The following is a 72089-nucleotide window of genomic DNA, read 5'->3' as shown; positions in this document are numbered from 1 at the left end:
TCATTATCAATAAATTTGAACAAAATTGTTACATTTGCATACAGTGTCGTTGTGACATGTCAATCAATAGCTCTGAGGCGTGGCCAAATTCACTTCAGCAGCTATATCTCAGCAATGCTTTGACCTATCTTTATGAAAATTTATCAGTTGTTAGGGCACATGACTCAGAGGTCACAGGTCAAAGCTGGCCACGATTGTCCAATAGGGGGCGCTATAACATGGGGAAATTTGTTTCTCAGAAACCATTAGTCACATCAAGCCCAAACTTTACAGGCATCATCAGGGGCCCAAGTAGTATCAAGGCACACAATGATGACCTCATCACTCAAAAAACATGGCCGCCATGAGCCAATTAATTTTTATTTGAATTAATTGGCCATTTGACAGACTTACCATTGGCCAATCAACATGAAACCTCATCACTGTGCATATCCCAGGACTATGTGTCATACTGTGCAGTGTTGAAACATTTGGCCACTAGGTGGCGCTATTTGTGAAAATCATGCATAACTCCTCCAAATTTTCACTTAGGAACATGCAACTTGTTTCTTTTTATACCTTGCAGTAGACCTGACAACTTTGCAATTACAAGTCCTATTAAAAAATGCATACTTTTGTCACATTCATCAATTGTTTGAAAATAGCTCTTTAAGAACTAGTCCTAGGAATTTGATCCAATGATGGCAAAAATGGCATAGGCATAATCTGTAGACACTGTAGTTAACTAAATAAGGAAAAAATGTTGCATTTTTATTTGTCTGATTGGTCAATTTTTCCATTATATCCTTCTGGCCATGCCATAAATGACCTTTATTGCTATAACTCATAAACCATGTAAGTGATCAACTCCCAATTTGAAAGGCTTTTATAGACTGAGGTCCTTGTGAGGTAGGCCAAGTGTGGTTCAAATTGGCCTGTCGGAGGCGCTACAGTACCCAAAAACCTGAGAAATCATAAAAACTCACGCAGCAATCTTGTTATGCAGAATACAGACAAGTAATGGGGCTTGTATGATTCAGATCAATGAGGTCTATAACATTGCAATTATATCTCATAACAAAAAGTGCACTGCCTGACCAGAAATGAACCTTTTAATTCACCAAAATGTCATTGCATTACTGAGATTAATGAGATATCAGTATGGTAGTACTTGGGCTCCATCTAGTGGCCAAACACCAGAACTGACTGAAAACTATTGCTCACATGAAACACCACACAAACACACACAAAGCTGATCTCAGCATGTGATTTAGTTCTGTGATCTGAATCATTTTGCCAATACACATTATTTTGATCCTTTTGGGCCTTTAGTGCCTCAGTTGAATTGAATGTTTTGTCACATTGATTTATTTGTGCATTTTTTCCACTCAAACAGCTTCTATTCACTTTTGGGTCTAAAGGACCTATTGGGCTTCTTTTTGCCTATTGAGGCCAAGAGGCCAATTTGTTGGTCTAAAAGACCCTTTGGGCTTTTTTGCCTTTTTTTGTGTGAACCCGCCAATCGCCGCTTGCGGCTATATTTATTATTATTATTATTATTTTTCCCCCTGTAAAACGCATACTGCAGCCTAGACCGTAAGGCCCAGAAAGACCAAACTTGCCAGCAAGGTGCAGCAGGTGTGCAATGAGAGAAATAGAGACAGGGACCCACATTGGCCTGATGGTGGCGCTATAGCGCACCATTTTGCGTTTTGGTCCATATCTCCCAAACCGTAGGGCCTAGAAACAAAATTCCACTTCTGATGGATTCCTTGGCTCAAGCCAAACAAAAAAGCCTCAAGAACCATTAAGCTCCGCCTACTTAGATTTTTTGCTAATTTGCATAATATGCAAAACCTACTTTTTTGTACTAGTCCCTGGTTTTTCATCGGATCACCACAAGCTTGGTGTCAAAAGATTCAGAAGAATCTCCTTATCAAAGTTGCTTAAAAACATTTTGAGATTTGCATACAGTCTGGTTGTCACATGTCAATCAATAGCTCCAAGGCGTGGCCAAATTTACTTAAACAGCCATATCTCAGCAACGCTTTGACCGATCTTCATAAAATTTTAACCGTTGTTAGGGCACATGACTACGAGGTCATACGTCAAAGCTGGCCACGATTGTCCAATAGGGGGCGCTATAACATGGGAAAAACTGTATCTCAGAAACCATAAGTCACATCAAGCCAAAACTTTACAGGCATCATCAGGGGCCCAAGTGATATCAAGACACACAATGATGACATCATCACTCAAAAAACATGGCCGCCATGAGCCAATTAATTTTTATTTGAATTAATTGGCCATTTGACAGACTTACCATTGGCCAAACAACATGAAACCTCACCACTGTGCATATCCCAGGACTATGTGTCATGCTGTGCAGTTTTAAAACATTTGGCCACTAGGTGGCGCTATTTGTGAAAATCATGCATAACTCCTCCAAATGTTCACTTAGGAACATGCAACTTGTTTCTTTTTATTCCTTGCAGTAGACCTGACAACTTTGCAATTACAAGTCCTATTAAAAAATGCATACTTTTGTCACATTCATCTATTGTTTGAAAATAGCTATTTACAAACTAGTCATAGGAATTTGATCCAATTATGGAAAAATTGCTATGAGCATAATCAGTAGACTCTGTAGGTAAAAACTGATTAAAAAAATGTTGGATTTTTATTTTTCTGATTGGTCCATTTTCCCATTATATCATTGTGGCCATGCCATATATGACCTATATTGCTATAACTCATAAACCATGTAGGCAATCAACTCCCAATTTGAAAGGCTTTTATATCCTGAAGTCCTTGTGAGGTATGCCAAGTTTGGTTCAAATTGGCCTGTCGGGGGCGCTACAGTACCCAAAAACCTAAGAAAACATAAAAACTCATGCTGCAATCTTGTTATGCAGAATACAGACAAGTAATTGGTCTTGTATGATCCAGATCAATAAGTTCTATAACATTGCAATTGCATCTTATAACAAAAAGTGCACTGCCTGACCAGAAATGAACCTTTTAATTCACCAAAATGTCATATTGCATTACTGAGATTAATGAGATATCAGTATGGTAGTACTTGGGCTCCATCTAGTGGCCAAACATCGAAACGGACTGAAAACTATTTCTCACATGAAATACCACACAAACACACACACAAAGCTGATCTCAGCATGTGATTTAGTTCTGTGATCTAAATCATTTTGCCAATACAATTTATTTTGAACCTTTTGTGTCTTTACTGCCTCAACTGAATCTCTTTTTTTTAAATAAAGTACACTGCCTGACCAGAAATTAACCTTTAAGTCACCAAAATGTCCTATTTCATTACTGAGATTAATGAGATATCAGTATGGTAGTACTTGGCCTCCATCTAGTGGCCATATTCTGACTGAAAACTATTGCTCACATGAAATACCACACAAACACACACAAAGCTGATCTCAGCATGTGATTTAGTTCTGTGATCTGAATTATTTTGCCAATACACATTATTTTGATCCTTTTGGCCCTTTAGTGCCCCAATTGAACCTTTATTTGCACATTGATTTATTTGTGCATTTTTTCCACTCAAACAGCTTTTTTTCACATTTAGGGTCTAAAGGACCTTTTGGGCCTCTGCCTATTGAGGCCAAGAAGCCTATTCGTGTGTGAACCCGCCAATTGCCGCTTGCGGCTATATTTAGGGTTCACACACGTAGTGTGGGAAACCTATTGTAATTGTCGGGTTTTTAGGGTTCACACACACAGTGTGGGAAACCTATTGTAATTGCTGAAATTTTTCTTATTATTATTTTTCCCCCTGTAAAACGCATACTGCAGCCTAGACCGTAAGGCCCAGAAAGACCAAACTTGGCAACAAGGTGCAGCAGGTGTGCAATGAGAGAAATAGAGACAGGGACCCACATTGGCCTGATGGTGGCGCTATAGCGCAGCATTTTGCGTTTTGGTCCATATCTCCCACAACGTAGGGCCTAGAAACAAAATTCCACTTCTGTTGGATTCCTTGGGTCAAGGCAAATAAAAAATAAATTTGAACTATTAAGCTCCGCCTACTTAGATTTTTTGCTAATTTGCATAATATGCAAAACCTACTTTTTTATACTAGTCCCTGGTTTTTCATCCGATCACCACAACCTTGGTGTCAAAATATTCAGGAGAATCTCATTATCAAAGTTGCTTAAAAACATTTTGAGATTTGCATACAGTCTGGTTGTCACATGTCAATCAATAGCTCCAAGGCGTGGTCAAATTTACTTAAACAGCCATATCTCAGCAACGCTTTGACGGATCTTCATAAAATTTTAACAGTTGTTAGGGCACATGACTCCAAGGTAATAGGTCAAAGCTGGCCACGATTGTCCAATAGGGGGCGCTATAACATGAGAAAAACTGTTTCTCAGAAACCATTAGTCACATCAAGCCAAAACTTTACAGGCATCATCAGTGGCCCAAATGGTATCAAGACACATAATGATGACATCATCACTCAAAAAACATGGCCGCCATGAGCCAATTAATTTTTATTTGAATTAATTGGCCATTTGACAGACTTACCATTGGCCAAACAACATGAAACCTCACCACTGTGCATATCCCAGGACTATGTGTCATGCTGTGCAGTTTTGAAACATTTAGACACTAGGTGGCGCTATTTGTGAAAATCATGCATAACTCCTCCAAATTTTCACTTAGGAACATGCAACTTGTTTCTTTTTATTCCTTGCAGTAGACCTGACAACTTTGCAATTACAAGTCCTATTTAAAAATGCATACTTTTGTCACATTCATCAATTGTTTGAAAATAGCTATTTACAAACTAGTCATAGGAATTTGATCCAATGATGGCAAAATTGCTATGAGCATAATCAGTAGACTCTGTAGGTAAAAAGTGATTAAAAAAATTTGGATTTTTATTTTTCTGATTGGTCCATTTTCCCATTATATCATTGTGGCCATGCCATATATGACCTATATTGCTATAACTCATAAACCATGTATGCAATCAACTCCCAATTTGAAAGGCTTTTATATCCTGAAGTCCTTGTGAGGTATGCCAAGTTTGGTTCAAATTGGCCTGTCGGGGGCGCTACAGTACCCAAAAACCTAAGAAAACATAAAAACTCATGCTGCAATCTTGTTATGCAGAATACAGACAAGTAATTGGTCTTGTATGATCCAGATCAATAAGTTCTATAACATTGCAATTGCATCTTATAACAAAAAGTGCACTGCCTGACCAGAAATGAACCTTTTAATTCACCAAAATGTCATATTGCATTACTGAGATTAATGAGATATCAGTATGGTAGTACTTGGGCTCCATCTAGTGGCCATATTCCGGAACTGACTGAAAACTATTACTCACATGAAACACCACACAAACACACACAAAGCTGATCTCAGCATGTGATTTAGTTCTATGATCTGACTCAATTTCCCAATACACATTATTTCGATCCTTTTGGGCCTTTAGTTCCCCAATTAAACCTTTTTTTGCACATTGATTTATTTGTGCATTTTTTCCACTCAAACAGCTTCTTTTGGGTCTAAAGGACCTATTGGGTCTATTGCCTATTGAAGCCAAGTGGCCTATTCGTGTGTGAACCCGCCAATTGCCGCTTGCGGCTATATTTAGGGGTCCAAGCACTGAAGGTGCTGGAACCCTATTGTAATTGTTCCGATTATTATTATTATTCTTCTTTTTCTGCCCTAAAACGCGTTGTGCAGACCAAACCGTAACACCTACAGACTTCTCCTTTGGCCAACTTGTAGTACTCCTCTCCGCTACTCAGGCGCAACACGCCGGCCCGATCCGCCCATAGGTGGCGCTATAGAGCGCAAAAAATTGTCACGCCTACACCGTATGTCATAAACAAAAAATTCCAATTGCATCTGATCAGTCATCTTCCATTCTACAAAAAATACATTTGAACCCATAAGCTCCGCCCCTTACATGTCGAGCTAATTTGCATAATATGCAAATTTGCACACATTTTTGAGCGCGTACTAGTCCCTGGATTTTTCACATACATGCACATATGTGGTATCCAGGCGCTCACAAGAGTCTGAACTTTAATTGTTATGGAGCCAAAGTGCACATTTCTGCACATGGGCGTGGCCACATGCATCACAAGTCAAGCGTCGAAAATTCCTTCGCCAAAAATCCACATATTCTGCTATATCTCAGGCATGCTTTCACGTATTCACACCAAATTTCACATACATGCACATATTGGGTGTCTAGACCTGCACATACATTTTGGCAGACATGTACACCTAGGTGGCGCTATAACGGCCAAAAAACTCTCCTGCCCTCCATGCTTTCATGTAGAAGGACAATCATGATCTCATATGATTCTATGCAAAATCACTAACAACTTTGTAATTGCAAGTGCTTTGCAAAAAAGTACAGATTTTTGTGTATAATCCAATACATATAATTTACACTTTTCATACTAGTCCTAGGATTTTCACTCCATCACCTCAAATCACATATTATAATATCCAGCAGCATGTGAAATACAAAACTGGTGGAACAAATTCTAAGATTCTTGCAATTTAATATTTTTCAAATGCATCACAATGGTACCGTCATGACATATAAACTGCATATTTCAAAAACTCCCCTATATAAGGTCTGATTGTTATGAAAATGGACAGACACATTCAGAAGACCACTGAGGTGATATCTGCCAAGTTTGTGCCAAATCCATCCACAAATAGTTGTACTGTGAATATTTTCATTTTCTATGCAGAACATGCATGCAGATCAAAGGTCATTCTTTTCCTCAAAAGAGTTAGAGTTGAGCCTATTCCAGTCAGACCCGTTAGCTCAATGGGTAGAGCAATGTGCTCCCAGCCACAATGCACGTGGACAACGGGGGTTCGAATCCCACGTTGGGCAGTATTCCACCATAAGTTTAAAAAGCTGCAATTTAGATTCTGTTTTTTGAGCAGGTTCTTCATTCACGAACGTGCTTCATATACTTTCATGTACATTTCATATACCTTTACATGATGTACCAGTGGGTGCGCAAATCTTGCCAAACCTCAGCTTGGACCCCGTAATTGCCGCTTGCGGCTATATTTTCTTCTTATTATTATTATTATTATTATTTTTCTCCGCATAAAACGCATACTGCAGCCTAGACCGTAAGGCCCAGAGACACCAAACTTGGCAGAATGGTGTAGTCTCTTTGCGAGACCGTGCTAAAGCACAGAGACCCACATTGGCCTGATGGTGGCGCTATAGCGCACCATTTTGCGTTTTGGTCCATATCTCCCAAACCGTAGGTCCTAGAAACAAAATTCCACTTCTGAGGGATTCCTTGGCTCAAGCCAAACAAAAAAGCCTCAAGAACCATTAAGCTCCGCCTACTTAGATTTTTTGCTAATTTGCATAATATGCAAAACCTACTTTTTTATACTAGTCCCTGGATTTTCATCTGATCACCACAACCTTGGTGTCAAAATATTCAGGAGAATCTCATTATCAAAGTTGCTTAAAAACATTTTGAGATTTGCATACAGTCTGGTTGTCACATGTCAATCAATAGCTCCAAGGCGTGGCCAAATTTACTTAAACAGCCATATCTCAGCAACGCTTTGACCGATCTTCATAAAATTTTAACAGTTGTTAGGGCACATGACTCTGAGGTCATAGGTCAAAGCTGGCCACGATTGTCCAATAGGGGGCGCTATAACATGGGAAAAACTGTATCTCAGAAACCATTAGTCACATCAAGCCAAAACTTTACAGGCATCATCAGGGGCCCAAGTGATATCAAGACACACAATGATGACATCATCACTCAAAAAACATGGCCGCCATGAGCCAATTAATTTTTATTTGAAATAATTGGCCATTTGACAGACTTACCATTGGCCAAACAACATGAAACCTCACCACTGTGCATATCTCAGGACTATGTGTCATGCTGTGCAGTTTTAAAACATATGGCCACTAGGTGGCGCTATTTGTGAAAATCATGCATAACTCCTCCAAATTTTCACTTAGGAACATGCAACTTGTTTCATTTTATTCCTTGCAGTAGACCTGACAACTTTGCAATTACAAGTCCTATTAAAAAATGCATACTTTTGTCACATTCATCTATTGTTTGAAAATAGCTATTTACAAACTAGTCATAGGAATTTGATCCAATTATGGAAAAATTGCTATGAGCATAATCAGTAGACTCTGTAGGTAAAAACTGAGTAAAAAAATGTTGGATTTTTATTTTTCTGATTGGTCCATTTTCCCATTATATCATTGTGGCCATGCCATATATGACCTATATTGCTATAACTCATAAACCATGTATGCAATCAATTCCCAATTTGAAAGGCTTTTATATCCTGAAGTCCTTGTGAGGTATGCCAAGTTTGGTTCAAATTGGCCTGTCGGGGGCGCTACAGTACCCAAAAACCTAAGAAAACATAAAAACTCATGCTGCAATCTTGTTATGCAGAATACAGACAAGTAATTGGTCTTGTATGATCCAGATCAATAAGTTCTATAACATTGCAATTGCATCTTATAACAAAAAGTGCACTGCCTGACCAGAAATGAACCTTTTAATTCACCAAAATGTCATATTGCATTACTGAGATTAATGAGATATCAGTATGGTAGTACTTGGGCTCCATCTAGTGGCCAAACATCGGAACGGACTGAAAACTATTTCTCACATGAAATACCACACAAACACACACACAAAGCTGATCTCAGCATGTGATTTAGTTCTGTGATTTGAATCATTTTGCCAATACACATTATTTTGATCCTTTTGGGCCTTTAGTGCCCCAATTGAACATTTTTTTGCACATTGATTTATTTGTGCATTTTTTCCACTCAAACAGCTTCTTTTGGGTCTAAAGGACCTATTGGGTCTATTGCCTATTGAAGCCAAGTGGCCTATTCGTGTGTGAACCCGCCAATTGCCGCTTGCGGCTATATTTATTATTATTATTCTTTTTCTCCGCTAAAACGCGTTGTGCAGCCTAAACCGTAGCACCTACAGACTTCTCCTTTGGCCAACTTGTAGTACTCCTCTCCGCTACTCAGGCGCAACACGCCGGCCCGATCCGACCATAGGTGGCGCTATAGAGCGCAAAAAATTGTCACGCCTACACCGTATGTCATAAACAAAAAATTCCAATTGCATCTGATCAGTCTTCTTCCATTCTACAAAAAATACATTTGAACCCATAAGCTCCGCCCCTTACATGTCGAGCTAATTTGCATAATATGCAAATTTGCACACATTTTTGAGCGCGTACTAGTCCCTGGATTTTTCACATACATGCACATATGTGGTATCAAAACGTTCAGAAGAGTCTGAACTTTAATTATTATGGAGCCAAAGTGCACATTTCTGCACATGGGCGTGGCCACATGCATCACAAGTCAAGCGTAGAAAATTCCTTCGCCAAAAATGCACATATTCTGCTATATCTCAGGCATTCTTTCACGTATTCATACCAAATTTCACATACATGTACCTATTGGGTGTCTAGACCTGCACATGCATTTTGGCAGACATGCACACCTAGGTGGCGCTATAACGGCCAAAAAACTCTCCTGCCCACACCGATTGGCCAAATAACTCCAAACTTGGTACGCATCATCTATATGCACCTATGACACATGTCCTTGATCTGCACCATCATATGTCCAATATGGCCACCGCTATCGACCAATCAGCTTTCAGTACACCTTTCACAAGCTTTGCATATGCCAATTTTTTTTCAGCCTTAAAACGCGTTGTGCAGCCTAAACCGTAAGACCTACAGACTTCTCCTTTGGCCAACTTGTAGTACTCCTCTCCGCTACTCAGGCGCAACACGCCAGCCCGATCCGACCATAGGTGGCGCTATAGCGCACACAAACGCATGAAAAAGTTTAAACTGGTGTTTCTCCTAAACCGTATGTCCTAGAGACAAAATGTAAACTTCACCTGATCAGGCATGTGCTCATCTAAAAAAAGTTCCATTGAAGCCATATGCTCCGCCCCTTACATGTCGAGCTAATTTGCATAATATGCAAATTTGCACAAATTTTTGAGCACGTACTAGTCCCTGGATTTTTCACATACATGCACATATGTGGTATCCAGGTGCTCACAAGAGTCTGAACTTTAATTGTTATGGAGCCAAAGTGCACATTTCTGCACATGGGTGTGGCCACATGCATCACAAGTCAAGCGTAGAAAATTCCTTCGCCAAAAATCCACATATTCTGCTGTATCTCAGGCATACTTTCATGTATTCACTCCAAATTTCACACACATGTACCTATTGGGTGTCTAGACCGGTACATACATTTTGGCAGACATGCACACCTAGGTGGCGCTATAACGGCCAAAAAACTCTCCTGCCCACACCGATTGGCCAAATAACTCCAAACTTGGTACGCATCATCTATATGCACCTATGACACAGGTCCTTGACCTGCACCATCATATGTCCAATATGGCCGCCGCTATCGACCAATCAGCTTTCAGTTCACATTTCACAAGCTTATCATAAGCCAATCAACATGAAACTCACATATTATGTTCATCTACACACCCTCTAAGACATACTCAAGTATGACGGGAATTGCACCACTAGGTGGCGCTATACTAGAATTTCCTGAATTACCCCTACATCTTTCTTACACATGCACACACATGCAATGGCCTACCTATAGGTTTCATATACACATTGCTTCACCCATACCTACCCAGTGATTACACACACATGCTTACGCATCTCAGGCGTGCCAGATGGTGCCCATACCCTGTGCTTGGACCCCGTAATTGCCGCTTGCGGCTATATTTAGGGTTCACACACGTAGTGTGGGAAACCTATTGTAATTGCTGAGATTTTTCTTATTATTATTATTATTTTTCCCCCTGTAAAACGCATACTGCAGCCTAGACCGTAAGGCCCAGAAAGACCAAACTTGCCAGCAAGGTGCAGCAGGTGTGCAATGAGAGAAATAGAGACAGGGACCCACATTGGCCTGATGGTGGCGCTATAGCGCACCATTTTGCGTTTTGGTCCATATCTCCCAAACCGTAGGGCCTAGAAACAAAATTCCACTTCTGATGGATTCCTTGGCTCAAGCCAAACAAAAAAGCCTCAAGAACCATTAAGCTCCGCCTACTTAGATTTTTTGCTAATTTGCATAATATGCAAAACCTACTTTTTTGTACTAGTCCCTGGTTTTTCATCCGATCACCACAACCTTGGTGTCAAAATATTCAGGAGAGTCTCATTATCAAAGTTGCTTAAAAACATTTTGAGATTTGCATACAGTCTGGTTGTCACATGTCAATCAATAGCTCCAAGGCGTGGCTAAATTTACTTAAACAGCCATATCTCAGCAACGCTTTGACCGATCTTCATAAAATTTTAACCGTTGTTAGGGCACATGACTACGAGGTCATACGTCAAAGCTGGCCACGATTGTCCAATAGGGGGCGCTATAACATGGGAAAAACTGTATCTCAGAAACCATTAGTCATATCAAGCCAAAACTTTACAGGCATCATCAGGGGCCCAAGTGATATCAAGACACACAATGATGACATCATCACTCAAAAAACATGGCCGCCATGAGCCAATTAATTTTTATTTGAATTAATTGGCCATTTGACAGACTTACCATTGGCCAAACAACATGAAACCTCACCACTGTGCATATCCCAGGACTATGTGTCATGCTGTGCAGTTTTAAAACATTTGGCCACTAGGTGGCGCTATTTGTGAAAATCATGCATAACTCCTCCAAATTTTCACTTAGGAACATGCAACTTGTTTCTTTTTATTCCTTGCAGTAGACCTGATAACTTTGCAATTACAAGTCCTATTAAAAAATGCATACTTTTGTCACATTCATCAATTGTTTGAAAATAGCTCTTTAAGAACTAGTCATAGGAATTTGATCCAATTATGGCAAAATTGCTATGAGCATAATCAGTAGACTCTGTAGGTAAAAAGTGATTTAAAAAATTTTGGATTTTTATTTTTCTGATTGGTCCATTTTCCCATTATATCATTGTGGCCATGCCATATATGACCTATATTGCTATAACTCATAAACCATGTATGCAATCAACTCCCAATTTGAAAGGCTTTTATATCCTGAAGTCCTTGTGAGGCATGCCAAGTTTGGTTCAAATTGGCCTGTCGGGGGCGCTACAGTACCCAAAAAACTAAGAAAACATAAAAACTCATGCTGCAATCTTGTTATGCAGAATACAGACAAGTAATTGGTCTTGTATGATCCAGATCAATAAGTTATATAACATTGCAATTGCATCTTATAACAAAAAGTGCACTGCCTGACCAGAAATGAACCTTTTAATTCACCAAAATGTCATATTGCATTACTGAGATTAATGAGATATCAGTATGGTAGTACTTGGGCTCCATCTAGTGGCCATACATTGAAACGAACTGAAAACTATTGCTCACATGAAACACCACACAAAAACACACACAAAGCTGATCTCAGCATGTGATTTAGTTCTGTGATTTGAATCATTTTGCCAATACACATTATTTTGATCCTTTTGGGCCTTTAGTGCCCCAATTGAACATTTTTTTGCACATTGATTTATTTGTGCATTTTTTCCACTCAAACAGCTTCTTTTGGGTCTAAAGGACCTATTGGGTCTATTGCCTATTGAAGCCAAGTGGCCTATTCGTGTGTGAACCCGCCAATTGCCGCTTGCGGCTATATTTATTATTATTATTATTATTTTTCCCCCTGTAAAACGCATACTGCAGCCTAGACCGTAAGGCCCAGAAAGACCAAACTTGCTAGCAAGGTGCAGCAGGTGTGCAATGAGAGAAATAGAGACAGGGAGCCACATTGGCCTGATGGTGGCGCTATAGTGCACCATTTTGCGTTTTGGTCCATATCTCCCAAACCGTAGGGCCTAGAAACAAAATTCCACTTCTGATGGATTCCTTGGCTCAAGACAAACAAAAAAGCCTCAAGAACCATTAAGCTCCGCCTACTTAGATTTTTTGCTAATTTGCATAATATGCAAAACCTACTTTTTTGTACTAGTCCCTGGTTTTTCATCCGATCACCACAACCTTGGTGTCAAAAGATTCAGAAGAATCTCCTTATCAAAGTTGCTTAAAAACATTTTGAGATTTGCATACAGTCTGGTTGTCACATGTCAATCAATAGCTCCAAGGCGTGGCCAAATTTACTTAAACAGCCATATCTCAGCAACGCTTTGACCGATCTTCATAAAATTTTAACAGTTGTTAGGGCACATGACTCCGAGGTCATAGGTCAAAGCTGGCCACAATTGTCCAATAGGGGGCGCTATAACATGGGAAAAACTGTATCTCAGAAACCATTAGTCACATCAAGCCAAAACTTTACAGGCATCATCAGGGGCCCAAGTGATATCAAGACACACAATGATGACATCATCACTCAAAAAACATGGCCGCCATGAGCCAATTAATTTTTATTTGAATTAATTGGCCATTTGACAGACTTACCATTGGCCAAACAACATGAAACCTCACCACTGTGCATATCTCAGGACTATGTGTCATGCTGTGCAGTTTTGAAACATTTGGCCACTAGGTGGCGCTATTTGTGAAAATCATGCATAACTCCTCCAAATTTTCACTTAGGAACATGCAACTTGTTTCTTTTTATTCCTTGCAGTAGACCTGACAACTTTGCAATTACAAGTCCTATTAAAAAATGCATACTTTTGTCACATTCATCAATTGTTTGAAAATAGCTCTTTAAGAACTAGTCATAGGAATTTGATCCAATTATGGCAAAATTGCTATGAGCATAATCAGTAGACTCTGTAGGTAAAAAGTGATTAAAAAAATTTTGGATTTTTATTTTTCTGATTGGTCCATTTTCCCATTATATCATTGTGGCCATGCCATATATGACCTATATTGCTATAACTCATAAACCATGTATGCAATCAACTCCCAATTTGAAAGGCTTTTATATCCTGAAGTCCTTGTGAGGCATGCCAAGTTTGGTTCAAATTGGCCTGTCGGGGGCGCTACAGTACCCAAAAAACGAAGAAAACATAAAAACTCATGCTGCAATCTTGTTATGCAGAATACAGACAAGTAATTGGTCTTGTATGATCCAGATCAATAAGTTATATAACATTGCAATTGCATCTTATAACAAAAAGTGCACTGCCTGACCAGAAATGAACCTTTTAATTCACCAAAATGTCATATTGCATTACTGAGATTAATGAGATATAAGTATGATAGTACTTGGGCTCCATCTAGTGGCCAAACACCGAAACTGACTGAAAACTATTGCTCACATGAAACACCACACAAACACACACAAAGCTGATCTCAGCATGTGATTTAGTTCTGTGATTTGAATCATTTTGCCAATACACATTATTTTGATCCTTTTGGCCCTTTAGTGCCTCAACTGAATCTTTTTTTTACATAAAGTACACTGCCTGACCAGAAATGAACCTTTTAAGTCACCAAAATGTCCTATTTCATTAATGAGATTAATGAGATATCAGTATGGTAGTACTTGGCCTCCATCTAGTGGCCATATACCGGAACGGACTGAAAACTATTACATGAAACACCACACAAACACACACAAAGCTGATCTCAGCATGTGATTTAGTTCTGTGATCTGACTCAATTTCCCAATACACATTATTTTGATCCTTTTGGGCCTTTGGTGCCCCAATTGAACCTTTTTTTGCACATTGATTTATTTATGCATTTTTTTCCACTCAAATAGCTTCTTTTCACATTTAGGGTCTAAAGGACCTTTTGGGCCTCTGCCTATTGAGGCCAAGAGGCCTATTCGTGTGTGAACCCGCCAATTGCCGCTTGCGGCTATATTTAGGGTTCACACACGTAGTGTGGGAAACCTATTGTAATTGCTGAGATTTTTCTTATTATTATTATTATTATTATTTTTCCCCCTGTAAAACGCATACTGCAGCCTAGACCGTAAGGCCCAGAAAGACCAAACTTGCCAGCAAGGTGCAGCAGGTGTGCAATGAGAGAAATAGAGACAGGGACCCACATTGGCCTGATGGTGGCGCTATAGCGCACCATTTTGCGTTTTGGTCCATATCTCCCAAACCGTAGGGCCTAGAAACAAAATTCCACTTCTGATGGATTCCTTGGCTCAAGCCAAACAAAAAAGCCTCAAGAACCATTAAGCTCCGCCTACTTAGATTTTTTGCTAATTTGCATAATATGCAAAACCTACTTTTTTATACTAGTCCCTGGTTTTTTATCGGATCACCACAACCTTGGTGTCAAAATATTCAGGAGAATCTCATTATCAAAGTTGCTTAAAAACATTTTGAGATTTGCATATAGTCTGGCTGTCACATGTCAATCAATAGCTCCGAGGCGTGGCCAAATTTACTTAAACAGCCATATCTCAGCAACGCTTTGACCGATCTTCATAAAATTTTAACAGTTGTTAGGGCACATGACTCCGAGGTCATAGGTCAAAGCTGGCCACGATTGTCCAATAGGGGGCGCTATAACATGGGAAAAACTGTTTCTCAGAAACCATTAGTCACATCAAGCCAAAACTTTACAGGCATCATCAGGGGCCCAAGTGATATCAAGACACACAATGATGACATCATCACTCAAAAAACATGGCCGCCATGAGCCAATTAATTTTTATTTGAAATAATTGGCCATTTGACAGACTTACCATTGGCCAAACAACATGAAACCTCACCACTGTGCATATCTCAGGACTATGTGTCATGCTGTGCAGTTTTAAAACATATGGCCACAAGGTGGCGCTATTTGTGAAAATCATGCATAACTCCTCCAAATTTTCACTTAGGAACATGCAACTTGTTTCTTTTTATTCCTTGCAGTAGACCTGACAACTTTCCAATTACAAGTCCTATTAAAAAATGCATACTTTTGTCACATTCATCTATTGTTTGAAAATAGCTATTTACAAACTAGTCATAGGAATTTGATCCAATTATGGAAAAATTGCTATGAGCATAATCAGTAGACTCTGTAGGTAAAAACTGATTAAAAAAATAATGGATTTTTATTTATCTAATTGGTCCATTTTCCCATTATATCATTGTGGCCATGCCATATATGACCTATATTGCTATAACTCATAAACCATGTATGCAATCAACTCCCAATTTGAAAGGCTTTTATATCCTGAAGTCCTTGTGAGGTATACCAAGTTTGGTTCAAATTGGCCTGTCGGGGGCGCTACAGTACCCAAAAACCTAAGAAAACATAAAAACTCATGCTGCAATCCTGTTATGCAGAATACAGACAAGTAATGGGGCTTGTATGATTCAGATCAATGAGGTCTATAACATTGCAATTACATCTCATAACAAAAAGTGCACTGCCTGACCAGAAATGAACCTTTTAATTCACCAAAATGTCATTGCATTACTGATAATAATGAGATATCAGTATGATGGTACTTGGGCTCCATCTAGTGGCCAAACACCGAAACTGACTGAAAACTATTGCTCACATGAAACACCACACAAACACACACAAAGCTGATCTCAGCATGTGATTTAGTTCTGTGATCTGAATCATTTTGCCAATACACATTATTTTGATCTTTTTGGGCCTTTAGTGCCTCAACTGAATCTTTTTTTTTACATAAAGTACACAGGCTGACCAGAAATGAACCTTTTAATTCACCAAAATGTCATATTGCATTACTGAGATTAATGAGATATCAGTATGGTAGTACTTGGCCTCCATCTAGTGGCCATATTCTGGAACTGACTGAAAACTATTACATCAAACACCACACAAACACACACAAAGCTGATCTCAGCATGTGATTTAGTTCTGTGATCTGAATTATTTTGCCAATGCACATTATTTTGATCCTTTTAGCCCTTTAGTGCCCCAATTGAACCTTTTTTTGCACATTGATTTATTTGTGCATTTTTTCCACTCAAACAGCTTCTTTTTCACATTTAGGGTCTAAAGGACCTTTTGGGCCTCTGCCTATTGAGGCCAAGAAGCCTATTCGTGTGTGAACCCGCCAATTGCCGCTTGCGGCTATATTGGCAATTATAATTGCTTAGATAATAATCTAAAACTGTAACTACAGCCTACGGCATACATCCTACAACCATGAAACTTGGCAGAAAGGTGTAGTCTCTTTGCAAGACCGAGCACAAGTACAGAGACCCATATTGGCCTGATGGTGGCGCTATAGCGCACCATTTTGCGTTTTGGTCCATATCTCCCACACCGTAGGTCCTAGAAACAAAATTCCACTTCAGGTGCATTCCTTGGCTCCAGACAAACAAAAAAGCCTCAAGAACCATTAAGCTCCGCCTACTTAGATTTTTTTCTAATTTGCATAATATGCAAAACCTACTTTTTTATACTAGTCCCTGGATTTTCATCGGATCACCACAACCTTGGTGTCAAAATATTCAGGAGAATCTCATTATCAAAGTTGCTTAAAAACATTTTGAGATTTGCATACAGTCTGGTTGTCACATGTCAATCAATAGCTCCGAGGCGTGGCCAAATTTACTTAAACAGCTATATCTCAGCAACACTTTGACCAATCTTTATAAAAATTTATCAGTTGTTAGGGCACATGACTCAGAGGTCACAGGTCAAAGCTGGCCACGATTGTCCAATAGGGGGCGCTATAACATGGGAAAAACTGTTTCTCAGAAACCATTAGTCATATTAAGACAAAACTTTACATGCATCATCAGGGGCCCAAGTGGTATCAAGGCACACATTGATGACATCATCACTTAAAAAACATGGCCACCATTCACCAATTAATTGGTTTTGGCCATTTCACAGGCTTAACATAAGTACATACACATGAAACAGATATGGTATGTTCATCTACACACCCACACACATCTGAATCATTTTGGCAATATCTCCCACACTGTAGGGCCTAAGCAGAGAACAGCTAAACCACGCACGCTGGCCATTCTCACACACGCAGAGTGCCCTCCCTTCCTCCACTCCCTCCAGACTCCCCCGTCCTTCGAACAACCCAATGGCGATGCCTCCACCCCTCTCTCTTTCACATGCACTCACAAAAACACAGGCCTCTCTAAAAACTAAAATGCAAATACACATTATTTTGATCCTTTTGGGCTTTTAGTGCCTCAATTGAACCTTTTTTTGCACATTGATGTAATTATGCCTTTTTTCCACTGAAACAGCTTCTTTTCACTTTTAGGTCTAAAGGACCTTATGGGTTTCTTTTTGCCTATAGAGCCCAAGAGGCCTATTCGTGTGTGAACCCGCCAATTGCCGCTTGCGGCTATATTTAGGGTTCACACACGTAGTGTGGGAAACCTATTGTAATTGTCGGGTTTTTTCTTTCTTCTTATTATTATTATTATTTCTCTACTGATAAAACGCATACTGCAGCCTAGACCGTAAGGCCCAGGGAGACCAAACTTGGCAGGATGGTGTAGTCTCTTTGCGAGACCGTGCTAAAGCACAGAGACCCACATTGGCCTGATGGTGGCGCTATAGCGCACCATTTTGCGTTTTGGTCCATATCTCCCAAACCGTAGGGCCTAGAAACAAAATTCCACTTCTGATGGATTCCTTGGCTCAAGCCAAACAAAAAAGCCTCAAGAACCATTAAGCTCCGCCTACTTAGATTTTTTGCTAATTTGCATAATATGCAAAACCTACTTTTTTGTACTAGTCCCTGGTTTTTCATCGGATCACCACAACCTTGGTGTCAAAATATTCAGGAGAATCTCATTATCAACGTTGCTTAAAAACATTTTGAGATTTGCATACAGTCTGGTTGTCACATGTCAATCAATAGCTCCAAGGCGTGGCCAAATTTACTTAAACAGCCATATCTCAGCAACGCTTTGACGGATCTTCATAAAACTTTAACAGTTGTTAGGGCACATGACTCCGAGGTCATAGGTCAAAGCTGGCCACGATCGTCCAATAGGGGGCGCTATAACATGGGAAAAACTGTATCTCAGAAACCATTAGTCACATCAAGCCAAAACTTTACAGGCATCATCAGGGGCCCAAGTGATATCAAGACACACAATGATGACATCATCACTCAAAAAACATGGCCGCCATGAGCCAATTAATTTTTATTTGAATTAATTGGCCATTTGACAGACTTACCATTGGCCAAACAACATGAAACCTCACCACTGTGCATATCTTAGGACTATGTGTCATGCTGTGCAGTTTTGAAACATTTGGCCACTAGGTGGCGCTATTTGTGAAAATCATGCATAACTCCTCCAAATTTTCACTTAGGAACATGCAACTTGTTTCTTTTTATTCCTTGCAGTAGACCTGACAACTTTGCAATTACAAGTCCTATTAAAAAATGCATACTTTTGTCACATTCATCAATTGTTTGAAAATAGCTATTTACAAACTAGTCATAGGAATTTGATCCAATTATGGAAAAATTGCTATAAGCATAATCAGTAGACTCTGTAGGTAAAAAGTGATTAAAAGAATTTTGGATTTTTATTTTTCTGATTGGTCCATTTACCCATTATATCATTGTGGCCATGCCATTTATGACCTATATTGCTATAACTCATAAACCATGTATGCAATCAACTCCCAATTTGAATGGCTTTTATATCCTGAAGTCCTTGTGAGGTATGCCAAGTTTGGTTCAAATTGGCCTGTCAGGGGCGCTACAGTACCCAAAAACCTAAGAAAACATAAAAACTCATGCTGCAATCTTGTTATGCAGAATACAGACAATTAATTGGTCTTGTATGATCCAGATCAATAAGTTCTATAACATTGCAATTGTATCTTATAACAAAAAGTGCACTGCCTGACCAGAAATGAACCTTTTAATTCACCAAAATGTCATATTGCATTACTGAGATTAATGAGATATCAGTATGGTAGTACTTGGGCTCCATCTAGTGGCCATACATTGAAACGAACTGAAAACTATTGCTCACATAAAATACCACACAAAAACACACACAAAGCTGATCTCAGCATGTGATTTAGTTCTGTGATTTGAATCATTTTGCCAATACACATTATTTTGATCCTTTTGGGCCTTTAGTGCCCCAATTGAACATTTTTTTGCACATTGATTTATTTGTGCATTTTTTCCACTCAAACAGCTTCTTTTGGGTCTAAAGGACCTATTGGGTCTATTGCCTATTGAAGCCAAGTGGCCTATTCGTGTGTGAACCCGCCAATTGCCGCTTGCGGCTATATTTATTAGGGTTCACACACGTAGTGTGGGAAACCTATTGTAATTGCTGAGATTTTTCTTATTAGGGTTCACACACACAGTGTGGGAAACCTATTGTAATTGCTGAAATTTTTCTTATTATTATTTTTCCCCCTGTAAAACGCATACTGCAGCCTAGACCGTAAGGCCCAGAAAGACCAAACTTGGCAACAAGGTGCAGCAGGTGTGCAATGAGAGAAATAGAGACAGGGACCCACATTGGCCTGATGGTGGCGCTATAGCGCAGCATTTTGCGTTTTGGTCCATATCTCCCACAACGTAGGGCCTAGAAACAAAATTCCACTTCTGTTGGATTCCTTGGGTCAAGGCAAATAAAAAATAAATTTGAACTATTAAGCTCCGCCTACTTAGATTTTTTGCTAATTTGCATAATATGCAAAACCTACTTTTTTATACTAGTCCCTGGTTTTTCATCCGATCACCACAACCTTGGTGTCAAAATATTCAGGAGAATCTCATTATCAAAGTTGCTTAAAAACATTTTGAGATTTGCATACAGTCTGGTTGTCACATGTCAATCAATAGCTCCAAGGCGTGGCCAAATTTACTTAAACAGCCATATCTCAGCAACGCTTTGACGGATCTTCATAAAATTTTAACAGTTGTTAGGGCACATGACTCCAAGGTAATAGGTCAAAGCTGGCCACGATTGTCCAATAGGGGGCGCTATAACATGAGAAAAACTGTTTCTCAGAAACCATTAGTCACATCAAGCCAAAACTTTACAGGCATCATCAGTGGCCCAAATGGTATCAAGACACATAATGATGACATCATCACTCAAAAAACATGGCCGCCATGAGCCAATTAATTTTTATTTGAAATAATTGGCCATTTGACAGACTTACCATTGGCCAAACAACATGAAACCTCACCACTGTGCATATCCCAGGACTATGTGTCATGCTGTGCAGTTTTAAAACATATGGCCACTAGGTGGCGCTATTTGTGAAAATCATGCATAACTCCTCCAAATTTTCACTTAGGAACATGCAGCTTGTTTCATTTTATTCCTTGCAGTAGACCTGACAACTTTGCAATTACAAGTCCTATTAAAAAATGCATACTTTTGTCACATTCATCTATTGTTTGAAAATAGCTATTTACAAACTAGTCATAGGAATTTGATCCAATTATGGAAAAATTGCTATGAGCATAATCAGTAGACTCTGTAGGTAAAAACTGAGTAAAAAAATGTTGGATTTTTATTTTTCTGATTGGTCCATTTTCCCATTATATCATTGTGGCCATGCCATATATGACCTATATTGCTATAACTCATAAACCATGTATGCAATCAATTCCCAATTTGAAAGGCTTTTATATCCTGAAGTCCTTGTGAGGTACGCCAAGTTTGGTTCAAATTGGCCTGTCGGGGGCGCTACAGTACCCAAAAACCTAAGAAAACATAAAAACTCATGCTGCAATCTTGTTATGCAGAATACAGACAAGTAATTGGTCTTGTATGATCCAGATCAATTACTTCTATAACATTGCAATTGCATCTTATAACAAAAAGTGCACTGCCTGACCAGAAATGAACCTTTTAATTCACCAAAATGTCATATTGCATTACTGAGATTAATGAGATATCAGTATGGTAGTACTTGGGCTCCATCTAGTGGCCAAACATCGGAACGGACTGAAAACTATTTCTCACATGAAATACCACACAAACACACACACAAAGCTGATCTCAGCATGTGATTTAGTTCTGTGATTTGAATCATTTTGCCAATACACATTATTTTGATCCTTTTGGGCCTTTAGTGCCCTAATTGAACATTTTTTTGCACATTGATTTATTTGTGCAATTTTTCCACTAAAACAGCTTCTTTTGGGTCTAAAGGACCTATTGGGTCTATTGCCTATTGAAGCCAAGTGGCCTATTCGTGTGTGAACCCGCCAATTGCCGCTTGCGGCTATATTGGCAATTATAATTGCTTAGATAATAATCTAAAACTGTAACTACAGCCTACGGCTTACATCCTACAACCATGAAACTTGGCAGAAAGGTGTAGTCTCTTTGCAAGACCGAGCACAAGTACAGAGACCCATATTGGCCTGATGGTGGCGCTATAGCACACCATTTTGCGTTTTGGTCCATATCTCCCACACCGTAGGTCCTAGAAACAAAATTCCACTTCAGGTGCATTCCTTGGCTCCAGACAAACAAAAAAGCCTCAAGAACCATTAAGCTCCGCCTACTTAGATTTTTTGCTAATTTGCATAATATGCAAAACCTACTTTTTTATACTAGTCCCTGGTTTTTCATCGGATCACCACAACCTTGGTGTCAAAATATTCAGGAGAATCTCATTATCAAAGTTGCTTAAAAACATTTTGAGATTTGCATACAGTCTGGTTGTCACATGTCAATCAATAGCTCCGAGGCGTGGCCAAATTTACTTAAACAGCTATATCTCAGCAACGCTTTGACCAATCTTTATAAAAATTTATCAGTTGTTAGGGCACATGACTCAGAGGTCACAGGTCAAAGCTGGCCACGATTGTCCAATAGGGGGCGCTATAACATGGGAAAAACCATTAGTCATATTAAGACAAAACTTTACATGCATCATCAGGGGCCCAAGTGGTATCAAGGCACACATTGATGACATCATCACTTAAAAAACATGGCCACCATTCACCAATTAATTGGTTTTGGCCATTTCACAGGCTTTACATAAGTACATACACATGAAACAGATATGGTATGTTCATCTACACACCCACACACATCTGAATCATTTTGGCAATATCTCCCACACTGTAGGGCCTAAGCAGAGAACTGCTAAACCACGCACGCTGGCCATTCTCACACACGCAGAGTGCCCTCCCTTCCTCCACTCCCTCCAGACTCCCCCGTCCTTCGAACAACCCAATGGCGATGCCTCCACCCCTCTCTCTTTCACATGCACTCACAAAAACACAGGCCTCTCTAAAAAATAAAACGCAAATACACATTATTTTGATCCTTTTGGGCTTTTAGTGCCTCAATTGAACCTTTTTTTGCACATTGATGTAATTATGCCTTTTTTCCACTGAAACAGCTTCTTTTCACTTTTAGGTCTAAAGGACCTTATGGGTTTCTTTTTGCCTATAGAGCCCAAGAGGCCTATTCGTGTGTGAACCCGCCAATTGCCGCTTGCGGCTATATTTATTATTATTATTATTTTTCCCCCTGTAAAACGCATACTGCAGCCTAGACCGTAAGGCCCAGAAAGACCAAACTTGCCAGCAAGGTGCAGCAGGTGAGCAATGAGAGAAATAGAGACAGGGACCCACATTGGCCTGATGGTGGCGCTATAGCGCACCATTTTGCGTTTTGGTCCATATCTCTCAAACCGTAGGGCCTAGAAACAAAATTCCACTTCTGATGGATTCCTTGGCTCAAGCCAAACAAAAAAGCCTCAAGAACCATTAAGCTCCGCCTACTTACATTTTTTGCTAATTTGCATAATATGCAAAACCTACTTTTTTGTACTAGTCCCTGGTTTTTCATCGGATCACCACAAGCTTGGTGTCAAAATATTCAGGAGAGTCTCATTATCAAAGTTGCTTAAAAACATTTTGAGATTTGCATACAGTTTGGTTGTCACATGTCAATCAATAGCTCCAAGGCGTGGCCAAATTTACTTAAACAGCCATATCTCAGCAACGCTTTGACCGATCTTCATAAAATTTTAACCGTTGTTAGGGCACATGACTACGAGGTCATACGTCAAAGCTGGCCACGATTGTCCAATAGGGGGCGCTATAACATGGGAAAAACTGTATCTCAGAAACCATAAGTCACATCAAGCCAAAACTTTACAGGCATCATCAGGGGCCCAAGTGATATCAAGACACACAATGATGACATCATCACTCAAAAAACATGGCCGCCATGAGCCAATTAATTTTTATTTGAATTAATTGGCCATTTGACAGACTTACCATTGGCCAAACAACATGAAACCTCACCACTGTGCATATCCCAGGACTATGTGTCATGCTGTGCAGTTTTAAAACATTTGGCCACTAGGTGGCGCTATTTGTGAAAATCATGCATAACTCCTCCAAATTTTCACTTAGGAACATGCAACTTGTTTCTTTTTATTCCTTGCAGTAGACCTGACAACTTTGCAATTACAAGTCCTATTAAAAAATGCATACTTTTGTCACATTCATCTATTGTTTGAAAATAGCTATTTACAAACTAGTCATAGGAATTTGATCCAATTATGGAAAAATTGCTATGAGCATAATCAGTAGACTCTGTAGGTAAAAACTGATTAAAAAAATGTTGGATTTTTATTTATCTGATTGGTCCATTTTCCCATTATATCATTGTGGCCATGCCATATATGACCTATATTGCTATAACTCATAAACCATGTATGCAATCAACTCCCAATTTGAAAGGCTTTTATATCCTGAAGTCCTTGTGAGGTATGCCAAGTTTGGTTCAAATTGGCCTGTCGGGGGCACTAGAGTACCCAAAAACCTAAGAAAACATAAAAACTCATGCTGCAATCTTGTTATGCAGAATACAGACAAGTAATTGGTCTTGTATGATCCAGATCAATAAGTTCTATAACATTGCATTTACATCTTATAACAAAAAGTGCACTGCCTGACCGGAAATGAACCTTTTAATTCACCAAAATGTCATTGCATTACTGAGATTAATGAGATATCAGTATGGTAGTACTTGGGCTCCATCTAGTGGCCAAACACCGAAACTGACTGAAAACTATTGCTCACATGAAATACCACACAAACACACACAAAGCTGATTTCAGCATGTGATTTAGTTCTGTGATTTGAATCATTTTGCCAATACAAATTATTTTGATCCTTTTGGGCCTTTAGTGCCCCAATTGAACATTTTTTTGCACATTGATTTATTTGTGCATTTTTTCCACTCAAACAGCTTCTTTTGGGTCTAAAGGACCTATTGGGTCTATTGCCTATTGAAGCCAAGTGGCCTATTCGTGTGTGAACCCGCCAATTGCCGCTTGCGGCTATATTTAGGGTTCACACACGTAGTGTGGGAAACCTATTGTAATTGCTGAGATTTTTCTTATTAGGGTTCACACACGTAGTGTGGGAAACCTATTGTAATTGCTGAGATTTTTCTTATTAGGGTTCACACACGTAGTGTGGGAAACCTATTGTAATTGCTCGGGTTTTTCTTATTATTATTATTTTTCTCCGCATAAAACGCATACTGCAGCCTAGACCGTAAGGCCCAGAAACACCAAAGTTGGCAGAATGGTGTAGTCTCTTTGCAGGACCACGCTTAAGTACAGAGGCCTAAATTGGCCTGATGGTGGCGCTATAGCGCAGTTTTTTGCATTTTGGCCCATATCTCCCACACCGTAGGTCCTAGAAAGAAAATTCCACTTCTGATGGATTCCTTGGCTCAAGCCAAAAACAATGGTACAAAAATTATTAAGCTCCGCCTACTTAGATTTTTTGCTAATTTGCATAATATGCAAAACCTACTTTTTTATACTAGTCCCTGGTTTTTCATCTGATCACCACAATCTTGGTGTCAAAATATTCACAAGAATCTCATTATCAAGGAACATCAACAAAACTGTGACATTGGTATACAGTCTGGTTGTCACATGTCAATCAATAGCTCTGAGGCGTGGCCAAATTGACTTCAGCAACTATATCTCAGCAATGCTTTGACCTATCTTTATGAAAATTTATCAGTTGTTAGGGCACATGACTCAGAGGTCACAGGTCAAAGCTGGCCACAATTGTCCAATAGGGGGCGCTATAACATGGGGAAATTTGTTTCTCAGAAACCATTAGTCACATCAAGCCCAAACTTTACAGGCATCATCAGGGGCCCAAGTTGTATCAAGGCACACAATGATGACCTCATCACTCAAAAAACATGGCCGCCATGAGCCAATTAATTTTTATTTGAATTAATTGGCCATTTGACAGACTTACCATTGGCCAATCAACATGAAACCTCATCACTGTGCATATACCAGGACTATGTGTCATACTGTGCAGTGTTGAAACATTTGGCCACTAGGTGGCGCTATTTGTGAAAATCATGCATAACTCCTCCAAATTTTCACTTAGGAACATGCAACTTGTTTCTTTTTATACCTTGCAGTAGACCTGACAACTTTGCAATTACAAGTCCTAATAAAAAATGCATACTTTTGTCACATTCATCAATTGTTTGAAAATAGCTCTTTAAAAACTAGTCCTAGGAATTTGATCCAATGATGGCAAAAATGGCATAGGCATAATCTGTAGACACTGTAGTTAACTAAATATGGAAAAAATGTTGCATTTTTATTTGTCTGATTGGTCAATTTTTCCAATATATCCTTCTGGCCATGCCATAAATGACCTTTATTGCTATAACTCATAAACCATGTAAGTGATCAACTCCCAATTTGAAAGGCTTTTATACACTGAGGTCCTTGTGAGGTAGGCCAAGTTTGGTTCAAATTGGCCTGTCGGAGGCGCTACAGTACCCAAAAACCTGAGAAATCATAAAAACTCACGCAGCAATCTTGTTATGCAGAATGCAGACAAGTAATGGGGCTTGTATGATTCAGATCAATGAGGTCTATAACATTGCAATTACATCTCATAACAAAAAGTGCACTGCCTGACCAGAAATGAACCTTTTAATTCACCAAAATGTCATTGCATTACTGAGATTAATGAGATATCAGTATGGTAGTACTTGGGCTCCATCTAGTGGCCAAACACCAGAACTGACTGAAAACTATTGCTCACATGAAACACCACACAAACAAACACAAAGCTGATCTCAGCATGTGATTTAGTTCTGTGATCTGAATCATTTTGCCAATACACATTATTTTGATCCTTTTGGGCCTTTAGTGCCTCAGTTGAATTGAATGTTTTGTCACATTGATTTACTTATGCATTTTTTCCACTCAAACAGCTTCTATTCACTTTTGGGTCTAAAGGACCTATTGGGCTTCTTTTTGCCTATTGAGGCCAAGAGGCCAATTTGTTGGTCTAAAAGACCCTTTGGGCTTTTTTGCCTTTTTTTGTGTGAACCCGCCAATCGCCGCTTGCGGCTATATTTATTATTATTATTATTTTTCCCCCTGTAAAACGCATACTGCAGCCTAGACCGTAAGGCCCAGAAAGACCAAACTTGCCAGCAAGGTGCAGCAGGTGTGCAATGAGAGAAATAGAGACAGGGAGCCACATTGGCCTGATGGTGGCGCTATAGCGCACCATTTTGCGTTTTGGTCCATATCTCCCAAACCGTAGGGCCTAGAAACAAAATTCCACTTCTGATGGATTCCTTGGCTCAAGACAAACAAAAAAGCCTCAAGAACCATTAAGCTCCGCCTACTTAGATTTTTTGCTAATTTGCATAATATGCAAAACCTACTTTTTTGTACTAGTCCCTGGTTTTTCATCCGATCACCACAACCTTGGTGTCAAAAGATTCAGAAGAATCTCCTTATCAAAGTTGCTTAAAAACATTTTGAGATTTGCATACAGTCTGGTTGTCACATGTCAATCAATAGCTCCAAGGCGTGGCCAAATTTACTTAAACAGCCATATCTCAGCAACGCTTTGACCGATCTTCATAAAATTTTAACAGTTGTTAGGGCACATGACTCCGAGGTCATAGGTCAAAGCTGGCCACGATTGTCCAATAGGGGGCGCTATAACATGGGAAAAACTGTATCTCAGAAACCATTAGTCACATCAAGCCAAAACTTTACAGGCATCATCAGGGGCCCAAGTGATATCAAGACACACAATGATGACATCATCACTCAAAAAACATGGCCGCCATGAGCCAATTAATTTTTATTTGAATTAATTGGCCATTTGACAGACTTACCATTGGCCAAACAACATGAAACCTCACCACTGTGCATATCTCAGGACTATGTGTCATGCTGTGCAGTTTTGAAACATTTGGCCACTAGGTGGCGCTATTTGTGAAAATCATGCATAACTCCTCCAAATTTTCACTTAGGAACATGCAACTTGTTTCTTTTTATTCCTTGCAGTAGACCTGACAACTTTGCAATTACAAATCCTATTAAAAAATGCATACTTTTGTCACATTCATCAATTGTTTGAAAATAGCTCTTTAAGAACTAGTCATAGGAATTTGATCCAATTATGGCAAAATTGCTATGAGCATAATCAGTAGACTCTGTAGGTAAAAAGTGATTAAAAAAATTTTGGATTTTTATTTTTCTGATTGGTCCATTTTCCCATTATATCATTGTGGCCATGACATATATGACCTATATTGCTATAACTCATAAACCATGTATGCAATCAACTCCCAATTTGAAAGGCTTTTATATCCTGAAGTCCTTGTGAGGCATGCCAAGTTTGGTTCAAATTGGCCTGTCGGGGGCGCTACAGTACCCAAAAAACTAAGAAAACATAAAAACTCATGCTGCAATCTTGTTATGCAGAATACAGACAAGTAATTGGTCTTGTATGATCCAGATCAATAAGTTATATAACATTGCAATTGCATCTTATAACAAAAAGTGCACTGCCTGACCAGAAATGAACCTTTTAATTCACCAAAATGTCATATTGCATTACTGAGATTAATGAGATATCAGTATGGTAGTACTTGGGCTCCATCTAGTGGCCATACATTGAAACGAACTGAAAACTATTGCTCACATGAAACACCACACAAAAACACACACAAAGCTGATCTCAGCATGTGATTTAGTTCTGTGATTTGAATCATTTTGCCAATACAAATTATTTTGATCCTTTTGGGCCTTTAGTGCCCCAATTGAACATTTTTTTGCACATTGATTTATTTGTGCATTTTTTCCACTCAAACAGCTTCTTTTGGGTCTAAAGGACCTATTGGGTCTATTGCCTATTGAAGCCAAGTGGCCTATTCGTGTGTGAACCCGCCAATTGCCGCTTGCGGCTATATTTATTATTATTTTTCCCCCTGTAAAACGCATACTGCAGCCTAGACCGTAAGGCCCAGAAAGACCAAACTTGCCAGCAAGGTGCAGCAGGTGTGCAATGAGAGAAATAGAGACAGGGACCCACATTGGCCTGATGGTGGCGCTATAGCGCACCATTTTGCGTTTTGGTCCATATCTCCCAAACCGTAGGGCCTAGAAACAAAATTCCACTTCTGATGGATTCCTTGGCTCAAGCCAAACATAAAAGCCTCAAGAACCATTAAGCTCCGCCTACTTAGATTTTTTGCTAATTTGCATAATATGCAAAACCTACTTTTTTATACTAGTCCCTGGTTTTTTATCGGATCACCACAACCTTGGTGTCAAAATATTCAGGAGAATCTCATTATCAAAGTTGCTTAAAAACATTTTGAGATTTGCATATAGTCTGGCTGTCACATGTCAATCAATAGCTCCGAGGCGTGGCCAAATTTACTTAAACAGCCATATCTCAGCAACGCTTTGACCGATCTTTATAAAATTTTAACAGTTGTTAGGGCATATGACTCCGAGGTCACAGGTCAAAGCTGGCCACGATTGTCCAATAGGGGGCGCTATAACATGGGAAAAACTGTTTCTCAGAAACCATTAGTCACATCAAGCCAAAACTTTACAGGCATCATCAGGGGCCCAAGTGATATCAAGACACACAATGATGACATCATCACTCAAAAAACATGGCCGCCATGAGCCAATTAATTTTTATTTGAATTAATTGGCCATTTGACAGACTTACCATTGGCCAAACAACATGAAACCTCACCACTGTGCATATCTCAGGACTATGTGTCATGCTGTGCAGTTTTAAAACATTTGGCCACTAGGTGGCGCTATTTGTGAAAATCATGCATAACTCCTCTAAATTTTCACTTAGGAACATGCAACTTGTTTCTTTTTATTCCTTGCAGTAGACCTGACAACTTTGCAATTACAAGTCCTATTAAAAAATGCATACTTTTGTCACATTCATCTATTGTTTGAAAATAGCTATTTACAAACTAGTCATAGGAATTTGATCCAATTATGGAAAAATTGCTATGAGCATAATCAGTAGACTCTGTAGGTAAAAACTGATTAAAAAAATGTTGGATTTTTATTTATCTGATTGGTCCATTTTCCCATTATATCATTGTGGCCATGCCATATATGACCTATATTGCTATAACTCATAAACCATGTATGCAATCAACTCCCAATTTGAAAGGCTTTTATATCCTGAAGTCCTTGTGAGGTATGCCAAGTTTGGTTCAAATTGGCCTGTCGGGGGCGCTACAGTACCCAAAAACCTAAGAAAACATAAAATCTCATGCTGCAATCTTGTTATGCAGAATACAGACAAGTAATTGGTCTTGTATGATCCAGATCAATAAGTTCTATAACATTGCAATTGCATCTTATAACAAAAAGTGCACTGCCTGACCAGAAATGAACCTTTTAATTCACCAAAATGTCATATTGCATTACTGAGATTAATGAGATATCAGTATAGTAGTACTTGGGCTCCATCTAGTGGCCAAACATCGAAACGGACTGAAAACTATTTCTCACATGAAATACCACACAAACACACACAAAGCTGATCTCAGCATGTGATTTCGTTCTGTGATCTGAATCATTTTGCCAATACACATTATTTTGATCCTTTTGGGCCTTTAGTGCCCCAATTGAACATTTTTTTGCACATTGATTTATTTGTGCATTTTTTCCACTCAAACAGCTTCTTTTGGGTCTAAAGGACCTATTGGGTCTATTGCCTATTGAAACCAAGTGGCCTATTCGTGTGTGAACCCGCCAATTGCCGCTTGCGGCTATATTTAGGGTTCACACACACAGTGTGGGAAACCTATTGTTATTGTCGGGTTTTTTCTTTCTTTCTTTCTTTCTTATTATTATTTTTCTACTGATAAAACGCATACTGCAGCCTAGACCGTAAGGCCCAGGGAGACCAAACTTGGCAGAATGATGTAGTCTCTTTGCGAGACCGTGCTAAAGCACAGAGACCCACATTGGCCTGATGGTGGCGCTATAGCGCACCATTTTGCGTTTTGGTCCATATCTCGCAAACCGTAGGGCCTAGAAACAAAATTCCACTTCTGATGGATTCCTTGGCTCAAGCCAAACAAAAAAGCCTCAAGAACCATTAAGCTCCGCCTACTTAGATTTTTTGCTAATTTGCATAATATGCAAAACCTACTTTTTTATACTAGTCCCTGGTTTTTCATCGGATCACCACAACCTTGGTGTCAAAATATTCAGGAGAATCTCATTATCAAAGTTGCTTAAAAACATTTTGAGATTTGCATACAATCTGGTTGTCACATGTCAATCAATAGCTCCAAGGTGTGGCCAAATTTACTTAAACAGCCATATCTCAGCAACGCTTTGACCGATCTTCATAAAATTTTATCAGTTGTTAGGGCACATGACTCGAAGGTCACAGGTCAAAGCTGGCCACGATTGTCCAATAGGGGGCGCTATAACATGGGAAAAACTGTTTCTCAGAAACCATTAGTCACATCAAGCCAAAACTTTACAGGTATCATCAGGGGCCCAAGTGATATCAAGACACACAATGATGACATCATCACTCAAAAAACATGGCCGCCATGAGCCAATTAATTTTTATTTGAATTAATTGGCCATTTGACAGACTTACCATTGGTCAATCAACATGAAACCTCACCACTGTGCGTACCTCAGGACTATGTGTCATGCTGTGCAGTTTTAAAACATTTGGCCACTAGGTGGCGCTATTTGTGAAAATCATGCATAACTCCTCCAAATTTTCACTTAGGAACATGCAACTTGTTTCATTTTATTCCTTGCAGTAGACCTGACAACTTTGCCATTACAAGTCCTATTAAAAAATGCATACTTCTGTGACATTCATCAATTGTTTGAAAATAGCTATTTACAAACTAGTCATAGGAATTTGATCCAATGATGGCAAAATTGCTATGAGCATAATCAGTAGACTCTGTAGGTAAAAAGTGATTAAAAAAATGTTGGATTTTTATTTTTCTGATTGGTCCATTTTCCCATTATATCATTGTGGCCATGCCATATATGACCTATATTGCTATAACTCATAAACCATGTATGCAATCAACTCCCAATTTGAAAGGCTTTTATATCCTAAAGTCCTTGTGAGGTACGCCAAGTTTGGTTCAAATTGGCCTGTCGGGGGCGCTACAGTACCCAAAAACCTAAAAAAACATAAAAACTCATGCTGCAATCTTGTTATGCAGAATACAGACAAGTAATTGGTCTTGTATGATCCAGATCAATAAGTTCTATAACATTGCAATTGCATCTTATAACAAAAAGTGCACTGCCTAACCACAAATGAACCTTTTAATTCACCAAAATGTCATATTGCATTACTGAGAATAATGAGATATAAGTATGATAGTACTTGGGCTCCATCTAGTGGCCAAACACCGAAACTGACTGAAAACTATTGCTCACATGAAACACCACACAAACACACACAAAGCTGATCTCAGCATGTGATTTAGTTCTGTGATCTGAATCATTTTGCCAATACACATTATTTTGATCATTTTGGGCCTTTAGTGCTTCAAATTGGCCTGTCGAGGGCGCTACAGTACCCAAAAACCTAAGAAATCATAAAAACTCATGCTGCAATCCTGTTATGCAGAATGCAGACAAGTAATGGGTCTTGTATGATTCAGAACAATTAGATAATTAACTTTGAAATGACATCTCCTAACAAAAAGTGCACTGCCTGACCATAAATAAACCTTGTAATTCACTAAAATGTCTTATTTGTCACTATAATATCAGTATGGTAGTACTAAATTCCGGAACTGACTGAAAACTATTGCTCAAATAAAACACCACACACTCATACACACACAAAGCTAATCTCAGTATGTCATTTAGTTCTATGATCTGAATATTTTTTTTCCAATAAAATGTATTTTTGTCTTTAGTGCCTCAATGGCCTGTTGATTGGGTTCATCTATATATGCAGCAGTGTCCATGTCTACTGCCTGTTCGATGATCTGCTGATCTGTGGATTAGTCCTGAACTTTTATGATGTCCTAATTCTTCTGTGGACAGAATAACATGAGTACTTGTGTTGGTTTTGCCTGTATTGTAAATTAATGCTTTTCTGATCATATAAAATAAAAGGCACGCTGGCCAAAAGGTCAAAATGTGCAAATCTGTCCTAACAGCTTTGTTAAACATTTCTATTCATCATTGATGACATGTGACACTAACTACACTGCACTGTATATACCAAAGACATACAAACCTCTTTCATGCAAAAAGTGTCAAAAGTTGCAAATTATTTGGCCAGTAGATGGAGCTGTGAGACAAAATTTGAAATGCACATATAGTTTTTAGACTTCTCCCTTCCAAAATACAGCGCATTGTTTAAAGGTCAAAAGATCAATGTTTTCAACATTTCTCAAAGTTTTCTCATGATCACTCCTGATATGTGGAGGTCTCTTTATACTGGCTATGTGCACTAAGTATCTGCATTCAAGAGGCTTATTTCCAGAGGTGGGCTTTGCAGGTTCAGGAAGTAAAAATCCTCACCAGGATTTTGCTCAGGCTTCCTGGATTGTGTTGATTCCACATTTTACCTGGATTGCACTAATTAGAAAATCTAGCAAGCTTCAGTAAAATCCTGGTGAAGACTTTTACTTTCTGAACCTGTAATGTCCACCTCTGATTATTTCACCTCACATGCTCAAAGTTATTAAGGCCTTTGGTCCTGATAACTCAAACACACACATGTGCATAGCCATATGTGGACACTCATGCATACACGCACATAGTCATGCACATATATCCAGTGCACACACATGCACACTCACCAAGCCAGAAAGCCATTTACAAATAGGTTGATATATATATATTTTTTTTATATTTGCTCACTCAAAAAATATTATGCCATAAAGACATGCTCTTATATACCTTTGGTACTTTACATCTGGAATTATGGATCTCCGTCATATATAGAAAATGGCAGTATGTGTGTTTGAAAAGCTGACTAAAATGTTGCATGTGAGATTGTATCTAACCCTAATCCCAATTTCCTAAAAACAACAAGTGTGTATGTGATTTTCATTTGCATAAAATTGTCAGAACATTATATATATTGACAAACATAATGCAAATATATTTTCATATTTGGGCTCTGTTTATTTGAGACCAATGCAAATTGTCAACACAAGAGAACCTCTTTATAAACATAAAATAAAATGTATTTTATTTATAACTGACAAAATCAACACAATGCAAATCTTTTGGTATTAAGTCATTGGTCAGTCCGCACTTGCGTTCAGCCTTCTCTCCTAGTTGTTACACTGAACATGAAAACAAATACATATACACAGCACACAGAACATACCCCAAGAATAATCAAAACACCTAACATATGAACCAAACAACACTAACAGAAATAACTGGGTGGATAAGGGTAAAGAAAAGGAAAGACATCAACAAGCAAAATCACTAGAGAAACCAAAGTCACACAAAGTACATCTAACAGAGAATGCAAAATACAGAGTACATACACACTAGTATTACAGACACAAAAGACCAAGATACCAAATAGCATACAAGCAAGAGGTACTTACAATAACACACCAAAAAAAAGACTAAACGCAAGACTTAAATACACTGACCAAACAAGGGACTTAACAAGACACAACAGAAAGCAATAACGAGGGGCAGAAAACAAGGCAGGGGAGTGAAGTCAGACAACTAGGAATTTCAAAATAAAAGACACAAACACAGAAGACATGACTGACAGGAGGGAGGCAGGACTGTGACATTCAGTCTGTTTATTTGAGACAATTTCTTTAAAAATATTGATCTAGATAAATATAATTTAAAAAAATTAATAATAATGTATAGTATAACTATTGTAATAATCCCTCACTAAGGAGCTGAGGTGCCCTGTACTGGTTCACAGCAAATAAAAGAAACATCAGATAATAATACAGTCCACAGTAAATTTAAATTTTGTCATTATTGAGTTCAAAGCAGACCTGTAGTTAGTCATCACAATATGTGTAGACATCTATATATCTCTATGTGCAGTATGCAAGCAGGTTTACAAGCGCATGGGTCCATATCCCTAATGAGCAAGCCAGGGGCGACAGTGGCAAGGAAAAACTCCCTTGGCAGGATTAGGAAGAAACCTTGGGAGGACCAAGACTCAAAAGGGAACCCATCCTCCATTGGGTGGCCCAGCTAGTAGTCACAGTCCCTCCAATATGGAAGTTGAGCCTCAGGTAGGAAGGACTTGTGTGACTGAATTCTCCTGAAGAATCATCTGAGCACATCAAATAGAGAGATAGTTAAGGTGCAGCTGTGACAGTTAGAGTGAAGGTGTTTGTCTGATCTCTAAAGGAATATGAAATATGTTTAGCATACCTGCAGCAACACTTGTATCACAGACCTGTCCACCTTTTAATTCTGTGAGAGAGTGTATGCCAATCCACATGTGCTAGATGTGACATCATTGGTAGATGACTGTAACATGGTCCTACAGTGCACACTGATGAACCATTGATGCCATCAAGACCACATGCCTTGTGTAAGGGAACCCTCCATAAAGATCTGAGCACATCAAACACAGACATGGTTAATGTGCACCTGTCACAGTACAATGGTAGTTTAACTTTACATAAAGATATGTTTGTCTCCAAATTACAATAGAACATCTTACCTGGTGAACGCAGCAGATACCAAATCTGTCCATCTCTGTAATCTGTGATAGCATGCAAGTCATTCCATATGTGCTTGATGTCACATCCTTGATAGTTGACTGCAACTTGTCCCTGGCCTTTTCGAAGGACATTCCTGGCTTTCCTGTATGACACCAGGTTCCCAGAGATGTAGGCAGCACTGACCACTCTTTGACCAATAGCTCCAGCCTTTAATCAGGAATTTTGGTTTGTGCAGGATTAGATGTGAAGTTAAATGTCCATGTTTATTGCTTGTTGGAAACTGTATTACCTGTGGATTCAGTCCTGAAGTATGGTATTTGTCAACAGTCCTTTAACAGATGATTTGAGAACTGTTTTGCTTTGTTAAACATTTGGCCTGTATTTTATATGAATACCTTTATATTTCATAATAAAATAATAAAATAAAATAAATAATACATACAATAAAATAAAATGCTGTGAACCAGTTAATAGGGCACTCTCAGCTCCTTAGTCTGTTCCCACAAGAGGCCGTCCAGATAGTTTACCCCCTGTATCCCCCACCCCCCACATCGTGGACGCTTCAATTTGTGCCTGACTTAATCAAAAGTTTTAGTTCAAAGTGTCACCAAATTGTCAGTAAAGTGTCAGCAAACCGTCAGCAAACGTTAAGTACCTGAAATTGAAGATTAATGAAAACAATTCAGTACAATACATTCATGAAAACTGAAATATGTTGGCATAACAGAAACACTGACATCTTCTGCAGAAACATCTTTGATATATACATGATCAATCAAAGTGCCATATTCAGTTGTTGGTTCTCTTATAACCTGAGTAAAGCCATGGAGTTGCATAGTATTACTGACTGTACTTGTTACAAAAAGATTTTCATTGAAATCTCCCATGATCACTTTTCTTCCTGGGAACCTGTCAATATGAGAAATCAAGTGTATCAGGTTATTTTGAAACATTACCAGATTGTAGGAAGGAGGTCTGTACAGAACTGCCACTGTTGTATTCAGCTGAGGTAGGATGAACTGCAGGCATTCAATGTTAATGCATGGTAAATCAACAATACTACAACCAGTATGTCGTTTATAATACACACCAACACCACCATGTTGTCGATCCTTCAAGTCAGCAAACATCACCTGACTAGTGTCATATGAAAAACATCTGGGTTTACTATAGAATGTAAATTCAGATAATTCAATATCAATGTTGCAATCATTTGGTTGTAACCAAGTTTCTGTCACACAGATAATGTCAGCTTCCATGTACCTCGTATCATGTCTCAGGTTTTCCACATGGCATGTTAGTCCTTCAACATTGTGCAGAAGAATCTTGTATGACCCACAGGGAGGTGGCAGCTCTGTCACTGGTTCAATAAATAGAGGCATGTTATGTAATGACTGTTCAATGTCTTCTTTTGCATAAATAGCACTCTCTTTGAAATCTTTTATCTTAAGCCCTTCCAAAGATGTTACACGACTCAAGGCCACATATGCTTGTCCTGCTGCAAATATCTTTTTTAGTGACACAACAGCTTTTTCCACAGTAAGACCTTGTACTTTGTGAACAGTGCAAGCCCAAGCTAATTTCAGGGGAAACTGTCGTCGCATTCCACCACTTTTTGTCACTCTTTCTTCTTCAGGGAAAATAGGAGTGGCTTTTTCAAATCCTGGTTTTAAACAAGGATGTTTTGCTCTTAATTTATTTCCTATTCTTTCATTTTCAAATGTGACATATATTTTGGCTGGAAAGTCATCTTCAGAATCAAAACACACTTCAGCAACTGTACCAAATGCACCGTTTACAAGTCCGTCTGCCACATCAATGTTTTTAAGAAGCATAACATGAGCATTTACAGCGATATGAAGAGATTCTGGTAAAGACGTGTGGGTAGTATGAACATGATGTCCATGCATTTTTTCCAGCCGACCTGTTTTTGCAACCTTTTCAAAGTCCTGTGCATGAATGATAGTAATGTCTGCACATACCTTCTTCAACATATTTGCATTGTGATCATCCACTTCAGCATTTGTTGCATAAATATACAGAGCAGTACTGTCCAATTCATCACCTGTTTCACATAGTTTCAACATGTTCACATCATGTTCTGACAAATTATCTTGTCTTTTGCGTTGTCTTAAACGACTCAGTAACTGAGCAAACTCCATGTTTTTTTGTCTCATGATTCGCGAGAGCTCAACCAAGGCAAAGTGGTTCTGCCATAGATTTACACCTTTAGGCTCAGTGTATAGAGACTTTCCTTTCACAGGAGAAAGTTGATAAAAATCACCAACTGCAATTATAGACACATTTCCAAAAGCAGAATAATCTCCTTGTTGTTTAATTTGTCTTAATCTGCCATGAATATACGATAAGAGTTTGTGATCAACCATTGAGATTTCATCAATAATGACTATTTGTAGATTTCCCAATTTAGCTCTCAGTGAATTTATCTTTTCATCTCCGAGCGGTTGATAAGGCAGCGTTACCTCGGGTGATATAGAGAAACAGTTGTGTATTGTTGCAGCGTCGATGTTAAATGCACTTACACCAGTTGGAGCTGTTATTAACACATGCGTCTCATCTGGATTATCTGACAATCGGGACAGGATGCGACATGATTCGTAGTATATTGCTCTGATTAACATGGATTTTCCAACACCACCTGGACCAGATATAAACACATGAAATGGCTGCGGGTTTTTAGCAAGTGTCTTTTCTAAACACCAATGTCGAATTTTGTAAAATATTTCAGACTGTTGTTCGTTTAGTGAACGAAGCACATACATTGCTTCCTCTTTTCGCATACCTTTCTCTTTTCCTATAGCACAGCGTGGTTCAGTTGGTAATAAATCAGGTATGTCAGCAGCAGAAATATTTTGCTCTATTTCATCAGTAGGATTTTCTTTTTTGTGAAGACATTCTAAACGTTCACGTTCATTCTCTGGACAGATTTCTGCCCAAGCATCTTCAACTGGACCGTTTCTTTTTAACTGTTCCTCGGCTTCATCTATTGTGTCAGCATCTTTCTCGAAATATGACATATTTAAGTCTACTATTGTTTTGACTGATTGGACTTCTTCATCAGAATATTTGATAAACCCAGTCTTATAAAAATCCTCATAAGTGTTGAAAGTTGGTGGCTTGAGTTGACAATCCAAATAATGAGGCAAAAACAATTGCAAAATACTTTGATAATGCTTCTCTGGATGTTTTGTGGGTGAAAAGCGAGCGTATCGCACAACAGCAGAATCTGTTCGTGTCCGTTTCCTTATGAATCCTAAGCTTTTCTCCAACTTTATGGCATCACGAGCTGAACTTTCAGATTTTGACAATATTCTGTACTCCGATGCAAAACTGGCTAAACACATTTGGGAAAATTCGTCCGTTTTTGGTCTATATCTGTATCTGTCTGTGATGCTGTTCATCCATATGTTTTGATTATCATCATTGTCATATTCAGCTCGCGTTTGTATTACGTGAAGTGGAAGACTCATTCTCACTACATTATCACCAGTAGGAATAAATTGCACTTTGCGAGAGGCTTCTTTCAGTTTCATGTTAGTAAGTCGGTACACACTTTCCTGAGCTGAAACTTCACGATTGTGCAAAAATACACTTCCGAGTTTCCGTAAAGCATGTTTAGCGTCAAGGTTACCTTGTTCTGTGGCTTCTTTTTGAGTACGTGACAAAAGCAATCCCATCTCTCTCTCAGCTTTGGAAATGTAAGAGATTATATACACAATGCAGGAATATGCATCAACTACAAACTGAATGTCCATATTTGCATTCCAACAACGTATAAGATCTCTGTTGTATTGGTTTACCCATATGTCACCTGGTTTTCTCTTTAGGACAAAAGTAGTTTTTCGAGACACTCTGATGTAAGCAGCTTCAAATATCTCTTGACTTATACCAAGCGAAGCAAATAACTCCTCAGTTGAATCAAAGATAACATCTGTATTCAATAACGCATCTTTTACTTTTTTCATGATAGCCTCTGCTACATCTTTTTCCATTGAAGGCATGTTATTACCTTTGGCTGATTCCACATAATTCTCATCTTTCTCTTTAGCATCTTTTTCAGGATTGTCAGTTTTACGCCTTGTTATAAATGTTCTGCTACTCGGTGGGCGTGGAAAATTAAAACGACAAGTTGTTTTCTTTTTTCTGCATGATTTTGAATGTCTTTTGCTGTGTTGTTGTACACTGGAAACAATGTCATGCATTTCTTTGTCATCCTCCGATGGCATTTCACATGTCACATAGTGATCTACAAATGACACAACTTCATCATCATCATTTTTGTCCACTTGAGGTGCATCTTTGACCCAAAACAAGCAGTGAGTGTGAGGTGAGCCACGCTGTTGAAATTCAACTCTGTAAAAGTAATCAACAATTTCGCCTATCGGTTGTGCTTCAGACATAATCACATCTTTAAGGAAACAGTGGAATCGATGTTCAAACATTCTGGCTGCTGTGACAGGGTTAGTTTTTAATAGAGCACATCTTTCTGACCAGTCTAGATCATCAGTAGAAGTTTCTCTCCCCTCTTGTTTGAGAATGGTTTGTAATAATTCTGGCCAACGCAGATCAGCAGATGAAAATGAGCAAAACCATGTGGGAATACCGAGTTGTCGTACCATTGCAAACAGGTCTTTTTGAACACTTTGCCAGAAAGGGGGTGTACCACGAATAGGTCTTAAGAATTTATACCCTTCATCAAAATTGAAAATGTTCTGCAAGGCTTCTCTGTTAGTCAACATTTCTGATGTAATCACAGGTTTGTTGCGTGTATCATGTCCTTTTCTCAATGCAATAGACACATTTGATACAATCTGATTTAACTCTGACAAATATTGACCATAAAAAATGTAATCCAAGTTCTTTGCAAAACGTCCGTCTGCGTTGAGTATTCTGGTGTTCAAGTATCTGCTCAGTGTAAGTTTCTCTTTTCTGTGGTCATGAAAAGTACCCATACCATTTGGAAATAGAACTGGAAAACACTTTGCCTCATTTGAGTGATCATTCAAGAGCCTTACAGGATTATTACCTTCTGCAGGTGCCACAGACATTATGCCATCAAAGTGCTGATCCAAAACCTCTTGTGCAATATCAACAGGTTGTAAACAGGTATCCATGAACATACCGTGCTGTTGTCTGTCGTGCAAGGTTTCATCTATATCCACATCTTCAGATTCATTATTCTCCTCAATGTTTTCTTCATCAACATGCTGTGTACATGTGTCATCAGGCTCTTGTGTTTCATGTTCAGTTTTATTTAGTGGATTTACCCAGTCATTATTAAATGTCACATCTCTGTAAAAGTCATTATGTTGTTTGAGGTACAATAATGCTTCCTTTATTTTTTCTGTATTAACAAATTTGTACTCATAGTGTCCCTTGTAAGTCAATTTCCTCTTTAGTTTTATGCGAATCATCAAATCAACATTTTCTGTTCTTGGTAGCACTTCAGTTACATCTGTAATGTTAGATGGAACACACACAACAGGTCCATGAACACCATTCTGTCCACCTTTTGGTAAAGACACAAGTCTCATGAATGGAATATTCATCCCAATCAGATGTTGTTCAAGTGAGTTTAGATTGTGCAGTTCAGGTGGAATTGGTTCTAGTGCAAGATTGTTCATAACACTTTCTTCTGGCATTTTCCCATTAAGAATCTTTCTGTGACATGTGTAGCAAATCCACAGTGATCCAGCAGGGCCAGTTTTAATATTGCACTTATGATCACAGACACGACTGCATTGATGTAAGTATGTGTCAGTAATACATCTCTCTGCTATAGACTCAACTGCCTGTGCTCGTTTAAGATATGTATCTTTTCTGCATTTCAATACTTGATGTTTAAACAGTGTCCGGTGGCATACTGAACACACGTATTCAGGACCTGTGTTTATTTTCTCTCTGAACTTTTCAGTCACATAGTTCATATCTTTGTGTTTACTCTTTTCTGTGTTCTTTCTTTCTTTACTTCTGTTTTTAGTAGCATTAGCATAGCATATGTCTGTTTTATACCTCACAATACCAAGTTGTTTCTTAGCTGCTTGATGTTGAGAATCGTTATGATAAGCTTCAAAACTCCTCTCCATACTCCTCTGTTTCTTAGCCGTTTGATATTCTGGATCGTTATGATAAGCTTCAAAACTCCTCTCCATACTCCTCTGTTTCTTAGCCGTTTGATATTCTGGATCGTTATGATAAGCTTCAAAACTCCTCTCCATACTCCTCTGTTTCTTAGCCGTTTGATATTCTGGATCGTTATGATAAGCTTCAAAACTCCTCTCCATACTCCTCTCTTTCTTAGCCGTTTGATATTCTGGATCGTTATGATAAGCTTCAAAACTCTGTCTTTTTATAGTCTCTCTGTGATATTCATTTGTAGAATATTTATTAATACTTAATTGTTTCACGTGTTCCCTGTGTTCCATATCCGTCGCATATTTGTTTATGCTTAATTGTTTATTCCGTTCTTTATGTTGCAAATTAGTTGCGTATTCAACACTGCTACGTGTTTTGACGATATCTCTGTATATTTCATTTTCACGGTATCGTTTCAGTGTTCTCTGAATCTTTTCCTGCTTTTTCTCTTGGCTTGTTTCATATTTGATTCTCCGTTTCTCAAGTTCAGAACGACTGTACCTTGTTTCTGATTTTCTGCTGTCACATCTCTGTAAACATAGTGCGGCACAGGTCTGTCCATCAGGCACTTTAACACACGTCACTACTTCATAATGAGACTCGTTACAATGTTTGAGGTATATTCCCACATCTTGGTCGCAACTGTTGCACGATGAATATTTTAGCCACGTATTCCCAGTGAATGTAAATATATTGGTAAAAAAAAGATCGGCTGCAGCTTGTATTTCAACTTCAGTAGCCCAGGTTCCCACGTATTTCATTCGGGAAGTAGCAAGATAATTTGCAACAGATGAAAACCCTTGTCGAAGACAATTAATGTACTTAGATTCGTTTCTCTCCATTTGTGTAGTTACAGCACGTCGTATTTTTCTGTGTTCTTTCTCACTTCCGCTAATTGCAAATGCCAGTGATCTGAAAAAACAGTTACCGTCACCAATGATAGGTTTAGTTTCACAAGGTTCACCCATCGGTACTGGTACGATCAGGTCTCTACGAGCATGTTCGATGTACACAACGTTTTGCCTTAAACATAACGTCTTCTGCTGTTTCACTGTCAATGGACAAAACTGAAAGTATTCACGGTGTGTATCACCAATCAGCACGTCACTGTCATTTCTCACGGATACATCGGTAAGGTTGTTTACATGCTTTATTCGTTTACCACCATGCAATTCGGGTACCGTTTTCTCCTGGGAATCATTTTCAGCTGCTTTGCGTTTACCTTGCACGTTTCCTTTGCTACAGGGTTGTGAACGGTCAAATGCGTCACCTTTCTTAGTTTCATTTTCATTTGTGTTACGATTTCGTTTTAGTACACTGCTGTAAAGCTCTCGGAGTGTAGTGACAGACAAACCACCTTGTGTTTTCTCTTCCGCTGTGCTTCTGCCAGTTATGTTCACAACAACACCAGTAACTTCAAATTGTGCTCCTTCAGCTTTCAGTGACCGACCAAGTATCATAACGTGGTTAAGTAATGATTCCATGTCAGCATAAAAAGCAGCCAAACTCTTGCCCGAATCAATACGTGCACCATTTTCGCTTCGTGAATGAGAGTCAATCAGCACATACCAGGAGTCTTGTTTAATGATAGCACATGTATTCTCTTTAACAGTAAACAAACATGCTTCACATTGCATAAACACTCTTCGGATTGCCTCATCATGTGACATAAGAACGTTTTGTAACGGTCCATATTCAGTGACACCAAACTTCCCAGTAAACATTTCATCATGAAAATTTATTGAAAAGTCATATCCACACACAGTGTATTCTGTAGGTACATCTGTAACATATAAATAGCCCAATGGATCATGAATTTTGCCGGCATCTCTTATATTGCTGTAGAATCTGTCACCATTCAGCAGAACATCATCAAGGTCTCTGATTGTCCAAGAAAGCACATTTTTCACTTTGTTAGTCATGATGGCAGTAATACTATTTGCAACACATTGTTTGTTACTGTTTACGCCAAACTTTGGATGAGCTTGATGAAAAGAACCTCTGAGCATATCCACATGTACACATTCATCAGAATCAGTTTTGCAGCTTGTATCTGGTAAGGTATTTGGCAAGTATTTGGCAATTGTATTTGGCAAGATATTTGGCAAGGTATTTGGCAAGGTATTTGGCAAGGTATTTGGCAGGTATTTGGCAGCTTGAGTTTGTAAATGGCTTTGAGGAGTGCTCTTCAGGAGCACTCCCGTGTCAGTCAGACCTTTTTTGTCAAGGGATGAAGGCATAACCCCGTCAGTCAGAGATGAGATCTGGTCTGCAGGACAGCTGTGGCTCACAGGAACAGTCTCAGTCAGGACCTTTTTGTCAGGGGAAAAAGCCAGAACCCCGTCAGTCTGAGCCACAAGCCGCTCCGTAATCCTCCTCCTGGCTGCAGCCGACCTCAGCGAAGCTTTCGTGCGAGGCATCTGAAAATACAAACACACAACCAGTCAAAACCTATGATGTATATCCCAACATGACATACTAATCAATCAATATTACTTAATACAAACAGCACATATCAAATCATAAAAAAAAGTAAAACAAAATCAGACCAGACATTGTATTCGTGACAGGTGTATTCATGACTAATTTCTTACTTGCATACATTGTTACAGTATTGCATATAGAAATTACTGTGAAGTAAATGCCTTCCTAACACCATGTTATACAAACTAAGCATTACTTTATAATCAAGGGACTTGATTCAAGGGACCATTTCCACTAATGTACATTTTTCAGAATACAATGAGCAAAACCACGTTTTACTGCTCATTTAAATGCTGTATAGCTTTAAAACAAATAACCACATCAGAATACTTGATCAGACAAGCTTAAGTTGCAAATATGTACATCACTAAAGACTTTCAGCTCAACAGTTTAAAAATGTATTGTGTGTGTGTGATGTGTTCAGCAGGCTTTGCTTCAACAGGACATTCTTGCTTCTTCCTTGGAACACCAACATTCATTCATCATCTGATTCAGGAGCTTGATGTCAGCAGCACCTGTGTAACAGCTGTTTCATATACTCTACTTGTGCTAAGCACTGATCACTTAGTGTAAATATAAATAAACAATTTAACACATTACATGTCTTTGTTCCAATAGCGTAGTTAGTCTAACAGACAAGTTAAACACAAACATTCCATTTGGTTCCATTTTAGCAATTAAAACATATTACCACATAAATGCATTGTGAAACAGAATTTGTATTATGAAAATGTTGCTGGGTGTTCAGAATGTTATCGTGCCCATGCTAACTTCTAAGCATTAATTTCAATAGTAGTTAAATTAATAATACATTGTTCAGCTCATCATTTGTGCACTTACTCAACTGGACACTAAACTCAACCATGTTTACTCACTCTATAATAATTTTGTATACCACCACTCAACACTAAATCAACCTTACAGCTAAAATGCATGTGTGTGTGTCATCTTCATACAGCAGGCATTGCTCCAAGATTAATCTTGTGTGTGTGGCACATCATCTAGCAGGCGTTGAGTGGCATCCTCAACCAGCAGGCGTTGAGTGGCATCCTCAACCAGCAGGCGTTGAGTGGCATCCTCAACCAGCAGGCGTTGAGTGGCATCCTCAACCAGCAGGCGTTGAGTGGCATCCTCAACCAGCAGGCGTTGAGTGGCATCCTCAACCAGCAGGCGTTGAGTGGCATCCTCAACCAGCAGGCGTTGAGTGGCATCCTCAACCAGCAGGCGTTGAGTGGCATCCTCAACCAGCAGGCGTTGTGTGGCATCTTCAACCAGCAGGCGTTGTGTGTGTGTGTGTTATTCTTGTGTCTTAATTGTCACACCAACAGCACATTTCACATCTTTCAAAGTTGATCAGTATCATGTAATCAGCAGCACATGTGATACCTGTTGCACATACTCACAAGTGTATTACCATTTGATGGGCTATTTTATAGCATGCATTAAATATTTCTAGCACAAATACTACACATTCACTGCATTAATGTGATTAAAAATTTCAAACCTCAAAGCACAATTAAGACAGGGTACACATTGAACAGGACTTTGAGAAGTTGGAGCTGCAGTTTCTGAGTTCTCTTCTATACATTTTACATTATTGCTTCCAAGTGTTTACATATCACTACAGATACTCATCATAAATGAACAATTATTCTGCAGCACATCAACTACTCCCACCATTCATTGTGTGCACTGTTTTATAAAGGTATACCAGTTCAACCACTGCTCATACACGATACACTTCAAACGTACCTTTAATGTGTTCCAGCACAATTCTCCTTCACCACAATTCTCCTTCACCAACAAGCTATTCATACAAAATAGACAAAACACATTTGTAACAGTTAGTAAACATTAAGGGGTTAAAAAATTCATATGTATAATTTTAAAATGCTGCTATAACATGAATCATCAATTGGACAAACACTTAAGGCTACAGTTATACAGCATTACTAAAGCCCCATACTTATCTATGTTAATTTTAAAATGAAAATGTGAAAATAATTAAAATATTAGTCCATTCTAACTTCTAAGCATCAATTTCAACACAGGTTGTTAAATTAATAATACTATATAATAATTTTGTATACACCACTCAACACAAAATCAACTCCACAGCTAAAATGCATGTGTGTGTGTGTGGCATCTTTATCCAGCAGGCGTTGTGTGTGGCATCTTCATCCAGCAGGCGTTGCTCCAAGATTATCGTGTGTGTGTGTGTGGCATCTTCAACCAGCAGGCGTTGTGTGTGTGTGTTATTATTCTTGTGTCTTAATTGTCACACCAACAGCACATTTCACATCTTTCAAAGTTGATCAGTATCATGTAATCAGCAGCACATGTGATACCTGTTGCACATACTCACAAGTGTATTATCATTTGATGGGCTATTTTATAGCATGCATTAAATATTTCTAGCGCAAATACTACACATTCACTGCATTAATGTGATTACTGCTGCATAATCTTTAAACTATTGGACAGAATATTCATGAGCCAATTAAACTGTGAGAATGCATCAAATTGTCCTCAACACAATACAATGAAGACTACTTCAAGACATCCGTTACACTGCAGTTTACTCTGTTCCAAATAGTAGTATAAATTTAGTCTAGGCAATAAGCAGGTTAACTTACTGTACCTAATCAAGTTTCAAACATCAAAGCACAATTAAGAAAGCACATTGAACAGGACTTTGAGAAGTTGGAGCTGCGGTTTCTGAGTTCTCTTCTATACATTTTACATTATTGCTTCCAATTGTTTACATATCACTACAGATACTCATCATAAATGAACAATTATTCTGCAGCACATCAACTACTCTCACCATTCATTGTGTGCACTGTTTTATAAAAGTATACCAGTTCAACCACAGCTCATACACAATACACTTCAAACATACCTTTAATGTGTTCCAGCAGAATTCTCCTTCACCAACAGGCAATTTATAGAAAATAGACAGAACACATTTGTAACAGTTAGTAAACATTAATGGGTTAAAAGAATTCATATGTATAATTTTAAAAAGCTGCTATAACGACATGAATCATCAATTGGACAAACACTTAGAATCTTTCTATTCTACTTAAGGCTACAGTTATACAGCATTACTAAAGCCCCATACTTATCAAGTTATTTGGCTAGTGTATATAAGTTTATCTATGTTAATTTTAAAATGAAAATGTGAAAATAATTAAAATATTAGTCCATTCTAACTTCTAAGCATCAATTTCAACACAGGTTGTTAAATTAATAATACTATATAATAATTTTGTATACACCACTCAACACAAAATCAACTCCACAGCTAAAATGCATGTGTGTGTGTGTAGCATCTTCATCCAGCAGGCGTTGTGTGTGGCATCTTCATCCAGCAGGCGTTGCTCCAAGATTATCGTGTGTGTGTGGCATCTTCAACCAGCAGGCGTTGTGTGTGTGTTATTATTCTTGTGTCTTAATTGTCACACCAACAGCACATTTCACATCTTTCAAAGTTGATCAGTATCATGTAATCAGCAGCACATATGATACCTGTTGCACATACTCACAAGTGTATTACCATTTGATGGGCTATTTTATAGCATGCATTAAATATTTCTAGCACAAATACTACACATTCACTGCATTAATGTGATTACTGCTGCATAATCTTTAAACTATTGGACAGAATATTCATGAGCCAATTAAACTGTGAGAATGCATCAAATTGTCCTCAACACAGAATACAATGAAGACTACTTCAAGACATCCGTTACACTGCAGTTTACTCTGTTCCAAATAGGAGTATAAATTTAGTCTAGGCAATAAGCAGGTTAACTTACTGTACCTAATCAAGTTTCAAACCTCAAAGCACAATTAAGACAGGGTACACATTGAACAGGACTTTGAGAAGTTGGAGCTGCGGTTTCTGAGTTCTCTTCTATACATTTTACATTATTGCTTCCAAGTGTTTACATATCACTACAGATACTCATCATAAATGAAGAATTATTCTGCAGCACATCAACTACTTTCACCATTCATTGTGTGCACTGTTTTATAAAGTATACCAGTTCAACCACTGCTCATACACGATACACTTCAAACATACCTTTAATGTGTTCCAGCAGAATTCTCCTTCACCAACAAGCAATTCATAGAAAATAGACAGAACACATTTGTAACAGTTAGTAAACATTAATGGGTTAAAAGAATTCATATGTATAATTTTAAAAAGCTGCTATAACGACATGAATCATTAATTGGACACTTAGAATCTTTCTATTCTACTTAAGGCTACAGTTATACAGCGTCACTAAAGCACCATACTTATCAAGTTTTTGGGCTAGTGTATACAAGTATGGTGTCAATATTAAAATGAAAATGTAGCCTAACACGCATGTTCCACACATTTTTCCACAAAATTCAAATGCAATAACTCCATTTACATTTGCAATGTGATAGACGTCTATTCATATTTCACATACATTTTTGGTGCTGACAAACCACCGACACAAAAAAACATTCACATTCAGACTAGTATAAAAAAGCACAAATTGCCTCTGCAAGCACGTACATTTTTATACACAACGTAAAAAATTATATACATAACATACTCATAGTCCATTATTTTGACTAAAAAAATTAAAACCTGTGCGTGACCAGGTTTTCCAACGAACACAAAACATGCATAGCAACACTCGACCCAGCAGACGCTTCATTTACCCAAATACACCATTATCTGGGCTACATTAAACCATATACCCGCATAAGAATAAACGTTTAAACGAATCGCCCGATTGTACAGTTATAAATCAGTACACGCGAGTGCTACTACTTCACTACATCTACAACCACGCCTACTCAGCCAGCGCCCTCGTGGTCAGCTGCACTGGACGCCGCCATTACAGGCACAAGACCCACACGCCATCTTAGAGCAACTACAAAACCGCTCTTACTCATACATGTACAAATCATGTATACTTGCTCATACATGTACACTGCAAATATATGTAACATCAAATAACTCGTTTTCATGAAAGAACTAGGCAATATAAATGAAAACTGATGCCACTCTGGACAACTACAACAGCACAAAAACGCCACGCTATCATACGCACGGAACATGCTAGCGTTGTACTAGCGAACGCGCTAACAACGTTATAACATACTTTAATCCTTTATTTAGCTCATTTGCCATCTCATACACTAAAACGTCCATCTAAACACAATTAACCAAACAATCTAGAGCAAAAATCCGACGTCAAAACAACACATTTCTGACATTTGACTAATCGGACTAGCATGCTAACCGCAAAGAGCATGATAGCATTGAACTAGCACACGCGCTAATTACATTATAACATACTTTTATTCTTAATTTATCTCATTATCTCCTTCACTAAACTTTACGTACACACAGGTAACTTTATCACAAACAAGAACATTAACCCAGCATATTAAAAAACAGCACATTTTAGACAATTGTCTTACACTACTTAAGAGAGCAAAGCACATCTTACCTCAACAAGAGCAGAATGCACGAAAGAACCTGATCGCACGTGCTAGGGAACATTCTGGGGCGGGGCCATCGACCAGAACAGGATACACGGGCAGCAGACACCCTTCAACAACCACAGTCAGTCTTTTAACGCAATCACATTTGTTGTGATCCTAATATTTATGATTCTAAAAATCAAATATTTAGAAGTAAATGTCTTGTGTGGTTTTCATGTCCCATGGCCTCAAAAACGCACACACACAGCCCTGTAAGTAAACATGCACTCACTTTCTTTATTATACTTGGCTACCACAAGAACACCATGACAAACCAAAATAAGTATTTGTCAGCATGTTGATAAATTCTGTTTTTTTTTTAATTATTATTTAGTCATGTTTTTTACTGCCTCATAGGCCTATTGTCTAGACTTCTCATTAAGAAATCCACTTCAAGCATTCTAATCAAAACGTATCACATATAGCATAAACACTCACAGATCTACCTACAGTACTCACTACACATGGTCTTTTCTCCCTCTTATCTCTCTCTGTATTACACACTCCACCATATTATGTCAGACATGCTCACTGTGACAACTAACACTGCCCATTATACACACACAGACACACATTCACATACAGCCCTTACTCATGAACACTTTCACATAATCACAACAAACCTATCTCTCTCTCTCTCTCTCTCTCTCTCTCTCTCTCTCTCTTTATTATACATGCACACACATGCACTGGCCTACCTATTGGTTTCATATACACATTGCTTCACCCATACCTACCCAGTGATTACATACATGCTTACGCATCTCAGTCATAGGTTCAGCACATACACTACATACACCATCATCAGACATGTGAGTTGTCTGTGACAACTGACACTCCTAAAACCTCTTCATGACATATATATTTCATATTGCAACTGCCCCATAATTACACTGCCCTAGCCATTCTTATCCATACTTCAGGGACTAACAATCACATGCACAAACTAACATTTAGTTTGTTTTTGATAACACTCACACACTCTCTCTATCACACACACACATGCCTTCCTAGGCAAACAAATACAGCTCTAGCTCATGAATGCTTTCATGTACTCACACCAAACGTCACAGGCACACTCCTGTCTTGTCAGACATGTGAGTTCCCTGTGACAACTGACACTGCCCATTATACACACACTCACTGCTGTGTAGTGAAAGTCTAAACAGCGAATGCCAGGGTGAGTCTGACTCCTCAGCCCACAGCTCTGCCCAGTTTTGGGGAGGGCTTGATTTCAGAGCTCAACTAGGTGAGGAAAAGCAATATGTAGCCTTTCCCTTTTACTCTTCCATCTAGAGGTTGCTGAGCACTTAACCACTTAACGCACGCACACACACACACACACACACACGTGCAGTCAAAGGCCAAGTGGTTTATATATGCAAACTGAGTGAAAGTCACAATGTACACGAGTAGATGATTGGCAAATATTTTTATTAAAGATGAAATGATGAGTGATGGGTTTGTTTTGGTTTACAAAGATAAACAACTGACAATCAATAAGAGCTGTGTGAAGGATATATACAGCATGTTAAACAATGTAGTCCTACAAGAAATAACTAATAATTATGATTACGACAAGCATAGTCATCTACTTAGTTGTCATTCCTGAGAAGTCGTAGGCACTATGATAGTGCTTCTGTATGTGGTATGAGAAGACGACTAAACACCAGTAGCCAATCTGTGCAACAAATGTCATGGTAGAGGTGCAAATGTGCATAACAAGTGGCCCATTAATTGCAGTATTTTTCAAGCATTGTGTGAGTCCTGTAGTGCTTCATAGTGTCTTACGATGAAAGAAAGTCCACGTGAATGCAGAAATCATCAGTGCACTGGAGTGTACAGATTTCTCAAGCTGTTCATATTTCAATTCACATGCAACTCACATAGTATGTTAAGGCATAATATTGCCCATTATACGCAAACACAAACACACACATTCACATATACAGCCCTAATTCATGAACACTCTCAATCACACCAAGCCTATCTCTCTCAGTCTATTACACATGCACACACACATGTACTGGCCTACCTATGGGTTTCAAATACACATTGCCCTAGCCATACCTACCCAGTGACGACACAAACACACACGTGCACAAGCACAGGCACACACATGCTTACTCAAGTGTTTGCATCTCAGTCACAGGTTCAGCAGGGAGTGACACAGAGCCTCAGTCTCCCACACACGCTGCCACTCACACAAACATCCCCCCGTCAACCACCACACAATACGTGGGAAACATATTGTAATTGCTTAAATTTTTCTTATTATTAGGGTTCACACACATAGTGTGGGAAACCTATTGTAATTGTTAGGTTGTTTCTTCTTCTTTTGGTCCATATCTCCCACACTGTAGGTCCTAGAAATAAAATTCCACTTCAGTTGCATTCCTTGGCTCAAGCCAAACGAAAAAGCCTCAAGAACCGCCCACTTAGATTTTTTGCTAATTTGCGTAATAAGCAAAACTACTTTTTTATACGATTTTGGTGTCAAAATATTCACAAGAATCTCATTATCAAACATTTCGACATTTCCATACAGTCTGGTTGTCACATGTCAATCAATAGCTCAGAGGAGTGGCCAAATTTACTTAAGAAGCTGTATCTCAGCAACGCTTTGACCAATCTTCATGAAAATTTATCAGTTGTTAGGGCAAATGACTCAGAGGTAACAGGTCAAAGCTGGCCACGATTGTCCAATAGGGGGCGCTATAACATGGGAAAAACTGTTTCTCAGAAACCATTAGTCACATCAAGACAAAACTTTACATGCATCATCAGGGGCCCAAGTGGTATCAAGGCACACATTGATGACATCATCACTCAAAAATCATGGCCACCATTCACCAATTAATTGGTTTTGGCCATTTCACAGGCTTAACATAAGTACATACACATGAAACAGATATGGTATGTTCATCTACACACCCACACACATCTGAATCATTTTGGCAATATCTCCCACACTGTAGGGCCTAAGCAGAGAACTGCTAAACCACGCACGCTGGCCATTCTCACACATGCAGAGTGCCCTCCCTTCCTCCACTCCCTCCAGACTCCCCCGTCCTTCGAACAACCCAAGGGCGATGCCTCCACCCCTCTCTCTTTCACATGCACTCACAAAAACACAGGCCTCTCTAAAAAATAAAAAGCCAATACACATTATTTTGATCCTTTTGGGCCTTTAGTGCCTCAATTGAACCTTTTTTTGCACATTGATGTAATTATGCCTTTTTTCCACTGAAACAGCTTCTTTTCACTTTTAGGTCTAAAGGACCTTATGGGCTTCTTTTTGCCTATAGAGCCCAAGAGGCCTATTCGTGTGTGAACCCGCCAATTGCCGCTTGCGGCTATATTTATTATTATTTTTCTCCGCATAAAACGCATACTGCAGCCTAGACCGTAAGGCCCAGAGACACCAAACTTGGCAGAATGGTGTAGTCTCTTTGCGAGACCGTGCTAAAGCACAGAGACCCACATTGGCCTGATGGTGGCGCTATAGCGCACCATTTTGCGTTTTGGCCCATATCTCCCAAACCGTAGGGCCTAGAAACAAAATTCCACTTCTGATGGATTCCTTGGCTCAAGCCAAACAAAAAAGCCTCAAGAACCATTAAGCTCCGCCTACTTAGATTTTTTGCTAATTTGCATAATATGCAAAACCTACTTTTTTATACTAGTCCGTGGTTTTTCATCGGATCACCACAAGCTTGGTGTCAAAATATTCAGGAGAGTCTCATTATCAAAGTTGCTTAAAAACATTTTGAGATTTGCATACAGTCTGGTTGTCACATGTCAATCAATAGCTCCAAGGCGTGGCCAAATTTACTTAAACAGCCATATCTCAGCAACGCTTTGACCGATCTTCATAAAATTTTAACCGTTGTTAGGGCACATGACTACGAGGTCATACGTCAAAGCTGGCCACGATTGTCCAATAGGGGGCGCTATAACATGGGAAAAACTGTATCTCAGAAACCATAAGTCACATCAAGCCAAAACTTTACAGGCATCATCAGGGGCCCAAGTGATATCAAGACACACAATGATGACATCATCACTCAAAAAACATGGCCGCCATGAGCCAATTAATTTTTATTTGAATTAATTGGCCATTTGACAGACTTACCATTGGCCAAACAACATGAAACCTCACCACTGTGCATATCCCAAGACTATGTGTCATGCTGTGCAGTTTTAAAACATTTGGCCACTAGGTGGCGCTATTTGTGAAAATCATGCATAACTCCTCCAAATTTTCACTTAGGAACATGCAACTTGTTTCTTTTTATTCCTTGCAGTAGACCTGACAACTTTGCAATTACAAGTCCTATTAAAAAATGCATACTTTTGTCACATTCATCTATTGTTTGAAAATAGCTATTTACAAACTAGTCATAGGAATTTGATCCAATTATGGAAAAATTGCTATGAGCATAATCAGTAGACTCTGTAGGTAAAAACTGATTAAAAAAATGTTGGATTTTTATTTATCTGATTGGTCCATTTCCCCATTATATCATTGTGGCCATGCCATATATGACCTATATTGCTATAACTCATAAACCATGTATGCAATCAACTCCCAATTTGAAAGGCTTTTATATCCTGAAGTCCTTGTGAGGTATGCCAAGTTTGGTTCAAATTGGCCTGTCGGGGGCGCTACAGTACCCAAAAACCTAAGAAAACATAAAAACTCATGCTGCAATCTTGTTATGCAGAATACAGACAAGTAATTGGTCTTGTATGATCCAGATCAATAAGTTCTATAACATTGCAATTGCATCTTATAACAAAAAGTGCATTGCCTGACCAGAAATGAACCTTTTAATTCACCAAAATGTCATATTGCATTACTGAGATTAATGAGATATCAGTATGGTAGTACTTGGGCTCCATCTAGTGGCCAAACATCGGAACGGACTGAAAACTATTGCTCACATGAAACACCACACAAACACACACACAAAGCTGATCTCAGCATGTGATTTAGTTCTGTGATCTGACTCAATTTCCCAATACACATTATTTTGATCCTTTTGGGCCTTTAGTGCCCCAATTGAACCTTTTTTTGCACATTGATTTATTTGTGCATTTTTTCCACTCAAACAGCTTCTTTTGGGTCTAAAGGACCTATTGGGTCTATTGCCTATTGAAGCCAAGTGGCCTATTCGTGTGTGAACCCGCCAATTGCCGCTTGCGGCTATATTTAGGGGTCCAAGCACCACCGGTGCTGGAACCCTATTGTATTTGTTCCGATTTTTATTATTATTATTATTATTATTTTTTTTCTGCCTTAAAACGCATCGTGCAGCCTAAACCGTAAGCCCTACAGACTTCTCCTTTGGCCAACTTGTAGTACTCCTCTCCGCTACTCAGGCGCAACACGCCAGCCCGATCCGACCCTAGGTGGCGCTATAGCGCACACAAACGCATGAAAAAGTTTACACAGGTGTTTCTCCTACACCGTATGTCCTAGAGACAAAATGTAAACTGCATATGATCAGGCATGAGCTCATCTAAATAAAGTTCCATTGAAGCCATATGCTCCGCCCCTTACATGTCGAGCTAATTTGCATAATATGCAAATTTGCACAAATTTTTGAGCGCGTACTAGTCCCTGGATTTTTCACATACATGCACATATGTGGTATCCAGGCGCTCACAAGAGTCTGAACTTTAATAGTTATGGAGCCAAAGTGCACATTTCTGCACATGGGCGTGGCCACATGCATCACAAGTCAAGCGTAGAAAATTCCTTCGCCAAAAATCCACATATTCTGCTGTATCTCAGGCATACTTTCATGTATTCACTCCAAATTTCACACACATGTACCTATTGGGTGTCTAGACCGGCACATACATTTTGGAAGACATGCACACCTAGGTGGCGCTATAACGGCCAAAAAACTCTCCTGCCCACACCGATTGGCCAAATAACTCCAAACTTGGTACGCATCATCTATATGCACCTATGACACAGGTCCTTGACCTGCACCATCATATGTCCAATATGGCCGCCGCTATCGACCAATCAGCTTTCAGTACACCTTTCACAAGCTTTTCATATGCCAATTTTTTTTCTGCCTTAAAACGCGTTGTGCAGCCCAAACCGTAAGACCTACAGACTTCTCCTTTGGCCAACTTGTAGTACTCCTCTCCGCTACTCAGGTGCAACACGTCAGCACGATCCGCCCATAGGTGGCGCTACAGCGCACACAAACGCATGAAAAAGTTTACACAGGTGTTTCTCCTACACCGTATGTCCTAGAGATAAAATTCAAACTGCATCTGATCAGGCATGAGCTCATCTAAAAAAAGTTCCATTGAAGCCATATGCTCCGCCCCTTACATGTCGAGCTAATTTGCATAATATGCAAATTTGCACACATTTTTGAGCGCGTACTAGTCCCTGGATTTTTCACATATATGCACATATGTGGTATCCAGGCGCTCACAAGAGTCTGAACTTTAATTGTTATGGAGCCAAAGTGCACATTTCTGCACATGGGCGTGGCCACATGCATCACAAGTCAAGCGTAGAAAATTCCTTCGCCAAAAATCCACATCTTCTGCTGTATCTCAGGGATACTTTCATGTATTCACTCCAAATTTCACATACATGTACCTATTGGGTGTCTAGACCGGTACATACATTTTGGCAGACATGCACACCTAGGTGGCGCTATAACGGCCAAAAAACTCTCCTGCCCACACTGATTGGCCAAATAACTCCAAACTTGGTACGCATCATCTATATGCACCTATGACACAGGTCCTTGACCTGCACCATCATATGTCCAATATGGCCGCCGCTATCGACCAATCAGCTTTCAGTTCACATTTCACAAGCTTATCATATGCCAATCAACATGAAACTCACATATTATGTTCATCTACACACCCTCTAAGACATACTCAAGTATGACGGGAATTGCACCACTAGGTGGCGCTATACTAGAATTTCCTGAATTACCCCTACATCTTTCTTATACATGCACACACATGCAATGGCCTACCTATAGGTTTCATATACAATTGCTTCACCCATACCTACCCAGTGATTACACACACATGCTTACGCATCTCACGCGTGCCAGATGGTGCCCATACCCTGCGCTTGGACCCCGTAATTGCCGCTTGCGGCTATATTTATTATTATTATTTTTCTCCGCATAAAACGCATACTGCAGCCTAGACCGTAAGGCCCAGAGACACCAAACTTGGCAGAATGGTGTAGTCTCTTTGCGAGACCGTGCTAAAGCACAGAGACCCACATTGGCCTGATGGTGGCGCTATAGCGCACCATTTTGCGTTTTGGTCCATATCTCCCAAACCGTAGGGCCTAGAAACAAAATTCCACTTCTGATGGATTCCTTGGTTCAAGCCAAACAAAAAAGCCTCAGGAGCCATTAAGCTCCGCCTACTTAGATTTTTTGCTAATTTGCATAATATGCAAAACCTACTTTTTTATACTAGTCCCTGGTTTTTCATCCGATCACCACAAGCTTGGTATCAAAATGTTCAGAAGAATCTCATTATCAATATTCCTGGAAAAAATTGTGACATTTGCATACAGTGTCGTTGTGACATGTCAATCAATAGCTCTGGGGCGTGGCCAAATTTACTTAAACAGCTATATCTCAGCAACGCTTTGACGGATCTTCATAAAATTTTAACAGTTGTTAGGGCACATGACTCCGAGGTCATAGGTCAAAGCTGGCCACGATTGTCCAATAGGGGGCGCTATAACATGGGAAAAACTGTTTCTCAGAAACCATTAGTCACATCAAGCCAAAACTTTACAGGCATCATCAGGGGCCCAAGTGATATCAAGACACACAATGATGACATCATCACTCAAAAAACATGGCCGCCATGAGCCAATTAATTTTTATTTGAATTAATTGGCCATTTGACAGACTTACCATTGGCCAATCAACATGAAACCTCACCACTGTGCATATCTCAGGACTATGTGTCATGCTGTGCAGTTTTAAAACATTTGGCCACTAGGTGGCGCTATTTGTGAAAATCATGCATAACTCCTCCAAATTTTCACTTAGGAACATGCAACTTGTTTCTTTTTATTCCTTGCAGTAGACCTGACAACTTTGCAATTACAAGTCCTATTAAAAAATGCATACTTTTGTCACATTCATCAATTGTTTGAAAATAGCTCTTTAAGAACTAGTCCTAGGAATTTGATCCAATGATGGCAAAAATGGCATAGGCATAATCTGTAGACACTGTAGTTAACTACATATGGAAAAAATGTTGCATTTTTATTTGTCTGATTGGTCAATTTTTCCATTATATCCTTCTGGCCATGCCATAAATGACCTTTATTGCTATAACTCATAAACCATGTAAGTGATCAACTCCCAATTTGAAAGGCTTTTATACACTGAGGTCCCTGTGAAGTATGCCAAGTTTGGTTCAAATTGGCCTGTCGGAGGCGCTACAGTACCCAAAAACCTGAGAAATCATAAAAACTCACGCAGCAATCTTGTTATGCAGAATACAGACAAGTAATGGGGCTTGTATGATTCAGATCAATGAGGTCTATAACATTGCAATTACATCTCATAACAAAAAGTGCACTGCCTGACCAGAAATGAACCTTTTAATTCACCAAAATGTCATTGCATTACTGAGATTAATGAGATATCAGTATGGTAGTACTTGGGCTCCATCTAGTGGCCAAACACCGGAACGGACTGAAAACTATTTCTCACATGAAACACCACACAAACACACACAAAGCTGATCTCAGCATGTGATTTAGTTCTGTGATCTGAATAATTTTGCCAATACATATTATTTTGATCCTTTTGGGCCTTTAGTGCCCCAATTGAACCTTTTTTTGGACATTGATTTATTTGTGCATTTTTTCCACTCAAACAGCTTCTTTTCACATTTTGGGGTCTAAAGGACCTTTTGGGCCTCTGCCTATTGAGGCCAAGAAGCCTATTCGTGTGTGAACCCGCCAATTGCCGCTTGCGGCTATATTTAGGGCTCCGAGCACCAAAGGTGCTGGAGGCCTATTGTAATTGTTAGGATTTTTCTCCTTATTATTATTATTATTATTATTATTATTCTTTTTCTGCCTTAAAACGATTCACACAGCCCAAACCGTAAGGCCTACAGACTTGAAACTTGGTCAATAGGTAGTAGTCCCTCCCGCTACTCAGGCGCAAGACGCCAGCCAAATCCGCCCATAGGTGGCGCTACAGCGCACGCAAACGCATTCAAGTAAATTGCCAGTACCACGTATGTCCTAAATTTAAAATTCTTTCATATACATGTTCCTTGTCTCCAAACCTACCAAAAAGCCTCAAGAACCCATAAGCTCCGCCTACTTCGTTTTCGAGCTAATTTGCATAATATGCAAAATCGCACACATTTTTGAGAGCTAACTAGTCCCTGGATTTTTCACATACATGCACATATGTGGTATCAAAACGTTCAGAAGAGTCTGAACTTTAATAATCTTTAACAAAAAGTGCACATTTCTGCACATGGGCGTGGCCACATGCCACACAAGTCAAGGGGCAAAAATTTCACAGCCAAAAATGCACATTTTCTGCTGTATCTCATGCATACTTTTACATATTCACACCAAATTTCATATACATGTACCTGTTGGGCGTCTACACCTGCCCATACATTTTGGCACACATTCACACCTAGGGGGCGCTATAACTGCCAAAAAACTCTCCTGCACACACCGATTGGCCAAATAACACGAAACTTGGTATGCATCATCTACATGCACCTCTGAGACAGGTCCTAGGTCTGCACCATCATATGTCCAATATGGCCGCCACCATCGACCAATTAGCTGTCAGTATACAATTTCACAAGCTTTACAAGCTTTACATATGTCAATTGACCTGAAACTCACATGGCATGTTCAGGTGCACACCCTCTAAGACATACTGGGGTATGATGGCAATTGCACCACTAGGTGGCGCTATACTAGAAACTCCTGAATTACGCCCACATAGTATGACATAAAACAACAAACTTGGACTCATATGATTCTACGTAGAATCCTTAACAACTTTGTAATTGCAAGTGCTTTACAAAAATGTACGGATTTTCATATATTATCAAATATGTATAATTTCCACTTTCCATACTACGCCTAGGATTTTCACTCCATCACCTCAAATCACACCTTGATATACTCAGCAGACTATGCAATGCAAATGTTGTGCAAAAAATCCTAAGATTTCCACAAATTTATATTTTTCATATGCATCACAATGGTACCATCATAACACATCAAATTCATATTTTAATAACTCCGCTATAGTATGTCCTATGTTTATGAAAATTGACATGCACATTCACATGACCATTGAGGTGATATGTGCCAAGTTTGAGCTAAATCCGTCCACAAATGACTCTACAGTGAATATTTTCAATTTCCATACTCAGCAGTGCAAGGAGCGGTAGAGAGCCTTTTGCAGGCACGCACGCTCTCATTCTCGCAGACGCAGAGTGCCCCTCTCATCCACTCCCCCCACACTCCCCCAACCTTCTAACACTTAACAACCCATGTCTCTGTCTCCCCCTCCCTCTCTCTATTTCACATGCACTCACTTCTCACACACGCAGAGTGCCCCTCTCATCCACTCCCCCCCACACTCCCCCAACCTTCTAACACTTAACAACCCATGGTCTCTGTCTCCCCCTCCCTCTCTCTATTTCACATGCACTCACAGAAAAAACAGGCCTCCCTATAAGCTTCACATACACACTGCCTTAGCCATGCCTACTCATACATTAGAGTAACACATATAAACACCTAATTCACACACACACACACACACACACATACACCTACTTATGTGTATGCATCACAAATTGAGCACATACACTGTCATGTCAGACATGTGAGTTCACTGTGACAACTAAGACTGCCCATTATATGCAATCACTCACACACATACACAGCTCTAACTGATGAAAACAAACATTATCACACCAAACCCCTCTCTCTCTCTATTACACATGCACACACATGCACTGGCCTACCAATAGGTTTCACATACACACTGGCCTAGCCATATCTACTATGCCTTCGCCGCAGGCATGCAAGTCGGTACCTATGCCACTTGCGAGGAGCCCGCTCATTGCCGCTTGCGGCTATATTTAGGGTTCACACACACAGTGTGGGAAACCTATTGTTATTGTCGGGTTTTTTCTTTCTTTCTTATTAGGGTTCACACACACAGTGTGGGAAACCTATTGTTATTGTCGGGTTTTTTCTTTCTTTCTTATTAGGGTTCACACACACAGTGTGGGAAACCTATTGTTATTGTCGGGTTTTTTCTTTCTTTCTTATTAGGGTTCACACACACAGTGTGGGAAACCTATTGTTATTGTCGGGTTTTTTCTTTCTTTCTTATTATTATTTTTCTACTGATAAAACGCATACTGCAGCCTAGACCGTAAGGCCCAGGAAGACCAAACTTGGCAGGATGGTGTAGTCTCTTTGCGAGACCGTGCTAAAGCACAGAGACCCACATTGGCCTGATGGTGGCGCTATAGCGCACCATTTTGCGTTTTGGTCCATATCTCCCAAACCGTAGGGCCTAGAAACAAAATTCCACTTCTGATGGATTCCTTGGCTCAAGCCAAACAAAAAAGCCTCAAGAACCATTAAGCTCCGCCTACTTAGATTTTTGGCTAATTTGCATAATATGCAAAACCTAGTTTTTTATACTAGTCCCTGGTTTTTTATCGGATCACCACAAACTTGGTGTCAAAATATTCAGGAGAATCTCATTATCAAAGTTGCTTAAAAACATTTTGAGATTTGCATATAGTCTGGCTGTCACATGTCAATCAATAGCTCCGAGGCGTGGCCAAATTTACTTAAACAGCCATATCTCAGCAACGCTTTGACCGATCTTCATAAAATTTTAACAGTTGTTAGGGCACATGACTCCGAGGTCACAGGTCAAAGCTGGCCACGATTGTCCCATAGGGGGCGCTATAACATGGGAAAAACTGTTTCTCAGAAACCATTAGTCACATCAAGCCAAAACTTTACAGGCATCATCAGGGGCCCAAGTGATATCAAGACACACAATGATGACATCATCACTCAAAAAACATGGCCGCCATGAGCCAATAATTTTTTTTTTTAATTAATTGGCCATTTGACAGACTTACCATTGGCCAAACAACATGAAACCTCACCAGTGTGCATATCTCAGGACTATGTGTCTTGCTGTGCAGTTTTGAAACATTTGGCCACTAGGTGGCGCTATTTGTGAAAATCATGCATAACTCCTCCAAATTTTCACTTAGGAACATGCAACTTGTTTATTTTTATTCCTTGCAGTAGACCTGACAACTTTGCAATTACAAGTCCTATTAAAAAATGCATACTTTTGTCACATTCATCAATTGTTTGAAAATAGCTATTTACAAACTAGTCATAGGAATTTGATCCAATTATGGAAAAATTGCTATAAGCATAATCAGTAGACTCTGTAGGTAAAAAGTGATTAAAAGAATTTTGGATTTTTATTTTTCTGATTGGTCCATTTACCCATTATATCATTGTGGCCATGCCATTTATGACCTATATTGCTATAACTCATAAACCATGTATGCAATCAACTCCCAATTTGAATGGCTTTTATATCCTGAAGTCCTTGTGAGGTATGCCAAGTTTGGTTCAAATTGGCCTGTCGGGGGCGCTACAGTACCCAAAAACCTAAGAAAACATAAAAACTCATGCTGCAATCTTGTTATGCAGAATACAGACAATTAATTGGTCTTGTATGATCCAGATCAATAAGTTCTATAACATTGCAATTACATCTTATAACAAAAAGTGCACTGCCTGACCGGAAATGAACCTTTTAATTCACCAAAATGTCATTGCATTACTGAGATTAATGAGATATCAGTATGGTAGTACTCCATCTAGTGGCCAAACACCGAAACTGACTGAAAACTATTGCTCACATGAAATACCACACAAACACACACAAAGCTGATCTCAGCATGTGATTTAGTTCTGTGATCTGACTCAATTTCCCAATACACATTATTTTGATCCTTTTGGGCCTTTAGTGCCCCAATTGAACCTTTTTTTGCACATTAATTTATTTGTGCATTTTTTTCCACTCAAACAGCTTCTTTTCACATTTAGGGTCTAAAGGACCTTTTGGGCCTCTGCCTATTGAGGCCAAGAGGCCTATTCGTGTGTGAACCCGCCAATTGCCGCTTGCGGCTATATTTAGGGTTCACACACACATAGTGTGGGAACCCTATTGTAATTGTTAGGATTTTTCTTTCTTATTATTCTTTGTCCCATTTTTTGACCTAAAACGCATTGTGCAGCCTAGACCGTAATGCCTAGAAACCCCAAACTTGGCAAAAAGGTTCAGTTACCTCCAAGGACCAGATTCCCATACAGGGACCCAAATTGGCCTGATGGTGGCGCTATAGCAGACCATATTGACTTTTTGTCCATATCTCCTACACCGTAGGTCCTAGAACCAAAATTCCAGTTCCTATAGATTCCTTGACTAAATTCAATAGGACAATTAATATACAACCATTAAGCTCCGCCCACTTAGATTTCGAGTTAATTTGCATAATGTGCAAAATCACACACATTTTTGAGCGCGAACTAGTCCCTGGATTTTTCACATACATGCACATATGTGGTATCAAAACGTTCAGAAGAGTCTGAACTTTAAAATGTATCCAACAAAAATGCTAATTTCTTCACTACCTAGTCAGTATAAGCCAATAAAATGAGGGGGCGTAAATTCAATAGTAAATTTTGCGCATATGGAGCTCTAACTTAAGAAAACTTGCATGTAATGAGATGGCACTTCACAGACAGCTTCCCTGTGAGGGTCTGGGGCAGCTCGCAGAGGTTGCCATACCTCACCTGCTAGGGGGCGCTATAACATGCAAAAATTTGCCCCATGCACTCAGATTGGCCGATCCACATGAAACTTGACAGACATCATCTATGGGCCTCTGGAAACCAGGTCCTAAAGCAGACATGCCATACTTCCAAAATGGCTGACGTAATCGGCCAATCAGTGATCGGCACGCGTTTGACAGGCTTACCATTGGTCGATCTGCACGAAACCTCTTGGGTGTGGACAAGTGCACGCCCCCCATGACATAATCCAGCCGGGTGTCGATTGGCCACTGGGGGGCGCTCTTGCAAAAAAAGCAAGTATATCCCCTACATAATTCCACTTGGGAACATGCAATTGGACTCCTTTGATTCCTTGCAGTAGTGCGAACAACTTTCCCATTACATGTCCTATTAAAAAATGCACAGTTTATTTACAGTTAATAATAGTTTGAAATCATCACTTTTCATACTGCTCCTAGGATTTTCATACTATCATGTCAAGCAAAGTCTTATAATACTCTACAGAGTGTGAAATCAAAAAACAATCCAAAGATTTTGGATTTGAGGACACTTATACCTGCTAAATATTTTTTTAATGGACAGCATCGATACATATAATATTCATATTCTTAAAGCTCTTTCATATTTTATCCAATTCTGACCAAAATGCACAAGCCCATTCAGAATCCCATCCTGAACAAATTTGTCAAGTTTCATCTAAATCGGTTATCGTATGGCTCTACAGTGCAGTATTATTTACAATGCATAAAAATGCATGTAAAGTCCCTCTGTCACCTTCTCCTTCTCACACGCACGCAAGCTGAAACTCACACACACTCAGTCTCTCTCACACTCTCACCCACATTCCCCCTCCCATCTCTGTGCCCTAAGTAAACATTGCTCTGGCTACCTAGATCTCTCTGTGTCTATTAACCAGGCACACACACATACAGGCGCAAGCAGGCCTTCCTATAGCATTCACAATGACACTTCCCTAGCCATACCTACCCATATCTCAGTGACTAACACATGCTCATACAAACTGATATTTGGCTTCTTTTTTGTCTCTCTCTCACACAAACACAGACACACACACCTTTATACCTATATGTATGTATTGTCATAGTTTGAGTACACACACACACACACACACACACACACTTCTACCTAAATGTATGTAAAGTTTGTACGCATATCTATAGTATATGTATAGTATATGTCAGTCATGACAGTGATGTCAGTCATATCAGAAATGCCAGTCATGTCAGTTACATCAGTCATGTCAGTCATGCCAGTCATGTAAGTCATGTCATGCCAATCATTTCAGTCCAGTCATATCAGTCATTTCAGTCCAGTCATATCAGTCATGTCAGTCAAATCATCAAATCATTACAGTCATGCCAGTTATGCCAGTCATGTCAGTCATGTAATGCCAGGCTTTGCAGACTACATTCATACTTTGAATACACGGGCAGTCATGTTAGGCGTGCTAGGTGTACAAGGAGTGAATTAACAAAACATAGTCTTTGGCTCCCTCAATCTCTCTCTGTCAGTAATATAGAGGCCCAATCATGTATAGACAAGTGCAGGCCTTCCTATACTGTTCACATAGATGCAGCCCTAGCCAGATGTGCTATTTTTGTGTCTCCCTTTCTGACACACGCAGATGTCATCACACTCTATCTGTAGAGCACACACTGGCCAAACCCAAACAGCTTCTTTTCACTTTTAGGTCTAAAGGACCTTTTGGGCTTCCTTTTGCCTATTGAGGCCAAAATGCCTATTGGTGTGTGATCCCGCCAATCGCCGCTTGCGGCTATATTTATTATTTTTCTACTGATAAAACGCATACTGCAGCCTAGACCGTAAGGCCCAGGGAGACCAAACTTGGCAGGATGGTGTAGTCTCTTTGCGAGACCGTGCTAAAGCACAGAGACCCACATTGGCCTGATGGTGGCGCTATAGCGCACCATTTTGCGTTTTGGTCCATATCTCCCAAACCGTAGGGCCTAGAAACAAAATTCCACTTCTGATGGATTCCTTGGCTCAAGCCAAACAAAAAAGCCTCAAGAACCATTAAGCTCCGCCTACTTAGATTTTTTGCTAATTTGCATAATATGCAAAACCTACTTTTTTATACTAGTCCCTGGATTTTTATCGGATCACCACAACCTTGGTGTCAAAATATTCAGGAGAATCTCATTATCAAAGTTGCTTAAAAACATTTTGAGATTTGCATATAGTCTGGCTGACACATGTCAATCAATAGCTCCAAGGCGTGGCCAAATTTACTTAAACAGCCATATCTCAGCAACGCTTTGACCGATCTTCATAAAATTTTAACAGTTGTTAGGGCACATGACTCCGAGGTCATAGGTCAAAGCTGGCCACGATTGTCCAATAGGGGGCGCTATAACATGGGAAAAACTGTTTCTCAGAAACCATTAGTCACATCAAGCCAAAACTTTACAGGCATCATCAGGGGCCCAAGTGATATCAAGACACACAATGATGACATCATCACTCAAAAAACATGGCCGCCATGAGCCAATTAATTTTTATTTGAAATAATTGGCCATTTGACAGACTTACCATTGGCCAAACAACATGAAACCTCACCACTGTGCATATCTCAGGACTATGTGTCATGCTGTGCAGTTTTAAAACATATGGCCACTAGGTGGCGCTATTTGTGAAAATCATGCATAACTCCTCCAAATTTTCACTTAGGAACATGCAACTTGTTTCATTTTATTCCTTGCAGTAGACCTGACAACTTTGCAATTACAAGTCCTATTAAAAAATGCATACTTTTGTCACATTCATCTATTGTTTGAAAATAGCTATTTACAAACTAGTCATAGGAATTTGATCCAATTATGGAAAAATTGCTATGAGCATAATCAGTAGACTCTGTAGGTAAAAACTGAGTAAAAAAATGTTGGATTTTTATTTTTCTGATTGGTCCATTTTCCCATTATATCATTGTGGCCATGCCATATATGACCTATATTGCTATAACTCATAAACCATGTATGCAATCAATTCCCAATTTGAAAGGCTTTTATATCCTGAAGTCCTTGTGAGGTATGCCAAGTTTGGTTCAAATTGGCCTGTCGGGGGCGCTACAGTACCCAAAAACCTAAGAAAACATAAAAACTCATGCTGCAATCTTGTTATGCAGAATACAGACAAGTAATTGGTCTTGTATGATCCAGATCAATAAGTTCTATAACATTGCAATTGCATCTTATAACAAAAAGTGCACTGCCTGACCAGAAATGAACCTTTTAATTCACCAAAATGTCATATTGCATTACTGAGATTAATGAGATATCAGTATGGTAGTACTTGGGCTCCATCTAGTGGCCAAACATCGGAACGGACTGAAAACTATTTCTCACATGAAATACCACACAAACACACACACAAAGCTGATCTCAGCATGTGATTTAGTTCTGTGATTTGAATCATTTTGCCAATACACATTATTTTGATCCTTTTGGGCCTTTAGTGCCCCAATTGAACATTTTTTTGCACATTGATTTATTTGTGCATTTTTTCCACTCAAACAGCTTCTTTTGGGTCTAAAGGACCTATTGGGTCTATTGCCTATTGAAGCCAAGTGGCCCATTCGTGTGTGAACCCGCCAATTGCCGCTTGCGGCTATATTTAGGGTTCACACACACAGTGTGGGAAACCTATTGTTATTGTCGGGTTTTTTCTTTCTTTCTTTCTTTCTTTCTTTCTTATTATTATTTTTCTACTGATAAAACGCATACTGCAGCCTAGACCGTAAGGCCCAGGGAGACCAAACTTGGCAGGATGGTGTAGTCTCTTTGCGAGACCGTGCTAAAGCACAGAGACCCACATTGGCCTGATGGTGGCGCTATAGCGCAGCATTTTGCGTTTTGGTCCATATCTCCCAAACCGTAGGGCCTAGAAACAAAATTCCACTTCTGATGGATTCCTTGGCTCAAGGCAAACAAAAAAGCCTCAAGAACCATTAAGCTCCGCCTACTTAGATTTTTTGCTAATTTGCATAATATGCAAAACCTACTTTTTTATACTAGTCCCTGGTTTTTTATCGGATCACCACAACCTTGGTGTCAAAATATTCAGGAGAATCTCATTATCAAAGTTGCTTAAAAACATTTTGAGATTTGCATATAGTCTGGCTGTCACATGTCAATCAATAGCTCCGAGGCGTGGCCAAATTTACTTAAACAGCCATATCTCAGCAACGCTTTGACCGATCTTCATAAAATTTTAACAGTTGTTAGGGCACATGACTCCGAGGTCATAGGTCAAAGCTGGCCACGATTGTCCAATAGGGGGCGCTATAACATGGGAAAAACTGTATCTCAGAAACCATTAGTCACATCAAGCCAAAACTTTACAGGCATCATCAGGGGCCCAAGTGATATCAAGACACACAATTATGACATCATCACTCAAAAAACATGGCCGCCATGAGCCAATTAATTTTTATTTGAATTAATTGGCCATTTGACAGACTTACCATTGGCCAAACAACATGAAACCTCACCACTGTGCATATCTCAGGACTATGTGTCATGCTGTGCAGTTTTGAAACATTTGGCCACTAGGTGGCGCTATTTGTGAAAATCATGCATAACTCCTCCAAATTTTCACTTAGGAACATGCAACTTGTTTCTTTTTATTCCTTGCAGTAGACCTGACAACTTTGCAATTACAAATCCTATTAAAAAATGCATACTTTTGTCACATTCATCAATTGTTTGAAAATAGCTCTTTAAGAACTAGTCATAGGAATTTGATCCAATTATGGCAAAATTGCTATGAGCATAATCAGTAGACTCTGTAGGTAAAAAGTGATTAAAAAAATTTTGGATTTTTATTTTTCTGATTGGTCCATTTTCCCATTATATCATTGTGGCCATGACATATATGACCTATATTGCTATAACTCATAAACCATGTATGCAATCAACTCCCAATTTGAAAGGCTTTTATATCCTGAAGTCCTTGTGAGGCATGCCAAGTTTGGTTCAAATTGGCCTGTCGGGGGCGCTACAGTACCCAAAAAACTAAGAAAACATAAAAACTCATGCTGCAATCTTGTTATGCAGAATACAGACAAGTAATTGGTCTTGTATGATCCAGATCAATAAGTTATATAACATTGCAATTGCATCTTATAACAAAAAGTGCACTGCCTGACCAGAAATGAACCTTTTAATTCACCAAAATGTCATATTGCATTACTGAGATTAATGAGATATCAGTATGGTAGTACTTGGGCTCCATCTAGTGGCCATACATTGAAACGAACTGAAAACTATTGCTCACATGAAACACCACACAAAAACACACACAAAGCTGATCTCAGCATGTGATTTAGTTCTGTGATTTGAATCATTTTGCCAATACAAATTATTTTGATCCTTTTGGGCCTTTAGTGCCCCAATTGAACATTTTTTTGCACATTGATTTATTTGTGCATTTTTTCCACTCAAACAGCTTCTTTTGGGTCTAATTAGGGTTCACACACATAGTGTGGGAACCCTATTGTAATTGTTAGGATTTTTCTTTCTTCTTATTATTATTATTCTTTTGCCCATTTTTTGACCTAAAACGCATTGTGCAGCCTAGACCGTAAGGCCTAGAAACACCAAACTTGGCAAATTGATAATGTATGGTCCAAGGACCAGACTCAAGTACAGAGACCCACATTGGCCTGATGGTGGCGCTATAGCACACCATTTTGTCGTTTGGTCCATATCTCCCAATCCGTAAGTCATAGAAACAAAATTCCACTTTTTATGGATTCCTTGGCAAAATTCAATAGGACTATTCATATACAACCATTAAGCTCCGCCTACTTAGATTTTTTGCTAATTTGCATAATATGCAAAACCTATTTTTTTATACTAGTCCCTGGTTTTTTATCTGATCACCACAATCTTGGTGTCAAAATATTCACAAGAATCTCATTGTCAATGAATATCAACAAAACTGTGACATTGGTATACAGTCTGACTGTCACATGTCAATCAATAGCTCTGAGGCGTGGCTAAATTTACTTCAGCAGCTATATCTCAGCAATGCTTTGACCAATCTTCATGAAAATTTATCAGTTGTTAGGGCACATGACTCAGAGGTCACAGGTCAAAGCTGGCCACGATTGTCCAATAGGGGGCGCTATAACATGGGGAAATTTGTTTCTCAGAAACCATTAGTCACATCAAGCCCAAACTTTACAGACGTCATCAGGGGCCCAAGTGGTATCAAGGCACACAATGATGACCTCATCACTCAAAAAACATGGCCGCCATAAGCCAATTAATTTTAATTTTAATTAATTGGCCATTTGACAGACTTACCATAGGTACATACACATGAAACTGACATGGTATGTTCATGTACACACCCTCTAAGACATACTCATGTTAGAAGGGAATTGCACCACTAGGTGGCGCTATACTAGAAAATCCAGAATTTCTCCTACATATTTTCACTTATCAAGAAATGCTTGCACTCATATGATTGTATGCAGAATTCCTAGCAACTTTCTAATTACATGTGCTTTGCAAAAATGTACCACTTTTTCACTATTATCAAATATATATAACTTGTCATTTTCATACTAGTCCTAGCATTTTAACTCCATCACCTTTAAATCACACCTTGTAATACTCAGCAGACTCTGAAATGCTAAAATTAGCAAGAAAATCCTAAGGTTTTCACAAATTAATATTTTTCATATACATCACAATGCTACCATCGTAACACATCAAATTCACAGTTCAATAACTACGCCATAGTATGTCTGATTGTTATGAAAACTGACATCCACATTCACATGACCATTGTGGTGAAGTGTGCCAAGTTTGAGACAAATCCGCCTGCAAACGGCTCTACAGTGAATATTTTCATTTTCCATACTGACCAGTGCAGGGAGGCATAGACAGCTGCTAAGACACGCACGTTCTCACACACGCTGCCCCCCTCCTCCACTCCCCCATCCTTCTAACACTACAACCCTTGGGCTCTCCCTCCCCCTCTCTCTCCTTCACATGCACTCACAAAAACAAAGGCCTCTCTGGCCTATAGGTTTTACATACACACTAATTCTAGCCATTACTACCAATTACCCAGTGACTAATATACAGATATTTAGCTTCTTTTTTTCCACACACCCTCACACAGGACTTCCTATATGCTTCATATATACATTTCTCTTGCCATTTCCAACACACTAACTGATATTTAGCTTCATTTTTCCATCCACACTCTCAACTCATGCCCTCTATACATCCTGAAATGACATAAGAGAGGACAGAGATATGTAATTCACATTTCACACACAACCTCTATATAACTGCATGCTTTACTTATCATCAAAGTCTTGTTAGATACACATTCCTAGTGGCCTCCCTACTATGGGCACAACAGTGTGAACATGTCAGAGTAGGGATGAGAACATCATGAACAGGCAAAGATAAGAATATTTGTGTTATTTTATTGTATAGTAACCCATCACTCTGGTTTGTTTGAGAATCACATGTGACATATTTTATCAGCTAAATGAAAAGGGTTAAAGAGTGGGGTTTACATGTGGGGCATTAACCAGAGCTCTCCTGCTGCTATGTTCACAACATCAGTCAAATTCAGCCAAAGGTATATTTATTTGACTAGGCCCCTGGGTCAGTGTGTCAGTACTTTTAACCTAATCTCAGCATTTGATTTAGTTGTATTGTCTGAATCATTTTGCTAATATCTTCCACACTGTATGGCCTAGAAACAAAATTGTACTTCAGCTGTATTCCTTTGCTCAAGCCAACCAAAAAAGCCTCAAGAAGCCCTTACTACATACATGAAAAAACACACACACACATACAAAGCTAATCACAGCATTTGATTAACTTCTATGATCTGAATCATTTTGCCAATACATTTTGTTTTGATCTTTTGGGCCTTTATTGCCTCAGTTGAATAATTTTTTGCAAATTACTTTATCTGTCCATTTTTTGGACTGAAGTAGCTTCATATCACTTGTT

General features: G+C 39.1%; 1 protein-coding gene and 2 long non-coding RNA genes across 6 annotated transcripts; all 3 read right to left on the bottom strand.

Annotated features, from left to right (window-relative positions):
- Positions 1-35174: 35174 nt before the first annotated feature.
- Positions 35175-36300, bottom strand: LOC143498941 (uncharacterized). 2 transcript variants are annotated; one of them, XR_013126017.1, is made up of 4 exons: positions 36244-36300; positions 35954-36161; positions 35659-35844; positions 35175-35557 (listed from the first exon to the last, which is right to left on the bottom strand). It is a non-coding gene; the product is annotated as an uncharacterized LOC143498941 (long non-coding RNA). The 2 variants fall into 2 exon arrangements; XR_013126016.1 differs by having other exon boundaries at positions 35954-36300.
- Positions 36301-36499: 199 nt separating this feature from the next.
- Positions 36500-42259, bottom strand: LOC143498932 (uncharacterized). Its single transcript, XM_076993837.1, has 2 exons — positions 36911-42259; positions 36500-36609 (listed from the first exon to the last, which is right to left on the bottom strand). Exons 1-2 carry the CDS (start codon positions 42257-42259, stop codon positions 36592-36594), a joined length of 5367 nt encoding a protein of 1788 aa, XP_076849952.1. The 3' UTR covers positions 36500-36591.
- Positions 42260-43829: 1570 nt separating this feature from the next.
- Positions 43830-50211, bottom strand: LOC143498931 (uncharacterized). Of its 3 annotated transcripts, none has more exons than XR_013126002.1 (4): positions 50096-50211; positions 48685-48710; positions 46347-46401; positions 43830-44530 (listed from the first exon to the last, which is right to left on the bottom strand). It is a non-coding gene; the product is annotated as an uncharacterized LOC143498931 (long non-coding RNA). The 3 variants fall into 3 exon arrangements; XR_013126003.1 differs by adding an exon at positions 47497-47522 and having other exon boundaries at positions 48685-50194; XR_013126001.1 differs by lacking the exons at positions 48685-48710; positions 50096-50211 and adding an exon at positions 47497-48629.
- Positions 50212-72089: the final 21878 nt, after the last annotated feature.

This window comes from Brachyhypopomus gauderio, unplaced genomic scaffold (genome assembly GCF_052324685.1).
Source record: "Brachyhypopomus gauderio isolate BG-103 unplaced genomic scaffold, BGAUD_0.2 sc125, whole genome shotgun sequence".
Lineage (NCBI taxonomy): Eukaryota > Metazoa > Chordata > Actinopteri > Gymnotiformes > Hypopomidae > Brachyhypopomus > Brachyhypopomus gauderio.
The sequence above is the reverse complement of the archived record's forward strand: the minus strand, read 5'-3'. Positions and strand labels throughout refer to the sequence as shown.

What these genes read in the sequence shown, in the direction of transcription:
- LOC143498932 (XM_076993837.1), bottom strand. Translation starts at nt 42,259, where the DNA reads ATGGAGAGGAGTTTTGAAGCTTATCATAACGATCCAGAATATCAAACG.